This window comes from Artemia sp. Qi Xiang Cuo, chromosome 8, assembly GCF_049724085.1.
Source record: "Artemia sp. Qi Xiang Cuo chromosome 8, ASM4972408v1, whole genome shotgun sequence".
Classification (NCBI taxonomy): domain Eukaryota; kingdom Metazoa; phylum Arthropoda; class Branchiopoda; order Anostraca; family Artemiidae; genus Artemia; species Artemia sp. Qi Xiang Cuo.
This window is the reverse complement of record NC_142801.1, coordinates 45,673,616-45,745,704: the sequence shown is the minus strand read 5'-3', so window position 1 is coordinate 45,745,704 and position 72,089 is coordinate 45,673,616. Positions and strand designations below refer to the sequence as shown.

Here is a 72,089-nt window from a genome sequence, read left to right as displayed (position 1 = left end):
CGAAAAATATTATTTCTAAGAGAAATTTTTGTTTGTTCAGTAAAAGTATGTTAGTATTAGGGTAAAATATCATTACTTTGATGAGAAGGATTGTTAGTGTTAAGTAAAACTTGCTACTTCTGACAGAAAAGTTGTTATCACAATAAAAAAATGTTACTTCTACGAACAAATTTGGTATCTTTGGTAGAAAACTTTCTAGTTTAAACAGAAAAAGTGTTATCATTGATGAAAAATATTATTTCTAAGAAAAAACTGTGTTTGTTCATTAAAAGTATGTTGGTTTTAAGGTAAAATGTCGTTACTTTGATAAGAAGGTTTGTTAGTGTTAAGCAAAACTTGCTACTTCTGACAGAAAAGCTGTTATCCAAAATCAAAAAATGTTACTTCTAAGAAAAAATTTGGTTTCTTTGCAAGAAAACTTGCTAGTTCGACCAGAAAAAGTGTTATCACTAATGAAAAATATTATTTCTAATATAAATTTGTGTTTGTTCATTAAAAGTATGTTAGTATTAAGTTTAAATATAATTACTTTGATGAGAATGTTTGTTAGTGTTAAGCAAAACTTGCTACTTCTGACAGAAAAGTCGTTATCACAATCAAAAATGTTACGTCTACGAAAAAATTTGGTATCTTTGGTAGAAAACTTGCTAGTTCGAACAGAAAAAGTGTTATCACTGACGAAAAATATTATTTCTAAGAGAAATTTGTGTGTGTTCAGTAAAAGTATGTTAGTATTAAGGTAAAATATCATTACTTTGATGAGAATGTTTGTTAGTGTTAAGCAAAACTTGCTACTTCTGACAGAAAAGTTGTTATCACAATCAAAAAATTTTACTTCTATGAAAATATTTGGTATCTTTGGTAGAAAACTTGCTAGTTCGAACTGAAAAGTGTTATCAGTGATGAAAAATATTATTTCTATGAGAAATTTTTGTTTGTTCAGTAAAAGTATGTTAGTATTAAGATAAAATATCATTACTTTGACGAGAGTGTTTGTTTGTGTTACGCAAAATTTGCTAATTTTTACAGAAAAGTTGTTATCACAATCAAAAAATTTTATTTCTAAGAAAAAATTTGGTATCTTTGCTAGAAAACTTGGTAGTTCAAACAGAAAGTGGTGTCATTGACGAAAAATATTATTTCTGAGAGAAAGTTATGTTTGTTCAGTAAAAGTATGTTAGTATTAAAGTAAAATATTGTTACTTTGATGAGAATTTTTGTTAGTGTTAAGCAAAACTTGCTAATTCTGACAGAAAAGTTGTTATCACAATCAAAAAATGTTACTTTTATGAAAAAATTTGGTATCTTTGCTAGAAAACTTGCTAGTTCGAACAGAAAAAGTGTTATCATTGATGAAAAATATTATTTCTAAGAGAAATTTTTGTTTGTACAGTAAAAGTATGTTAGTATTAGGGTAAAATGTTGTTACTTTGATGAGAAGGTTTGTTAGTGTTAAGCAAAACATGCTACTTCAGACAGAAAAGTTGTTATCACAATCAAAAAATGTTACTTCTACGATAAAATTTGGTATCTTTGGTAGAAAACTTGCTATTTCGAACAGAAAAAGGGTTATCACTGACAAAAAATATTATTTCTAAGAGAAATTTGTGTGTGTTCAGTAAAAGTATTTTAGTATTAAAGTAAAATATCGTTACTTTGATGAGAATGTTTGTTAGTGTTAAGCAAAACTTGCTACTTCTGACAGAAAAGTTTTTATCACAATCAAAAAATTTTACTTCTATGAAAAAATTTTGTATCTTTGCTAGAAAACTTGCTAGTTCGAACTGAAAAAGTGTTATCACTGACGAAAAATATTATTTCTAAGAGAAATTTGCGTGTGTTCAGTAAAAGTATGTTAGTATTAAGGTTAAATATCATTACTTTGATGAGAATGTTTGTTAGTGTTAAGCAAAACTTGCTACTTCTGACAGAAAAGCTGTTATCACAATCAAAAAATTGTACGTCTACGAAAAAATTTGGTATCTTTGGTAGAAAACTTGCTAGTTCGAACAGAAAAAGTGTTATCACTGACGAAAAATATTATTTCTAAGAGAAATTTCTGTGTGTTCAGTAAAAGTATGTTAGTATTAAGGTAAAATATCATTACTTTGATGAGAATGTTTGTTAGTGTTAATCAAAACTTGCTACTTCTGACAGAAAAGTTGTTATCACAATCAAAAAATTTTACTTTTAATAAAAAATTTGGTATCTTTGGTAGAAAATTTGCTAGTTCGAACAGAAAAGTGTTATCAGTGATGAAAAATATTATTTCTATGAGAAATTTTTGTTTGTTCAGTAAAAGTATGTTAGTATTAAGGTAAAATATCATTACTTGGATGAGAAGGTTTGTTAGTGTTAAGCAAAACTTGCTACTTCTGACAGAAAAGTTGTTATCACAATCAAAAAATGTTACTCCTAAGAAAAAATTTGGTATCTGTGCTAGAAAACTTGCTAGTTCGAACAGAAAAAGTGTTATCATTGACGAAAAATATTATTTCTAAGAAAAATTTGTGTGTGTTCAGTAAAAGTATGTTAGTATTAAAGTAAAATATCGTTACTTTGATGAGAATGTATGTTAGTGTTAAGAAAAACTTGCTAATTCTGACAGAAAAGTTGTTATCACAATCAAAAAATGTTACTTCTATCAAAAAATTTGGTATCTTTGCTAGAAAACTTGCTAGTTCGAACAGAAAAAGTGTTATCATTGATGAAAAATATTATTTCTAAGAGAAATTTTTGTTTGTTCAGTAAAAGTATGTTAGTATTAGGGTAAAATGTTGTTACTTTGATGAGAGGGTTTGTTAGTGTTAAGCAAAACTTGCTACTTCTGACAGAAAAGTTGTTATCACAATAAAAAAATGTTACTTCTAAGAAAAAATTTGGTATCTTTGCTAGAAAACTTGCTAGTTCGAACAGAAAAAGTGGTATCATTGACGAAAAATATTATTTCTGAGAAAAATTTGTGTGTGTTCAGTAAAAGTATGTTAGTATTAAAGTAACATATCGTGACTATTATGAGAATGTTTGTTAGTGTTAAGCAAAACTAGCTACTTTTGACAGAAGAGTTGTTATCACAATCAAAAAATGTTACTTCTAAGGAAAAATTTGGTATCGTTAATAGAAAAATTGCTAGTTCGAACAGAAAAAGTGTTATCATTGACGAAAAATATTAATTCTAAGAGAATTTTTTGTTTGTTCAGTAAAAGTATGTTAGTATTAGGGTAAAATATTGTTACTTTGATGAGAAGGTTTGTTAGTGTTAAGCAAAACTTGCTCCTCTGACAGAAAAGTTGTTATCACAATCAAAAAATGTTACTTCTAAGAAAAAATTTGGTATCTTTGCTAGAAAACTTGCTAGTTCGAACAGAAAAAGTGTTATCACTGACGAAAAATATTTTCTAAGAGAAATTTGTGTGTGTTCAGTAAAAGTATGTTAGTATTAAGGGTAAAATATCATTACTTTGATGAGAAGGTTTGTTAGTGTTAAGCAAAACTTACTACTTCTGACAGAGAAGTTGTTATCACAATAAAAAAATGGTACGTCTACGAAAAAATTTGGTATCTTTGGTAGAAAACTTGCTAGTTCGAACAAAAAAAGTGTTATCACTGACGAAAAATATTATTTCTAAGAGAAATTTCTGTGTGTTCAGTAAAAGTATGTTAGTATTAAGGTAAAATATCATTACTTTGATGAGAATGTTTGTTAGTGTTAAGCAAAACTTGCTACTTCTGACAGAAAAGTTGTTATCACAATCAAAAAATGTTACTTCTATGAAAATATTTCGTATCTTTGGTAGAAAACTTGCTAGTTCGAACAGAAAAGTGTTATCAGTGATGAAAAATATTATTTCTAAGAGAAATGTTTGTTTGTTCAGTAAAAGTATGTTAGTATTAAGGTAAAATATCATTACTTTGATGAGAAGGTTTGTTAGTGTTAAGCGAAACTTGCTACTTCTGACAGAAAAGTTGTTATAACAATCAAAAAAGTTATTTCTAATAAAAAATTTGGTATCTTTGGTAGAAAACTTGCTAGTTCGAACAGAAAAAATGTTATCATTGATGAAAAATATTATTTCTAAGAGAAATTTGCGTGTGTTCAGTAAAAGTATGTTAGTATTAAAGTAAAATATCATTACTTTGATGAGTGGGTTTGATAGTGTTAAACAAAACTTGCTACTTCTGACAGAAAAGTTGTTATCACAATCAAAAAATGTTACTTCTATGAAAATATTTTGTATCTTTGGTAGAAAACTTGCTAGTTCGAACAGAAAAGTGTTATCAGTGATGAAAAATGTTATTTCTAAGAGAAATTTTAGTTTTTTGGTCTTTTGGGTGTGTCGGGGGGCCTTTGGGGATCTTTGGGCTCGGTGCCCTTTGGTGGGCATTATGGTGACCGGGGGGCCTGGGGCCTTTGGGGACCAGGGGGTTCCTTCGGGTTGGGGTATGGTCGTTTGGGTCCTTTGGGGTTGGGCTAGGGGACCTCAAAACATTGTTCAAATGGAACTTGTATATTATAAAGACCATAGAGTTTCACCCAATTGTTCCCTGACATGCTGAATCTGAAAGTGTGATTTCAGTGAAATTCTTTAATCTTTTAGAGTTAACTTATCATTTAGGGTTCTCTAACGTGTTGAACCTGAAAGTATGTTCGCAGAAATGCTGAATCTGAAAGTGTGTTCCCTGACATGATGAATCTGAAAGTGTGAATTCAGAAATTTTTTTTAACCTTTTAGGATTAACTTACCTTTATAGTGGTGAGTATTTAGGGTTGGGTTCCTTCGCGTTGGGGTATGTGCGTCGGGGTCCTTTGGAGTTGGGCTATGGGACCGCAAAACATTGTTCAAATGGAACTTGTATATTATAACGACCATAGAGTTTCACTCAAGTGTTCCCTGACATACCGAATCTGAAAGTGTGATTTCAGAGAAATTCTTTAATCTTTTAGAGTTAACTTATCATTTAGGGTTATCTAACGTGTTGAACCTGAAAGTGTGTTCCCAGACATCCTGAATCTGAAAGTGTGTTCCCTGACATGATGAATCTGAAAGTGTGATTTCAGAAATTTTTTTTTAACCTTTTAGGATTAACTTACCTTTATAGTGGTGAGTATTTAGGGTTCTCCAACATGCTGAACTTGAAAGTGTGCTCCCTGGCATGTTGAACCTGAAAGAATAATTTTCATGGCGATGAAGTATTCTAAAGAATAAAAACGGCTGAGGCTTAAGATATTTATTGCCTAAACATATTTAAAAACATTTGAAAAAATACATAATGACATATTAAAAAAAAAACATAATGACATATTTAAAAAAAAGGGCTTAATCCATTTGATATGAGGAAGAGCAAGTTTAGGTCTTTGGATATCTGATGCATTTTTCCTTGTCAGGCATCTTTTCCGGTATCCATTGAGCGAAATATCTAACTTCATCTTCTGGGTCATGTACTGAATACAGGTATTTTTCACATTTGAAGTCTTCTAAATTGAATAATGCTATGTTTTTATCACATTTTTCTAGTAAGAGCTTATCAGTTGGCACGTTTCCCTTAACATAAACAGCTTGCACACTGAAAAAACTGCATATTTCCTGAATTTCCTCTTGCACATGTTTTATTTCATAGCCATTTTCATTACGTGGTCTTATGGTTTTAACATAAAAGCCGTTTCGATTTATAAAATTTAGTGTTGAACTCCATCTGTTTTTCTCGTACTTATACATATTGTATCTGACGTTCCATTTATATCAATGAATTTCACGTCGTTGATTGTCTAGGAGTAAGAAAGCTGCTTCGAAAATAATGCCAGTTGAGGAATATTTCAGACCAATATATTCTGTGTCAATCACACCAAACTCTAAAACCCCGCTTTACATAGAAGAACAAAATTTGATTTTGTTCAAACAACTCGCTTTCCCAATTTCCACTATTTAATGCTCCCCCCTCTGAGCCGACCCATCGGGCAATCGCAGCGCATCCCACAGCGCTTCCCACGGCGCTTCCCCCGGCACTTCTCGGGTCCACCGGCGCTTCCCGACCGCCATCCCGCAGCGCTTTCCCCAACGCTTCTCGGTCCCACCGGCGCTTCCCGGGAGCCGTGACGGCTCCCAGCCGTTTACATAATGTCCAAAAGTTGAAATAATGTTAGACCATAAGTCGTTTCAAAGATCACGTACAGGTTGTGAACTCATTAGCTTAATTATTGTAAGCCGCGCGTATGTTCCGATTTCTAAGACTGAACTTCAACAGCTAGGAAAATACACAATTAAATGCTGTAAACCGTTAACTCAGACATTGGCAGAATGTTTCCCCTCGCTAAAATCTTGGCGGCAAGTTTTAAGATTTAAAGCTATTTTAAAAATATTCAGTGCAATTTAGAACACCGATATGTGCAGATAGATAAGTGGGAATAATCTCTCAGGTTCTTCTTCTCTTAAAACTATGGAATATTCAATTTTGAATGGAATAGCATTCACAGAGTTTCAAATGGTGAGCATTAGCAATAATTGACTGCACTTTTTAAGTGACCAAAAAGATTTGAGGGCAACTCGGCCCCCTCCCCCGCCCTTTTCCCCAAAATTGTCCGATCAAAAATTTGAGAATGACATTTTGTTCATCATAGATAGAAGGCCCAATAACTATGCTTTTGGATACAACATGCCCCCTCCCCCATGCCCCTTGGGAAAGGTTCTTAAGTTATAAAATTCGTCCGTCGTTTACACATAATATTGGCTATTAGGAAGTATGGATACATTTTTGGGTGAGGGGGGGGGGATTTTATGCAAGTGGAATTTGCACGGGGGAATTTTCCATGGGGTGGGAAGTTTTCAGGGTGTAAATTTTTCAGGGGAAATTTTACAGTGGTGGAATTAGCGATACAGTTTATTGTCTTCGATATGTTTCACTAATGCACTTAAAGCACATTGAAGTCTATTCACGTGTGCTATATCAACTTTTGCAGCGAAACATAATTGATCCTCCATTTTAAATTTGCTCAAGGATATCACATATAGATTTGATTTTGGATGACGATTTTCTCAAATTTATTATTTTTTCAATCCTTTCACTCTGACTGCTGACTCTAGACTGACCCTGATTCGTTAGCCCTAACCAGAAAAGAAAGGGAACATTTGCGATTTCGAAACAATTTTATTGAATTATTACAACAATAATACTATGCATGTACAATTAGCGATACAGTTTATTGTCTTCGATATGTTTCACTAATGCACTTAAAGCACATTGAAGTCTATTCACGTGTGCTACATCAACTTTTGCAGCGAAACATAATTGATCCTTCATTTTAAATTTGCTCAAGGATATCACATATCTTGCATATACTTCATCCCATTCCAGACAAAGCCGTGATCCTCTCGTGATTTCCACCGCAATGTTTTGTGCTCTTGTATTATTACCATCAACTCCACTATCAACTTCTAATAGGGTAAACATTCCACTCATCATCATCAGCACAAATATATATCCAAATGATGAAAGTCAAAACTGTTCTCACTCCTTTGAATTCTATTCACTGACCAATAAAACTATAGCAAAAACTCTTTCCTTATATTCCCTCCACCGCTAATATGTAAGCAAGCCCTCTGATTGGCTGAGAAGGAAACACTTGATCTAACTGTTTCATATTTCTGGAAACTCATAACATTCGCCTCGAGCATGCACATGTCCAAAACAACAACAAATGCTGTTTCCTATTTCTGGACACCTTGACATTCGCTGAGAGCGTGCACTTGCCAAAAACAATAACAACAACAAATCCTGTTTCCTATTTCTGGACACCATGACATTCTCTGAGAGCGTGCACTTGCCCAAAACAATAACAACATCAAATACTGTTTCCTATTTCTGTACACCTTGACATTCGCTGAGAGCGTGCCCAAAACAACAACAACAACAAATACTGTTTCCTATTTCTGGACACCATGACATTCGCTGAGAGCGTGCCCAAAACAATAAATAAATCGACCTTGACATTCGCTGAGAGCGTGCATTTATAACAACAACACCCTCGACCTTGGAAATTTAGGTCATTGACCCCATTAACCACGTGTTCTCCCTAATGACTCTATACCCATATTTGGTGTTAAAAAAAGTTGTAGGTGGCAGCAGGGGTGAATCGTCGGAGTTATAGGGTCCTTTCTACTAAAGTCTAAAAACTACTGCGTCATTGGCGCTTTACTGAAAACCAATTTTATTACAAATTTTTCTTTTGTACTTAAATTTGAAAATAAACATTAAAAATATAGTAAAATCTTTAACTGATGAGTTTTCAGCAACTAATATCATTATACATCAAATATTCAGTTCAATTTATTAGTTCTTTCTAAAGTTGTTTAAGACGAATATAGTTCCACTAAAAACAAGAGTTCGGATAAGGCCCCCTTCCTTAACTGTAAATAAAAACCAAAAGCCTACTGCGTCATTGGCACTTAACTGAAAACGAATTATATTACAAATATTTTTTTTTCCAGTTCTGACAGCAGGTAAAAATAAAAATAAAATTACAATAAAATAAATTCTTGAACTGATGGATACACATATAGTACTACCGAAATATTCCTTATCATTAACAAAATGTTTTCTGGTATTTCCAAAAATTGTCTGATTTCTTCAAAATCTTACAAGATGTTATCAAAATCTTGCCAGCTATTAAAAAAATCTTTTGTGATACTAGCAAAATCCTAGTTGGCAATAACAAAATATTTTCCGATATTATCAGATATTAGTAATTTTTTTTAAGACAACGTAGCAGGTTTTTGTTTTGTAAACGACATTCAAGTAGGTTTTTTTTTTAATGTTTCTTTTATTGCTCATTAGCTTTTAATGGAGATATTTTATTTCTTTAAGCTAAGATTAGCCCTTCATGATTCAAATAAATACACTGAATCAAAGGAAGTTATTTTCTGTGTATTTTTGCATAATTTCTGTAGAAAATACTGTGAAAACTCATAATAAGCTGTATTTTATCAGGTATATATGGAGAAGACAGATTTCTTCAAGCCAAAGAGGCCTGAAGAAATGATTGAAAACTACAAAGTTGTAGCTTTCAATCTACTACACTGATTGAAAGCTACACAGTTGAACCATGAATCGTATTTTCTTCATATATTGTTTAATTTAGCAGACAAGCACAGTGAAAAGTCATACTAAGCAGTATTTTACGAAATAGTCATGAAGAAGACCCATTTTTTAGCCAAGACCAGGTCTTATTGCTTGAAAGGCATACATTTGATAAATTCTTACCTTATGCAAAATATTGCTGCAATGCACAAAATAATTCTAGCACAACAAAAAGCAAAAAATTTAAATACAAAATAGCTCTAAAAAATCTGGTATAATTCTTACAAAATAAAAAAAAGAATTTAAAAAAAAGCAATATACTTCTTAGAAATACAATTTAGTTCTTAAAAATAACAAGTTGTTTCCTGCAAAATATGAAACGCTCTTAAAAAACATAAAAAAGTTCTTAGAAAAAAACAAAATAGTTACGATAAACTACAAAAGATTCTTACAAAATACAAAATGATGCCTACAAGATACAAAATAGTTGTTACAAAAAAAAAATTCTTATAACATCCAAATGGCACCTACAAAATTCAATTTAGTACTTGTAAATACCAAATGATTCTGACAAAATACGAAGATCTAAAAAATCTAAAATTTAAAAATCTAAAAAAATACCAAATATTTTTAATAAGATACAAAATTTTTCACGTAAACATAAAATAGTTCATACAAAATACTACTACTACTACTAACAACTCACCGCAGCACCAAGCCACCTGAAGCCAACAGAGCTACGCACGCTCCTCTTCCATTCCAATCTATTCAAAGCGCCCCTCTGATTAACCGCCAAAATTTGAGCAATTTTGAATTGAGATTTTGCAAGGAAGGAATTCCACGAGAAGTTTCCCCTGAGAAGAAAATTTTGTGGATAAGCTTTTCAGAAAAAATTTTACACCAAGAGGAGGAGATTTCCTGGCATTGTTTAAAAGATGGTAACTAATGAAATAAGAAATTCAATTGGAAGTTAGGAGCCACATTAAAACTTAAAACGAACAGATACCCTTCATGTATGAGCAATCTAATACTCTAATAATCTAACAATCTAACCTAAATAATCTAAACTATGTAAACAATCTAAATTTTGGGCTATTTTTATATGCAGATAATCAGATTTACTACGGAAAAATAACGACTTGACTATATGTCTTAACGCGTTTGATTCCAAGTCCAGATATAACTAGCTCACCGATTCCAATTTTAACAACTCCTTGCTTACATCTCCCAAAGACCATAAATTTCGTCTTCGACAAATTTGGAACTAAACAATTAGGAAAAAATCCCTGGATAACTGAAATGATTTTCATCGTTAAATTTTCAATTAATATAACATTAAAAAAATAGTTTTTTTCAAGAAAAAAATCCAAAATTGTTTAAAAGAAAGTTTATGAACAATATTAAAACCAAAAAAGAGCAAAAGTGAACTCACAGAACAATTCAAGCTCAAAACAAACAAAATTATTATTAATGAATAAACAAAACCCAAAACAAGCAAAAATTTAAATGAACGAAAATTTAAAGTTCAAGTTAACAGAAATCGCTGCTAATTTGAATGGGGTTGCCACCTTCTTAGTCGCCCAGACTCTTTAGCCTAAAAACTAGAGTGACATCTGTACTTTACTGAGTACAATAAGTCTTTTGAAGAATATATTTTCTGTTTGTTGTAACAAAAAACAAAAAAAAATAACAATCGACTTAACAGGAAAGAAATAAATAGTTTATTTAAATAAATGCGTTGGTGTATTTCAATTTGGTTTTATTATTTAAAAAGACACTTTTTTTCACAACTTGTCTTTTGATTCCATTTTGTTCGAGAGCCTAAGATATTGATATCAAAATAAAATTGCTAGTTTATAACTTTTGAAGTGATTCGCTTAGTTTTATGAAGCAATATTTTGAAATAGCGGAAATTTATGCATGAAGGAAACGAAATTAACAGAAAATAACTAAATAGAAAATCAATCTAAACAGCAAGAAATAAAATTACCCCTAAACCAAATTAAAACCTGAGCCAAGTTTTGGTTTATAATTACAATGAATCTGAACTTAGCTGTGTCTTAAGTAAAGCCCTGTTTTTGCTTTTGGCCTGAGTCACTAGAATTTTGTAGCCTAGAGTTACCTCGTTTTGTGCTGGGTCGGCATTTGGCCGGTTTTGCAGTAATTCTGAATTTAGCTTGTTTTTGCACTGATTTATAATGTACCTCGTTTTTGCTCATAATTATGAAGATTCAACACCTTGGCCTTGGCTCATTTCTCCACTTAGTTAGGACTTCCCACAGTTTCACACCGTATATTCGAAATTCCATAGCTTGGACTTGTCTCATTGTTATATCGAATCGATCCACAGCTGGGGCTTAGCTCGATTCAACACCGTGTTAAGACTTAGCGAATTTTGCACCACATCAAGCATCAGCTTGTTTTACAATTATTTAATAAAAAACTTACCGAAAAATAAGTTTTTCAAAGAAAAGTAAAGCCCATTTTAAACTTAAGCTCAGCAGATGCAAATACCTTTTAAAATTCAAACTAAAAACGCCCAGAAATTACTATTAAAGAATAAATGAAACCCAAAACGAACAGAAGTTAAATAAGCAATTATAGCAAAACATACAATAAGTTATAATATAAATGAATAAATAGATCTTAAAACGAGTAATGCTTAGATTGAATATGAAAATCAAGCTTAAGACGAAAAAAAATATTTTCCTATTGAAGTACAAATAAAACTTAAAACGAACAGAAATTAAATAAACAATCAATGCAAACAAACATACAATAGAGATTAATGTAAATTAATAAATAAATCTTAAAACGAGTGAAACTTCAATTGAGAAATTTACCCAACTTTAAAAATTTTGCCGGCTGCAGGCCTTCGTGAGTTCTATGTATTGTGGTTTATTTTTGGACTGCAGTAGGATGTTCAGCCTCGTTATTTTGATGATTTATTGTCCATTAGGTCTACTGTTCATTCTCATGATACAAGGGATAGCGCGGACTTCTGTGTACCTAGAGGTATTTCTTCCCGTTCATGTTTTTCTGTTTTTTATAGAGGTACACGGAAATGGAATAGTTTGAATAGTGATATTAAGACTATTGGTGACCCCAATATTTTTAGAAAAATCATTAAGGAACTGCTTTTTGCTGAATATGAGTTTTGATTGATTGATTGTGGGGGTTTTGTTGATATGATGTTCCCAGAGGAAGTATAATATATGATATTATTTTGTGTTTATTGTTTAGTGTGATGGTATTAGTGGTATCGGTGGACAAGTGTTCATTGTTTTAAGGATCTTGTTTTCTCTACCTCCCCCACGGACAAGCTTTGCTTTTTAGGGGAGGAAATAATAATTTTTGTTGATATGTTTTTTTTAAATAAATCTTTCTTTCTTTCTTTAAATTGAATATGCAAATCAAGCTTAAAACGAAAAAAAAATCGCCACAAACAAGAGTTTGGGTGATTTCTCTGAACTCCTTCCTACATTGTAGAAGTATATAGCTTAACGCGTCATTGGCACTTGGATGAAGACCAACTTCGTGACAAAAGCTTTCTTTTGCGGTTAATGTCGAAATCAAACATTAAAATTATAATAACGTACGGAAACAACGAGCTTTCAGCGACTAATATCATTTTACATCAGATATTCAGTTTCATTTATTAGCTCTTTTTAAAGTTTTTAAAGACGAATATAGTTACACTACAAAGAAGTGTTTGGATACTGCCTACTTTCCTAACTGTAAATAAAAACCAAAAGCCTACTGCATCATTGGCGCTTAACGGATCATTGGCATCATTGGCGAAAACGGATTATATTACAAATATTTTCTTTTCCAGTTCTTACAGCATTGAAAATAAAAATACAATTACAATGAAATAAGTTCTTGAACTGATAGATCTTTCAACAATTAATATCATTATACATCAAATATTTAATTTGATGTTTTTTATACTTTCCAAGACTGTTCAAGACGCATATAGTTTTCAGTAAAGTGCCAATGACGCAGTAGGTTTTAGACTTTTACAGTGAGAGAAGGAGGTCATACCCAAACCCTAGTTTGTGGTGGTTTTTGTTCGTTTCAAGCTTGATTTGCATATTCAATTTAAGTTTCACTCGTTTTAAGATTTATTTATTAATTTACGTTAATATCTATTGTATGTTTATTTGCATTGATTGTTTATTTAATTTCTGTTCGTTTTAAGTTTCGTTTGTACTACAATGGGAAAATATTTTTTTTCGTCTGAAGCTTGATTTTGATATTCAATCGAAGCATTACTTGCTTTAATATCTATTTATTCATTTATATTATTACTTATTGTATATTTTTGCTATAATTGCTTATTTCATTTCTGTTCGTTTTGGGTTTCATTTATTCTTTAATAGTAATTTCTGGTCGTTTTGAGTTTGAATTCTAAAAGGTATTTGCATCTGCTGAGCTTAACTTTAAAATGGGCTTTACTTTTCTTTGGAAAACTTATTTTTCGGAAAGTTTTTTTTAATTAGGTTTTGTTCGTTTTTGATTGCAAAAAACTTCAAGTTTTTAAAAATTCCTAATTTCAAAATCAAACTTCTTAGAAAAAAAAATCAAATATTCATCAAAGAATCAAAACTGGTATCAAAGTAACAATATCAAAGTGAAAAAATGGGTTTGTATCAACCTCGGAGTTTTTATTATCTGATGTTTGAACTATTTTTAACAAAATTGCTATCTCAAAATTTTTATCAGATGGGCTTGGGGAAAAAGGGCGAGGGGGACTATATTAAGCTTCGGTCTCTTTTGACTCTTTAAGAATGAACTAGAACTTTCTATTTTCAATCAAATGAGCCCTCTCTGAAGTTTATACGAGCATCTCTTCTATAAGAGCCATATACATCCCCAGAGTATAACTTACATAAAACGTCTGTCCCTTGGCCCTGGGGAGTTGTGTCGACCCTAAAATTTTAATATCTGATGGTTGAACTATTTTAACAAAATGGTCACCTCAAATTTTTATGGGATGAGTTTATCCATCCGATACATCCAAAAGCATGGAGGGCGGGAGGGGCTAGTTGCTTTCCGATCTTTTTTCACTCTGAGAAAATGTACTACAACTTTTAATTTTCATTCAAATGAACCCTCTCTGAAGTTTATACGAGCATCCCTTTCATAAGAACCCCACACGGTCCCAGGACATAGCTTACAATGCCTGCCCCCGGGCCCTGGGGGGATGTGTTGACACCGGAGTTTTTGTTATCTGACCTTTGAACTATTTTGAAAAAATGGCTCTCTAAAAGTTCTTATTGGATGGGTTTCAGGAAAATAGGGCGTGAAGAGGGGGCCTAGTTGCCCTCCGATCTCTTTTGACTCTTACAAAATGAACGAGAACTTTCAATTTCCAATCATATGAGCCCTCCGAAGTTTATAAAGGCATAACTTCCGTAATAACCATATATGCCCACAGACCAATACTTACAACGCCTTCCCCGGGCCCTGGGGGGTTTGTGTCGAAACGGGAGTTTTTCTTATCTGACCTTTGAACTATTTTTAACGAAATAACCATACGTAAAGAAGTTTTTTTATATGATCTTTGAACTATTTTTAACAAAATGGCTATCTCAAACTTTTTATTATATGTATTTGGGGAGAAAGGGCTTTGGAGGGGGGGGGGTAGTTGTCCTCTGATCACTTTTGACTCTTTAAAAGGGCACCAGAACTCTCGATTTCCAATTGAATGAGCCTCCTTCGAAGTTTATGCGACGACCCCTTCTATATGAAGTGCCTCTGGGAAAAAAATAAATGGAGTGTGGGGGAGACTAGCTGCCCTCCAATCACTTTTGACTCTTAAAAAGTGAATTACAACTTTCAATTTCCAATCAAATGAGCCCTCTAGGAAGTTTATACGAGCATCCCTGCCATAAGAATCATATATGCCCCCAGGGCATCATTTCATTTTTTTATACTCAGTCAGCAACTAACACACTCGAAATTTACCTACTAGCTGAGTCTTTTCTATGCAAAAGGTTTTTTTTTACTCAATAGCTAATTAAAAGACTTGGAATATACCAAGTAGCTGAGTTTGTTGTAGTCAACAGTGCTTTTATTAATTTTTTGGTACTCATCCAACAACTAAAAGATTCAGAATTTATCAACTACCTGAGTTTATTGTAATCAAAAGTGCTTTTATTAATTTGTTGCTACTCTGTCAAAAATTAAAGAACTTGGAATGAACCAAGTAGCTGAATTTGTTGCAGTCCAAAACGTTTTGATATTCATTCAGCAACTGAAACACTCTGAATGTATAAAATACCTGAGTTTATTGTAGTCAAAAGTGCTTCAATTAAATTTTTAATACTCAATCAGCAATTAAAAAACTAGGAATTACCCTACTAGCTGCGCTTGTTCTATACCAAAGTGGTTTTATATAATCTCTTTATACTCAGTCGCCAATTAAAAGACTCAGAATTTATGAAGTAGCTGAGTTTATTGTACCAAAAAGTGCTATTATTAAATCTTTTGATACGCTGTCGTTAACTAAAACAATCGGAATTTATCAACTCACTCAGTTTATTGTAGTCAAAAGTTTTTTTATTAAATTTTTTATGCTGAGTCAGCAATTAAGACACTCTGAATTTACCTAATAACTGAATTTTTTCTATGCAAAAGTTCTTTTTTATTAATTTTCGTATACGCAGTCACCAATTAAAAGACATAGAATTTACCAGGCAGATGAGTTTCTTTTAATCGAAAGTTCTTTTATTAAATTGTTTTGGTACTCCATCAGCAACTAAAACACTCGGAATTTATCAACTACCTGAGTTTATTATAGTCAAAAGTTCTTTTATTAATTTTTTTATGCTCCGTCAGCAACTACGACACTTGGAGACTTACCTACAAGTTGAGTTTGTTGTGTGCAAAAAGTATTTTTTATTAATTTTTTGAAACTCAGTCACTAATTGAAAGACTCTGAATTTACCTAGTAGTTAAGTTTGTTCTAGTCAAAAATGCTTTTATTAATTTTTTGGTACTCAGCCAGCAAGTAAAACACTCGGAATTTCTCAACTACCTGTGTTTATTGTAGTTTAAACTGCTTTTATTGAATTTTTGATGCTTAGTCAGCAGCCGAGACACTCAGAATTTGTCTACTAGCTGAGTTTGTTGCATTCAAAAGTACTTTTTTATTAATTTTTTGATACTCAGTCATCGATTAAAAGACTGGTAAATATTCCTTTTCTTAATATTCCTCCTAAACCCGTTATTTCTAGTTGGAGTACACATCTTTTTTCACTCCCAACATTACATTTCGACTCTATGCATACCCAAACACCAAGCAATACTTTTCAAAAGGCTTTATCGTATCATTTAATTTTTTTGATACTCAGTTTGCAACTAAGACACTCGGTATTTACCTACTAGCTGAGTTTGTTGTATGCAAAAGTGGTTTTTATCAATTTTTTGATACTCAGTCACCAATTGACAGACTCTGAATTTACATTGTAGTTGAGTTTGTTGTAGTCAAAAGTGCTTTTATTAATTTTTTTTGTAATCAGCCAGCAAATAAAACACTCAGATTTTCTCAACTTCCAGAGTTTATTGTAGTCTAAACTGCTTCTATTAAATTTTTGATGCTTAGTATGCTACTGAGACACTCGGAATTGGTCTACTAGCTGAGGCTGCTGTATACAAAATAGCTTTTTTATTAGTATTTTGATACTCAGTCACCGATTAAAAGACTCGAAATTTATCATCAAAAGGCCTTATTGTATCATTTCATAACAAGTTTTTTTTAATATTCCTCCTATACCCGTTATTTATAATTGGAGTACACATCTTTTTTCACTCCTAACATTACATTTTGACTCTATATATACCCCAAAACCAAGCAATATCTTTCAAAAGGCTTTATTGTATCATATCAGAATAAGTTCTTTTCTTAATATTCCTCGTAAACCCATTGTTAGAATGTCATTAAGAAAAATAAACTCTGGTCTATGAAAAATCTCAAAAACTCCTCTGGTCTTGGTTTCACCTCTTAGTTTAAGAAGCGAGGTATTCAACAGTTATTTTAGAATATCATTAAGAAAAATAAAATAAGGCCTATGAAAAATCTCAATAAAAACAATATTCTGGTTTTGGTTTCACCTCTTAGCGTAAACAGCGAGGCAATTAGAGATATTTGCTTCCTCATATACGTAACAACTTCTTTAGTCTTTTTTAGTCTTAATGTCTTTTTTAAAGTCTTTTTTAGTTTTAGCTCAACTCGTTTTTAGTCTTAATGTAGCTCCTCACTTTATAGTTGAATAAATAAAAAAAATTATTGAAGTGTCTCATTGTTGCATCTCTGACCCATGAAAAAAAATATCAAAATTCCTCTGGTCTTGGTTTCAGCTCTTAGCGTATACAGCCAGGCATTCAATAGTCGTTCTTTACCGTCGTATTAGAATGTCATTAAGAAAAATAAACTTGTCTGTTTGCCTGTCTGTGTGGATTTTGGAAAAAAAAAACAGCTCATCTCTCTCAGACCTTGGTAAATACCCTGTTTACCTACCTCAGATTCTAATATACCCCTAAGAGCCCCCTAATAGTACCTATGTCTCTGAAAATTCCTTTTCTTGCATCTCTGACTTTTGAATACACATTCTAAACGTTGGAGTTGCTAGTGTACCCTAAAAAATAATAGAAACATGACAAAGTAATGAAATAATATATTTTCATGGAAATAATAGCATGTAAAATATCATCATAAATAACAAAAATAAATGCTTTGAATCCATTATATGAAATACTTCATTATGTTTTCTCTTGAGATGGCACTTATTCCCTTTTGGGGTAATATATGAATTTTAACATGGTTCCAGCTACAATCGAATCAACAATTTCCTCATTGTTATTATTGGGTTAATTGAGATTATTTCTTTTTAAACTGTCTAAGACCTTCTCCCAGTAATGGGTTATATTGCATGGTTATGCAGAACACCATCGCGGGAGGATCTTCTATAGGATGACAACTGCGGCAGGGTGTAAGATCCAGATCTATGGACAACGGCCTCTTCAAAGGGCTGCCACGATCCTTTTGGGGTACCTGCAAGACTGGGCACCTTGCGGTCAACTCTATTCCCACTTGAGGAGTGGCGCCCATCGAGGAAATCATAGCCTAGTAAACGACATAGCATTCACACGGGAGTCTGATCAATGAACGATTCTTCTGGGCTTGGTACGTTTTGACGGGCATCTTCGGGCTTAAAAACCTCTTCCTAGCTAATTTATCTACTATGGGCTGCCTCCTCGTAGTAGCATAATATTTGAAGGTATGAATATATAATGAGTCGGAGGTAATAGGCTTGAGATTTTCTGTGCAGGATTTTGCCTCTTATTGATAGAAGAGCATCTCCAAGTGCTGAAAACCATTTTGTGACCAAGATGGGCCCAGGATTCCACGAAGCCTCCATTCATGGAGGTCCCAGAGACTTCTTGTTGTCTGGTTCTAGGCCAGCTTAAGCACTTTGGGGTAGAAATGAGATGACGTGTGATCCCCGTCCTTCATTGGGATCATTGCTATTCCTTAGGCTAAAATAATTTTAATGATTTAAAGAACATAAAAAATGCAACTTGGAATGTTACGACGTAAAGAAATGAGCATCATATCTAAATTTTGACTGACGAATTCAGACGATTTGAACCGGAATTACTAGGAGTTTCAGAAACTTATATCCCAGGGGTAAAAAGCATGAAATTAGATGATATAAAATTTGTTTGCTCAGGCAGGAAGGCTGGGGTACGTAGACAGGGAGTAGGGCTTATGATGAATAATGAAGCTGCTAAGTCTTGTTTAAGCTGAAAAGGTTTTAATAATAGAATACTAATTGCTCATTTTATGACTAAAAAGTTCAGGGTATCAGTTATAGTAATATATGCCCCTGTAGAACCGACTGACGGACATACTAGTGACTCAGATAAATTTTACTTACAGTTACAGGAGCAAATAGACAGTGTCCCAGGTAGAAATATGATGTTTTTACTAGGAGATTTTAACTCCCAGATCAGTAGAAATATGGATAGATGGTACCCTAGCCTAGGTAAAATTAGTATAGGAAAAAAAAGGCAGTAATGGATACAGACTTTTGTAATTTTGTAGGTATAATAATCTAGTTATAACCAATACGGTGTTAAGTCATAAAATGGCTCACAAATTAACATGATATTCACGTGATGGTAAGACAGTAAACCCTATTGATTACGTTATGCTAAACCGAAGACTGGCAGGATCAATACAAGATAGATACTAGGATATATAGGAGTGCTGTTGTTGATGTTAAAAGTAAAGATAACCATCTAGTAGTGTCTAGGGTTAATTTAAAGCTAAAATTTCGGAAGGGTAACTACCTCCCAGGAAGTTATGATGTTGGTAGACTCCAGGATGAGAATTTGAGAGAAAATTTCCAGCAACAGTTGAATACTAAAGTTGAGAGTTTAAAATTTGATAATATGGAAGATGGTTGGAATAATTTTAGAAAAATAATTTGTGAAGTTGCTGAAGGTGTCTTAGGGAAGAAAGCTAGGACTGCAGCTAATAATAGTAGTGAAAAGGCTTTATGTTTAATAGAAAGGAGAAAGGACTTGTACAAGAATTATTTGAGTGATAGATCATATGAAAATAAAAGGAATGTAAAGAAAGTGGAGAAATTATTAAAATATGAATTAAACAGGTGTGAAGGGGAGGCCATGGATAATATTACCAAGGATCTGGAAGATGCAGCTAGACGACATAATATTAAAATATTTTACTAGTATGTCAATAACTTGAGAGGGAGTAGTCAATCTTGGCTTGTCCCAGTTAGAGATAGGCGTTAGGCCACAATTAGCGATAAGGAAAGACTTAAAGAGACATGGACAAAACATTTTGAGAATTTGCTAAACCGAGATAGAGTTGCTGGAAAAGATATAGAGGAAAATGAAAAAGTTTATGATACCTTGGAAGAATTAGAAGGAAGGAAGACTTGTTTTGTGAGGAAGAATTAGCGTCAGTACTAAAAGGATAAAAAATAATAAGGCTCCAGGTGATGATAGGGTGGTAGATGAGTTTCTTAAATATGGTGACTCTGAGGTTAGAAATAAGTTACAAAAAACTGTTAATATGATATTTGAAAAAGGGGAAGTACCTAACGATTTTAGGAATACCTTAATTAAGCCACTTTATAAGAAAGGTGATAAAAATGATTGTGGTAATTATCGAGGCATGAGTCTGGTCTCTGTAGGTAGCAAATTACTTAGTTTTATGATACTTTTTAGACTGAGGGATTCAGTAGACAAAGTTTTAAGAGAAGAACAGTACGGTTTTAGAAAAGGTAGAGGATATGTCCACCAAATTCTCACTCTTAGGTTAATAATTGAGAAGTGCCTGAGCTTTCAAACACCTTTGGTCCTCAGTTTTATATTTTATGAGCAAACGTTTGATTCTGTTGATAGAAGAGCTTTGGTAAAGGTTTTATCCTTGTATATCCTTTGTATAAGAAAACTGTTGTATATCCTTGTATAAGTAAACTAGGTAACTAAGGCTAGGAATAAATGAAGATAAAAAGGTGACTTCGGATAATTAAAAGATTGATCAGGTGGGAAGCTTCACTTAATTTGGTAGTAATATTAGTAAGGATGGTGGGAGCAGTGAAGATTTTAAAAGTAGAATAGCCAAGGCTCAGGGTGTATTTACACAGTTAAAAAAAAGTTTGGAAGAATAAAAAGATAAGTCTTCAAGCCAAGATTAGAATATTAGAAGTTACAGTGGTCAAATATGGCGCTGAAGCATGGGCGCTTGGAAAAGTGGATGAAGATTTACTAGATGTTTTCCAGAGAAATTGCTTAAGGATTATTTTGGATACCCGGCTGACTGACCGTTTTTCAAACAATAGGCAGTACGAAAAATGTGGCTCAGTAATACTCTCTAGGGCTATAATGAAAGAAAGGTTGAGGTGGCTAGGGCACGTTGTGCGGATGAAGGATGACAGATTGGCGAAGATTACTCTTTTCGGCCAACTTTCTAAGGCTAAACGGAAAGCAGGTCTTCCTCGCCTGGGACGGGAGGACGTCATAAAGAAACATTTAAAGGAAATGCAAACTTCGTGGAAGGGTGTATTAAAGGGAGGCTTTGAATAGATTAGGATGGAGGAGGAGCGGGCGTAGCTATGTTGGCCTCAGGTGGCTTTGTGCTGTGGTGAGCTGTTAGTAGTAGTAGTATAAGTATGATACTAGTATCGTTTGCAGATGCTATGCATTTCATCAATTCATCTTTACATACCCGTTGTTATATTGTCTGCCAATGTCCTTGTTATTTTACTTGTGATTGCACTGTCTATTACCACATTATTTTTACATATTTTGTAGTTGAGGCACATAGACAAGATATGCATTATGACATTGGTGCAGCATTTGGTCTTTCTTTTGCCCTTTGCTTTTATTTAAATGCTAATACTAGAACAGTGGCGATAGGATCTATCAACAGGCGACGTGTTACCGGAACCATAAGTAAGAAGTTGACCTTCGTCATCAACTAATAGTTTTATTTTTGAATTCTCTTTGAGTAATATTATCTCTGGAAATATAACTCTTGCATATACACCATCAGTAATGATGAGTTTTGTCAGTAGTCCAAAGGAGTCTAATCACTCACCAACAATACAACGTACGCATACATTTCCAATAGCGTTACCACTATTACTTGGTTCATAATTCAAATATTTTTCTTTGTCAGTATTCAACGCTACGATAACTTTATCATGTGCACACACTTTCTTGAAATATTTCGCTTTCACTTTTTAATGTATGATGTAAGAGGTTATCCTTCCAATGTACAAAAAATACTGATTGAAATACTGATACATACAATAAATTAGGTAGTGTCGATGAGCAGCCATAGAGTACCACGGGGACAGCCGCATAAAAAAATCGAAAAACCTATGTTCACCCAAGATTACATGTCATTCTAAGACACGGGAAAAAATCTCCAAGTCCCAAAAATGTATTAGTCCCGAAAAATCATAATTCTTAAAAAAGAATCTCCGTCCCAAAAAATTCTAAGTCCCCAAAAAAATTCAAGTTCCAAAAAGTTTTAAGTCCTAAAAAAAATCTAAGTCCAAAAAAATTTCCAAGTCCAAAAAAGTGGGGTAAAAAGTTGGGGAAGGGGTATTGGCGACCCCTTGGAGGTTGGACATAGATGACCATAAGTTCCCCCTAAGAAAATACCATAGCAATTGATTCATTGGGGAACATAAGTTCGCCCGTTTACTTTATCCAAACCCGTGTTATAAGAAAAAAAGGGGTTGCAGACTTGTCGCTTTTTGGTTCATTAAGATTATGTTCATATGATTAAATGCGTTTAAAATTCCGCTTTATATTCACTCAATTAAGAAGCCTATAGAAAATTAAACCGGTTTCATGCAACCTGAATAAAAAATTTATTCATTGAACTGTCATGGGATTACTGAATATTAAGTAATGTTAATGACCTTTAGGGTATATCCAATGAGGTTTCGGGTATAATCCTTAGAGTATCAGGCTGTATATTCTGGCTCCACAATGTCAACGCTAATGACACTTATCGGTCGTTACTTACACAGTGCTACTACATTTACTTTTGTTTGGATTTTTTTTTATTCTAATTCATAATGAGTAATAACAAAGTTTAGAGCAAAACACAAGAGAGAATTTCTTGCAGTTTTTACACCTTATGGGATCCAAATGGGTTTCCTGAGGTATTTATTTTGACCCACTTTTGCAATTTTGGTACAAACATGACCTCTCTCGCTAAAATCAATAAGTAAAAGAAAAATCCTATTTACATTGTCACTGATCTGGTATTGCTCTTTGCTAACTGTAGTTTTTGAGTGAGTGGCTCAATACTGGAAATAGGATTTCTAGCCGTTAAATTTTTAGTTCTTTTAATTTTTGATTTTATCTGTGTTTTTATTTTTGATGGTTCTTCATTTTGTTTGTTTTCTATATTTTCTTTCCGTTGCGTTTTCTATTGCTTGAAAACATTTGTTTTTTTTTACTTCTTTCTTTTTATTTGTATTACTTAAAAAAGTTTAGTTACAATTTTGGAAGTTAGTTCTTATACTACTATTAGTTGCAACTATATTTCTTGTAGTATGTATTTTTTTTTTTTTTTAGTTACACGATAATGATGTACTTAGGGTGATATATTTATACATTTAAGGGGCCAAATCTATGATCATCCACTTTTTATTCCTCTGATTGTCTATTTATTAGACAAATACATTTTTTTTATATTTATGTAATAACTATGATGTGTAATTAGCATAGAAATTATATGTTTGATGCATAAAAAAGCAATGGAAACTTGGGAATCTCCATTTTTCCTTACGTCATCTTGCCGATGTGGAAATGTTGATTTTCGGTCTAGTTTTATTTTTGTCCTCTAAGATATCCTGATACAGACACTAATAATTAGATTATTCGATCTACCTAATATTCTTGACTTACATCTTTTATAGCTGTTTCATTAAGAAATACCTATGTAGGGGAGTCTTAGGGACCAGGTTCCTAAGACGATAAATAAAAGTTCAAATAGGGATAAAATCCTTTTAATAGAGTGATGATGATAACAGTGATAGAAATTCACAAAAATACCAGATATTTCGGTCACATATACAGTGACTGTCATCAGTAGTAAAACAGTTTTACTACTGATGATGGTCACTGTATATGTTACTGAAATATCTGGTATTGTTTGTGAATTTCTATCACTGTTATCATCATCACTGTCTATTAAAAGGATTTTATCCCTATTTGAACTTTTATTTATCGTCATGGAAAGGCAGTGTGGTCTCCGAAATTATCTAGATTCCTAAGATGTCTCAAAATTTATCAATTTAATAATGTTTACCGTCTTGTATGCTTTAAATGTGCCTCCTTCCCCTTCAAGCAGGTCTTGCATACGAGCTTTGCTGGAGCCTATGCATTCCAAGATTGAAGGGTCTATTAGTAGATTGTGTGTGAATAGACTAATAAATCCTTTTATGATACTGATCCACTAAATAAAGTACTGGATTAAAACACATTTAGTATTCAAACGAGAAAGCCTGAAAGTAGGAAAAATAAATTAACAAAGGGGCCCCTCTTTTTAGCCCTGTGCTTAGACTAGCAAGTCTTATCTTTAAAGCTCCAATTGTGCGAGAAAATCTTTCTGAGACTGACCAGTAAGACATCCAGGAAATTGGCAAAATCTAGTCTTAAAAATGCAACGTGTTTACACCAAGAGAGTAATACCTACCTACCTAATGAAGAGTATTCGTGGATCAGCCGTGACTGATACAGAAGATGTTTCTGAATCTCTTGTTCTATGACTATAAACCATAATTTTCTCAATTGTTCTACAAGTGGCTCCCCCAAACTCTCTAGTAATTTTCAATTCTGAGACCTCGTTCACATTATCTTGGTTATTTTTGCTCACTGTAGAGAAATTGCTCTATAGTGTTCCTGCTTACATCGATTTTAAAGTTATGTCTTCGTGGAAAGACTGCACCACCAGACTCCGGAATTTGGATAAAGGACATTGGAATACAGTGGTATTGAGGCTCGTCTTCTTAACGAAGGCTGTAAAATCAAACCACTTTGCAGCTAAAATTGTAATTGTTGCTAAAATTATGCAATGCAAGTGAAGGCTGCGACCAGTTGATGGCCTGAGGACGAGATTCCTTAACCGGTCTTTACCTGCAAAACAGTAGGTCTTAGACAATTACTGCTATTACGAGGGTTTACAATCAATTTCGTAAGAAATTAGAAACAAGACTAACCTTTGGGAATTTTGCGTTTTAAAAGTGGCTACTTCTAGGGATGTTTCACCAGCCTCTCAGAGATTTAATAGTTATAAAGTTTAGAGGTTCGTTTCTTGGTACAGAACACTTTTGAATGGATAAGAGAGAGGTTATCTTAAATAGTGTTTATTCTATTTTTCTGTTTTTAAGTAACCTTTAGTGTAGACTCTGCTAGAGAAAATAAACCCCAAATATTCCATATAATTTTTTTAAGACGGAAGTTATACCACATTTTCTTAAACGAGTGCTAATTTTTCTAGGTTGTATTTAAAGTTTTCTAAGCAAAGTACAGGTTTTTCAGTCAATATCAAAAGTCATTTATGCAATATCGTTTTTATGGAAAGAATTAAGGTTATTCTTCCGCGTTATATTTTTAAAACACACCTACATTAGTTATTTCTCTGAAACATGATACAGTGTTGTCACTGCAGGTTCTACGACTCTTTGTTTTCGTCGAATAATTAAGATAAACTGATTTTAGAATCTTTTGGAGATCTAAGTTTATTTAACGATTTAAAAAAAGAATCTAAATTACATTTTAATTCACACAGCAATGTTTTGCAAACCTCTCTAATGGTATACTCAGGCGTTCATGGGGGGTTCAGATGATCCCTGGGTAAAATGGGTGTCTAAATGTATAACGCACTACTACAATCGACATGCAATCAATAGGGCTCACTCTATATATTTACAGAAACGAAGGGAAGGGTTAGATCCAGCCATCCCTTGCCCTCTACCTTGTCAGACTATTATAACTTCTCTACTATTGTAAAAAGGATTATAATCAGAACTACCAGAGGTATAATGTTTCTGTACGGATACTGCTTACATTAGGAGGCCTTTCCAACGGAAAAGTGTCAACTGGCGTTGTTGATGGAAGTGTTACCGGCGCGTGCTGGCTAGTCACCATAGCGCCCAGCCGATGACAAATGGTGATAATCTTTCATCACTTGGGAACAGGTGTAAATTGTATTGTACCCTTGTGAAACAATTGATTCTTGAATGATAGTTTTGTGCCTATATTGCACTTACTGGGCACGAGATCAAAGTTTAGTGACCTTACTAATGCTACAACCAAACGACACACAGCTTTGTCTTACAATCAAACGACACAATAAAGGAGAGCAAAATTTTTAGTTTTAAATTTTTATCTTATTACACAAGAATAAACGAGTAAGAGAAATCAAACTTGAATTAACAGATACAGATTGCGGAATCACTAATGTCATTCACCAAGTGTTTGTTATACGTTATACAAAAAAAAACATAGGAGCGAACTTTAAAAAAGAAATATCCCTAAATAATGAGCTAAAATCATATTAATATTTTGGTTTTTATTTCCTGAATTTTTTTTTTGTTTTCCTTTGAGTTCAGATTGTTTTTGTTTTTCGCTTTTTATTACATATGTCTTTATGTCCACTAAAGTCACTTTTAGGCACAAATACAGGTTGTTCCATCTAATGCATGCTAAAAACTGAAGAAAATACACCTCAGACCTATACTTGAAAATCCACCTCACACCTATTTAGAACTGCAGTATATTATCCTTGACTCTATAGGACAATAATCAACTGTTGATTCATAGTTGAAAAAGATATTTTGCTACAGCATGTACGGCATAAAGAGAATATAAAATTAGAATATTAGTTTTTGTCTGTATTATTCTCTACGAGCTGTTTATTTTTTTGCGCTTTTCAATAGCTCTCCAGTAATTATATCCCTCTTTTAAAGTAAAGAAAAAGTTTTATTCACATTGTCATATTATTCCCATTACATAGTATAATAAGTAAATAACAGATCCTCGGAAAACAATTCTTACTGTCAACGTCAGTTTTCAATTACCAAAAACTATTTAACTAGTTCTAGACCTATATGTTACCCATTGGATCATGCCTTTCAGGAATCCCATTCAAAAAAGCAAACACTAAACCTGACTTAGACCCACTCCGAGAATTTTATTTAGGAAATATTATTATCAAGAAACCGTGGTCAGGCAATGTGTCTTTGCCGAGAACCGGGGAGGGGGACCCCCTCCCGAGAAAATACCTCCCCGGAAAATTCCCTCCCGGAAAATAACCCCCACAGAAAAATACCCCACGGAAAATCCCCCACGGAAAATCCCCCTTGGAAAATAGCCCCCCGCAAGATATTCCCTCCCATATTCCCCTTGGATAGTTTCGGATATTCATTAGAAGGGAAATTGAAAGTTTTACTTTAAGTCACAGGCAATGCTATAGCATTGTCCATAGTAAAGAACCATAAGGGTTCAATGTATTATTATTTATTTATTATTTTTTTCCCAGAGGCAGTTGATATGCAAGAGAAGGTTGTATAAATTTTGGAGGGGACTTATTCAATTGCAAATTAAAAGCTCTAGTGCCCTTCGAGTCAAAAGTGATCGGAGCTTGAAGCTGCATGTATTGCCAAGGCCCTTAGATCCTTATTAGTGTTTGGTGGGCATTTGCCGCCTAACGAATGTACAGCCTATACAAAATAAAATTATCCTGTAGAACGTTTATACAGCCACAAACCGTGCCACCTCCCCTCTTGCTTTGTATACAATTGCATTTTTTTTTCTTCAAAAATTTCTACTGCTACAACTACTAGCAGCTCCCTGCAGAACCAAGCGGCCTGAGACCAACACAGCTGCGCAAACTCCTCTCCCATCCCTCGAGGTAGTCTTTAGAATCAAAATATTATGATAAAAGGGATGAAATATTTCCCAAAGACAGGATGAGGTGACGACAGCCCTTCTCAATTTAGGGCGATCCAGCTTTGTTGTATAAACGCGATAGTACAAAATGAGCCCTTTCCACCTCGAAATATTTTCTACAGAGGTTAAACTTCAAGGCAATGAGTAAGGGGCACTGTGGTTCAGTTATACCTCTTGTATGGCAATTCTGAAAACATAGTATAAAAATTAAACATGACCAAAAACTATCCTATAAATAAGTGGATGTTGCCCTCCAAAACCACATCTTTTTCGGTTACAGTTTTACTTTTTATCTCTGTGCTTCTTGAATCAATGCTCTACAATGAGAGCGATTAAGATAAAGAGCCCAACCTTTTATTCCTTACAATTTTGCAGAATGAAAAGACTCATTGAGTTGTGTTTGCATCTGTCCAAAAATGATCGGTTAAAACGTTTTGAAATTACCAACGGACTGGAATTACCCACTGCCTAATTTGCTATACTCCGAAGTTCTTCCAGGAAAGCATTAATGCGATTTTAGTGCAAGGAGCAGAGCCTCAGGGGGGGGGGTGATCCCTTGTAAACATGTCAGTTTTACTTCACATGTTTCTTACTTCTGTTCAGTTTACATGTTTATTGCTTCTGTTCACTTTAAGTTTCCTCGTCATTTTTTACGTTCATTTGGATACTTTTTATTTTATCTACATTTTATAAGCAATAATTTATAAGGAAAGCAAACAATTTTATAAGCAAAGCAAACGATTTTGATTGCTTTTGATAATTGACGATTCAAATAGTTTTACTCTTTCCACAAAGTTTTGTTTTCCAGTAAAGCCGAAATTTATTTACTGATTATTCCATTTTGCAACAATATATAGGGAAAATAGAAAAAAAATCCCAGTATGTAAATACAACATGCGTAAACAATCCGTTAAATTAAGCCAAGGTGCTTTTCAATTTGCTTAATTACAAACTACATGCAAAGAATCTTAATGTAATTACTTCAAAAGCCCAAGATTACATAGGAGCCTTAAATGGGCGGAGCCAAAGGAGTCTTTAACTGAGACTTGAATGAAACGGTATTCAAACTTAGTTCTAAGTTTCGAGTGTTTACTGATTTTCTTTGGCGCCAATACTAATAATGTCTTTTAATCAGTTAGGCTAATCATGTTGAGCTATCGCCGTGCCAGGGTTCAAACTATACTAAAAGGGATCAGTGCCTATAGAACTTATCACTTAGAAGGAAAGAACCACTTGCTATTGCTGAACTTATCAAGGATTATGGAATAGCCATCAACCTGAATTCGGTATGTTTATTATTAGTTTTAGTTGTAACAACATCTTTAATACAAATAAAATTTATTACAATCTGCATGTTCCATAAAAACACAAGAAAAACTTTAGCGTAGGCAAATACAAAGGAAGGAGCCTTTCCCCCCTCCTCTCTGAAAACCCGTAATTTTACGATTGGGAATAATGTTTCCATGAAATTCATCTGTTCTTCAGATTTTAAAATTTACCCCCTCCCTTCACTCTAAAAACCGGCTTTAGTAAAAACGAAGAAGAAAATCTTGAAAACCACACATGGTCTATGGTCAATAGGAAGAAAAAAAGATTAATTATGTGGATATATCGCCTGTATCCAACAAGGTGTATTCTGCGTGGAGAAAGAACGAAAAAATTTAATAATTCAGTTGTTTCTCTGTTATTGTTCAGGGGAGTAGCTTATTCGTTGTACATTCGACTTCCATGGGTTGTGTCATGGAGTAGCAATTATATATATTCAGTTTGACTGTTTTCTTTTTATTCTTCTTTGCTTTTCCTCCTTTCTTTATGTTATTTTCTTAGTTTTTTCTCCTCTATGCTGAGGACGCCTTATTTAATGCAGGCAAAACGTTCGTGTCATTATTTTTCTTCCAGCTGGCAATCGACTCGCTCGTTGCTTTCAAGATTTTGTTCTTTATTTTGTCAGGGGAGTCTAATTTGGCTTTAAGTCTTTTATTCACCTGCTTTAGTTTTCTAGTTTAGTAATTTTCTCAAAAGCAGAGACGTTTACGAGATAATACAATTAGTCAACTTTTTTTAGCGTAGCCATAAAATAGCATGCTAAATTGCAGGTTTAAAAAGTCTCAAAAGTTTAACCTCTCGACGAAAAAACAGGAAGAGGCTATATTCAATGAGTAAAAACCTTTTCGTCTGGAAACTGAATGTGAACTAGATACAGGGGCATCGTTGGGGGGGGGGGGGGCGGGGTGGCAATTTCCTCCCCCTCAATAATACAGAGAAAAATTATTATATATCCCATGCCCCTTGAATATCCCGATATGGACCCCTCTTGCCCCCCCCCCCAATAAAATGCTGGAGACTCTTCCCTGCCTAGAAACCCAAACATTTCTTTCAAAAATGACGCTTTTACTTCAGAGTTCACAAATACAGATTTTTAGTTAATTGTATTTTTCATCAAAAACGCTATTTTAATCCAGCTTGAAGGAAATAACACGAGAGAGATATGACAAAGCCTTTTTCCGGAAGCTGATAGAAAACGTCCTCAATAAGAAATTAAATTTTTTAAATGTTTTGCAAAAGAAAGGTTTTTCAAAGAAAAATAATAATTCGAACTTTGAACGAAAAGAAATTACCAAATGTAAGAGGAATGCTACTACTCCATAAACTCTCCAAAGGCCAGAGGGTTATTTGCGCTTGCGCTTTACGGGTAAAACGATCTGTATTTCGAGAAGTCCGTTTTTATTTGTCATGACATCAACCAGTGGCGGATCCAGGGGGGCGAGGGGGCACGCACCCCCTAGCGTAGTCGAAAATAGCGCAATTTACTTAATTAACTCAAGTTGCGTTAATTAAACTTGCTCCTAACGCAAGTTTATCGGATCAACCTATTTCCCCCCCCCCTAAATTTTTTTTATCGGATCAACCTATTTCCCCCCCCCTAAAAAAAAAGGATGCGCTCAGGGCGCATCCTGGATGCGCCCCTGACATCAACAACTATACAAAAACAAAAGTGTCAAAACGTAAATCAAAGTTTAAAAAAAAGAGGGTTTGCTGCCGCCCTTTCTCTTATTCTCACTAAGCTTTCTTAGGGTCAATTGCGTTCTAATTAAAATGTCATGTATTTTTTACATTGGGCCTATGTTTTTTATTTATCAAGACATTGACAGAAACCATCACCACTATTGGAAAGGATTATTGCCAGTAGACTGATTATTTAATGTATAATGATTAGTTCCTGGGAGTCTAATCGATTCTTGATTTTTTTCTATTCTAATCGTAATAAAAAAAAATTCATAATATATTTTATTTTCGGCGAAGCGCAAATGACGCTCAGGCCTTTAGAACGTTTTGGGGGGGGGCAGTAGCTCGACTATGATTAATGTTCGTTTCAAGTTTGATTTGACTGGTCTTTCTACTTGTCGTTGGTTTCAGGATTAATTATTCAGCTTTAATAGCATTTGTTGGCTTTATGTTGAGTGTGATTATACATTTTAAGTTCTCTTCGTCTTGGATTTAATTTACTCATGAATAGTAATTTCTGCCTGCTTGAAGTCTGAATTATTATATGACTTTATTTTCACTCGTCCTCGGTTTTAAGATGGGTCTTGACTTTTCTTCGAAAATAGCTTCTGGAAAATATTTCTTAAAATCAATCTTAATCCATTTTCTTGGCATTATTATTGGTTAGTGTTAGGAGTATTTATAAAGTTTTTTTCTTTAGTTTTACTGCTAAAGAACTGAAATGCTTGATTTCAATTTAAATTTTTAAGTGGAATTTTAAGTCAAAATTTTCGACCTGCAGTGGTTTTGTACAATCAGTATTTCACGGTAGAATTTTGGGTGGGTGAAAAGGGGTATTATTTTTCGTATAAATTGAAATCTGCGTAAATTTTGGTCCTCTGTACTCCTGTAGTCATACTGACCCCTATCCTGTAAACACCACTGAATACAACCGTACTTTAGACCACCATTGATTATTTTTGTCTTATATTTTTCTTATTATAACTGCTTGTTTGTTAAAATAAATACACTCAAAGTTCATCTAACAAAATGATTTCTGTTTTTTTGTCTCAAGAAAAAGTACGTTACGATCAATAGTATCAGACTTGTTCCTCGATTTTTGCCTTAATTACGGTTAAGCTTGGTCTTAACTTGGCCCCAACATTTTAATTGAGGTGTCCACATGGCCTGAAACTTTAAATTTCTTCAGAACAAAGAAAGACAAAGCTTGTCGGGCAAAGAATTTAAATAATGTCCATATTCTTCCAAAACTTATTGTCAACATTAAGGTTCACTTCGTCCGATGTACTTACTCTGAAAGATTCAAGCCGATCGATGAAAAACAATTTAGGATTTGCTCATTTTAGGATTTCGTGAACCAGCAAAACCTTTAATTTCAACATTTTTTTTTCTGTTAGACTTTTTTGGCCTCGTTTGGCAACATTTTTCTTTTCATTGAGGTCTACCTGACAATACCTAGACTCATTTCTTAAACATTGTATTTAAATGATTCTTTCCCTTCCAAACCTCTCCCTGAAAGTTTCAGTTTTATCCCCTCAGTCGTTCACAAGATTATACAGAAACGCTATTTTGATAGCTTCGGTGGACATACCTTCTTTTGATTTAGTTCACTGCATCACCGTGAATAGACATTTTTTTGCTTTACCGTGAATGGACACTCTATTTTTTAGTAACCCCATCTCCTTCTTCTAAGTATAAAATTTGCAGTCCCCTTGTCTTCTTTTCCTTAGCATTCCGGGTTTCTGCTCGATCCCGCATCAGCTGTTCCCGAGATGTTGCATATATGCCATTTTGATAACCTGCATTCATGGTTCCTTTTGATTTAGCTCTACGCCTCCCCTAAGTTTAAAGTCGAGATTCACTTGAATCCCAGCACCTCTTGAAAGTTTCATCTCGATCCTCTTTGCTGTTCCTGAGATAATGCAGATACGTCATTTTGATAACCTAGGAATGCTACGCATAATTTCTTACGGTCTACATCATTACGTCACTGGGAGAAGAAACTACTCAGATAGGGGCTTATAGTGCTAAAATACTCAATCCGAGTAGAGACCAAACTCTTCATACCCTTCTTCTCTATAGTCTCCTTCCGTGTCAATTTTTGAACTACCGCCCCCCAAGACTCCGTGAAATTTTCAACCTGATTCGCCAAAGTCGTTCACAGGATATTGCAGACACGTCATTTTGATCAACTGGCTGCATATACTGCCTTTTGATTTACCTTGCTATTTTACCAGGAATTAATTATAGGTCCCACAGGGGCTTATAGTGTGAAAAGTTTCTGCGAACCAGAGAAAATATACTTTCATTCCTCCATCCCTATCCTCTTTTACAGTGTGTCTGAGGTATTGGTTATACGTTAATTTGATAACCTCATACCATATAGCATCTTCTGATTTGCATCACTACTTACAGATAAATAGATTCTGACTCTCATAGGGGCTTTTAACACAAAACATCTTGGTGGATATGAGGCATAGCATTCTTAGTCACTCCCCCACCTTCACGAAATTTTGAAGTTCCCTCACCTTCTCCACACTACTTATTAATTTCATTACCTAATCTCATCTCCAAAAGCCGTTCCTGAGATATTATGGGTAGGCTATTTTGATGGAATTGATACGTATGGTGTCCTTAGATTCATCTCCCCCCCCCCTCTCCTAAGTCAAAATTTGATGTTTGATTGGCATACCAGAACCTCTGGTTTCAGCTCAATCTCTCAAGCCGTTTTTGGGATTTTGCAGATGCCCTATTTCGTTAACCTAGGTAAATATAGTGTCCTTCGATTTATATCGCTACATCATCGTGAATTAGATTCCACTCCTACAGGGGTTTAAACTGCCAAAACTTCTAAGTAGATTTGAAACAAAATAAAAATGTTCATCCCTTCTGTCCCCCCCCCCCCCAAAGTCAAAATTTAATTTCGACCTGGTCCTAAGCCCCCTACCCCCAAACAATTCCACAAAATTTCAACTTGATCTCACAAGCCGTTCTCAAGATATTGCAGATGTTTTATTTTGATAACCTAGCAACACATGGATAAAATAAGATAAGATATTTATTTCAGAAAAATTTTCTATCACAAGCCCACAAAGGGCTGAATTCGGACTTCGGAGTTGACAATATTAATGATTGCACTAAAACTGGCAAAAATGCAAAGAACAACAACAGAAAAGAAAAACTACAATGAGCAACCATTTAAAGGTCAATAATTATATTGTAAAAAGCCAATTAAAATGTTAAAAAGATAAAAACTGATCAAACTAAACTTACACAAATACAGATAAAAAAAAGAATTAAATGGGGACATAAACAAAGGGGGGGGGCAAAATAAGCGAATAAATACAAACAAGAACGAGATATAAATACATATAAATTAAAAGGGGCACTAAAAAAGTGTCAATAATTCCACTAAACGAAGTCAATAAAAGAGTTGAAAAGATAAAAACTGCTCAAGAAAGGGGGGAGGGGACAAAAATAAATAAACAAACACAAAAAAGAGAACGAAATATAAAATATATAAGAATTACAGGGGGAACTAAAACAAAAAAATGAGAAGGGACAAGCAAAAGGGTGCAAGAACCTGGGAAGTACCATCAGCTAATAAAAAAAAGAGAGAGAGAAAAAAGAAAAAAGAGAAACTAGTGAGATATTTTATTTATTTTTTCTGTAATGAAGGGGACAAAAGTTCTTTCGTATCTGGAAGTAACGCAGCGAATGGGGGACAAAACAGGGGTGGGCTCAGAAACAGCTCGAGGCGGCCGTAATCTAGATGGGGAGTGACGTTTGGGGAAAATACTTGCCGGCCGAGGGTTTGTTATGGCATTTTTTGCAAAACGGAGGCACAATGAAACCCTCCTACGCTCAAGAGTTTCCAAACTAGCTTTTATTTGGAGCAGAGACTATGGCACCTAGCCTTCTTTGAAAATTATTTGCAAAGCTCTTTTTTGAATTAATTCGATTTTTTCCGATTCTTCGCGAGAGATACCAGGGTGCCAAACTGGACAAGCATATTCTAGATGCGGGCGGACAAAAGACGTGTATTTGGTGTCTTTGAATTTGCCTTGCTAGTTAAACGTAAATAATTTATATGTCTCATAGTGGCACATAGTACAATAGCTCTCTTATCCTTTATAGCCCTTAAAAAGGACAACAAAACTTGTAATTTTCTATCGAGAGATCACCTCCGAAGCTTCTGCGACCACGCCTTCCATGTGAAAGGGCTGGTGAAAGTCCTTTTGCTTTTTTGTGGCCCTGAATCAATAAATTTTATAAATTTTCCTTCGCATTGGGGTTTCCTCAGCCCAAGGACCTCTAGATATAATTTTCAACTGACCAGGGAAAAAGTTTTTTGGTCCTTTTTGGAGCGAATTTCTATTTGAGAAGGGGGGAGGGTGAGCTTTTTTTAAGACCCATTCTAAATCAGGCTCTTCTTGGCCTAAGGACTTGCGAGTGTGTTTCAAGTTTATCTTGGAAAAACGTCTTTGGGCCATTTTTGAGTCATCTATCCCCTTCTTTCCAGAAGCAAAATGTGTCATTCTTTTAACCCAGAAATCGATCCCTGACAGTTTCCATCCACTGGACACCCAAGATCAAACAAGTCCCTTTTCCACCACATAACTTAAATGTAATTACCTTGTAATTGCATATTCGCGTCTCTTATGTCACAGACTCTGACGTTTCTGTCATCCTCAGAAGCATATTTATTGGACCTTTCAATTATTACAGCACTACCTTTGACACAAATCCACTTTTTATTCTGACAGTATATTTTTTTTCTTAGTAATCATTACCTCATTTTTCGGGTATGGTTCTCTCCTCGTTTTCAGGAACACAAAGAAAAGTTAAGTATGAAGGCTTATTGCCCATGACAACTAAATGCAGGCAAATGCTTCCACATTCTCCCCATGTATCCTATTTTCTTATTCAGGATAGGCGTATTCATTAGATACAAATATTTAAACCTAAAAATTCTTCGCTATGCCTTACACTACTCCATTTGACTCAGACGCTATCTTTCTTAATGAAAATTAAATTTAGAAAAATAACTTTTTTCAACTGAAAGTATGGAGCAACATTAAAACTTAAAATGAACAGAAATTATTACGTATATGAGGGGGGTTGCTCCTCCTCTAAACCTCGCTCTTTACGCTAAAGTTTCTTAGCTCTTTTAAACAAGCTTCTTATTATTCTAATTATTTGAACCTTGTGTTTCAAGAGTCGTTGTTAAAGCATTTGGACAAACTTCGAACTTTAGCGTAAAGAGCGAGGTGTTGAGGATGAGCAACCCCCTCCTCCTGTTTGAAGAGCTGTTTAAGACAATACACTGAAAAATATTGAACCAAAATTATTTCAAAGAATCTCAAAACCTATTTTTTTTAAATAATTTTTTCAAGGCAAAGGCAAAGTTCAGTCGACTCTTTGGCCATAAGTTTTCAACCTAAAATCTATGTCATCCAATCATATTGACTCCAGTGGGCTTTTCCAATACGCAAAACTCAAAGTGTTTGAAAAAAAACTCAGTCGCCCGATTGCCTACAAGTCCAGTAAACATTAAGTCAGTTATGAGTCAACGTAAGAATCTTGGCCGCCCCGCTGCGATTCTGCTGGGCTTTGCCAATAGGCAAAACTCAAAGTGTTTGAAAATATCTCAGTCCTCCGTTTTGCATCCAAGTCCAGTTTTGCACCCCCATTGTAATTCCAGTGGGCTTTCCCAGTAGGCAAAATGTACAATATCAGTCACCCACTTGCCTGTAAGTCCTGTGGACATAAATCTTCAAAATAATTTTTAATCTCCGATTGCCTTCAAATGGCTCAGTGAAAGATTTTTGCCTGGACCTACCGAAGACTAAGATTAGCGGCATTTCATCTATTAAATCATGATACTATTCACACCATAAAGCATGCCGTACGGAAATTCTTCTGTAGGGTATTAATTGAAACAAAGAGAAAAAGAGAGCTTACTTGTAAGAAACACAGTGGCTCATACACTTTTAGTTCCTTTTGCTTACTTAAAATTTCACACACAAAAATAATAGTTTTATGTTCTTCTTACTGGCCCAAAATTTGGCATAACAACATGTAATTACAAGAAGGATAAAAAAAATGGGTTTGTCTAGCTTTTCTTTTTAACATATGCTTAAGGAACAACATGATTGGCTCAAAAACAAATGTGACATCACAAAAATAGACCGATGCAATTAAAGCACCCTTTTTGACAAAGAACTATAGTTAACTAATCTATCTTTTTGTCTTTGGCTGAAAATGGTCTATAGTCTAAATTGTTTTTGAAAACCGTCAAAATTCGTCATCTAAAAAATTTTGGATCAAGCCCTCAAAGCCCGTGATTATTTTGATGTAGTGTTCCTTTCACATGCTGGTATAGCAAAAATAGGCTTTGTAATCTGCCAACCTATCCCCCAAAGCACTTTGTAAAACTAAAAATCTCTTACAATTTTTTCCACTGCTATTTCGTTAGAAAATCAGTGAAACCGAAAACTTGATAGTGAATCAAGATTTTTTTTTTTTTTGTTTACCCACCTAGGAAAACGCAAAAACTTCTATTAGGTTTTGATTTAGATAAAGAAACCTATTTCCGGATCCGTACCAATCATTTCTAAGAAAACATTTTCTCCCGGAAGTCTTAGCTGACTATGCAATAAAATCGTTCCTAATTCAATTCACTCTTCATAGAAAATAAACGAAATCACCAGTCCTGAACTATTTGAATTTCATTTTTCTAGGCATGCGTTAGACGTTCAAATCCCTAATATAAATTCCCTTTCCCTATTAGGCAATTATTAGTACTGACCTAGTATCACATCAGCAGTTAAACAAGTTAGGAGTCCCATTCATTATCATTCCAGTCTAAAGGTATTCGTTGATCTTAAACTGGTTTGCAGAATCGCTTATAGTTATTCAGAAACTGCTCTTATTAACACAATACTATAGGTATAAGGCTATATTACGAGGAGGAGACCCCCTCCCTCAATACAAATACTAGACTAATTCTTAACTATGAACTGAGCCACACAGTAAAGCTAAATTGTGTATCTGTCTTGTTTACTTATTTAAACTAAGTTACTAATTTTAGAGAGTTCTAGTAATGACTGTTCGTCTTTCTTATGACCGGGATTAAAAATCCCAGCAATACAAGTTACTGTGAGATAGAAATTTTGTTCTTACTTTCCAGTCTTTCTGTAAAATTAAATAAAGAAACAAGTTTTTCAAACTGAAAGTAAGGAGCGACATTAAAACTTAAAACGAACAGAAATTATTCCGTATATGAAAGGGGCTGTCCCCTCCTCAACGCCTCCCTCTTTACGCTAAAGTTTTTTATTGCTTTAAAAAAAGTTGTGTGACAGAGTCAAACTTTAGCGTAAAGTGCGAGGCGTTGAGGAGGGGACAGCCCCTTTCATATACTGAATAATTTCTGTTCGTTTTAAGTTTTAATGTCGTTTCTTACTTTCAGTTTAAAAAACTTGTTTTTTTTATTTAATTTCTGATCGTTTTTTAGTTAATGCAGCTTTTATTTTGGCTCACCGTCATTGAATAAGTAAACAAAATTTGCATAAAAATTTTACTTTTCTTTTGCTAAATGGATGTCTCTAAATTTGGTTATGACGTAATTTACAAGTTAGCTTACGTAACTAACTTCTATATTCGTATATTTTTCTTCTGGCAAAAAATACAAAGTTGCAGATTTTTGCAGATATGAGCTTGAAACCTATGTAATAGGGTTTTCTGATACGCTGAATCTGAAGGTGTTATTTTCATTAAAATTCTTTCACTTGTAGGGGATATTTCCCCCCTCTTTAAAAATCGGGTAAATTTTCTCAGGCTCGTAGCCTTTGATGAGTAATACTAAACTTAATAAAATTTATATATTTAGAATCAGCATTATAAACACATTCTATTGATACATTTATTGACATCAAAATTCCGTTTTTAAAAGTTTCGATTACTATTGAGCCATATCGCTTGTTTTTTTTATTGTTTTTTTATTATGTATATGTTATTACGTATATTAGGGGGTTCTCCCCTTAGTCAATACCACGCTCTTTAAGTTAAAAGTTAAAAAAAATTTTGATTAACAAACCCCTGAATCACAAAGGCCGTTTAATTAGAATAGATAGATATTTTGAAAGCACTAAAAAAACTGTAGAGTAAAGAGCAAGGTATTGACTTTGGGGAGAACCCCCTCACATACGTTATAATTTCTGTTCGTTTTAAGTTCTAATGTTGCTTCTTACTTTCAGTTGAAAAAACTTGTTTTTTTTATTTATTTTCTGATCGTTTTTTAAATAATGCTTGGATATCCGGCACCCCCTTTATAGAAATGTCCCTTACCCCAGAGAAACATCCTCCACGGAAAGATTCTCTAGAATAACCCCCTCCTCTAGCCCCCCCCCTCCAGAAAAAAATCTTTCCTGAAAATGTCTGTATACTTCCCAATAACCAATAAATAATGCTGGCAAGTCCGGCGCCCCCTTCATGGCAATTTCCCTTCCCCCATGAAAAGTTCCTTCATGGACAGATCCTCGAACATAACCCCCGACCCCGCCCCCCCACGACCCGAAAAAAAACCTCCAGAAAACGTCTGTATACTTCCCAATAACCAAAACTATATGTTAACTTTGGGTAAAGTTGATAACTTTTAGCCCCCCCCCCCTGGGGACTTCGAGGGATTAAGTCATCCTAAAAGACATATTTATCATATTTTTGACCATGCTGAACAAAATGGCTATCTCAAAATTTTGATCGGGTGACCTGGGAAAAAAATAAGCGTGGGAGGGGGGCCTAGTTACCCTCCATCTGTTTTGGTCACTTAAAAAGGGCACTAGAACTTTTAATTTCCGTTCTTATGAGCCCTCCCACGTTACTCGACGACCATTGGGTCGATCCGATCACCCCTGGGAAAAAAAAATAAACACGCATCCGTGATCTTTCTTCTGGCAAAAAATAGAAAATTCCACATTTTTGTAGATAGGAGCTTGAAACCTCTAAAGTAGGGTTCTCTGATACGCTGAATATGATGGCGTGATTGTCATTAAGGTTCTATAACTTTTAGGGGGTCTTTCCCCCTTTTTTGAAAATCAGCCAAATTTTCTCTTTCTAAAAGGAAAACGAAATTCAGGGGTACTTGCATGATAAATATTGAATATTTGGAATCTTTGTGTTGGTTTACGGCAAGGCTTTTATGGGCATTTTTTTTTATTTCTTATTTTTTTTTTTTTTTTTTTTTTACAAGCCGACAGCTCTAACTTGCAATCCTTATGTAATTAGATTCATTAATTTGAGACATATCTATTCCCCGAATCGGAATTATGATGTTCCTTGATGCTCTTTTTTTAGAAAATAATTTAGACTTGCTTAGGAGACTGGAAAATTTTCCTATTTTTACACGTTTCTAACGTATTTTGACTTTCTTTTTAACCAAACATTAAAACTGTATCTCAGGTATTGACTGATAGCAAAATAATGGTCTTAGATTGAAATTAAACTTAAAAAACAGTTTTACCAATTGAAAGTAGGGAGTGACACTCAACTTAAAAATAAACTGAAGTCACTCCGTATATGAGGAGGATTGCCCCTTCCTCAACCCTTGCTGTTTTTTATGCTAAAGTTTGACTTTTTCCCCAATTCTTTAAGAAAAACTACTAAAACACAAGGGCAATTTAATTGGAATAAGAAACATATTTAAATCACAAAATACTTTAGTGTAACAAGCGAGGGTTGAGGAACGGGCAGCCCCTCTCATGTAAAGAACGCTTTTTGTTCCTTTTAGGTTTTAATGTCGCTCCTTACTTTCAGCTGATAAAACTTGTTTTTGTTTAATTTTCTGATCTTTTAATTAGATCATACCGGAAAATCTGTCTCCCCGTCTGTGCGGGGGGGGGGGGGAGAATCAGGGGTGGATCCATAATTTCTTATGGGGGGAGGGGAGCGCAAAATAGGTTGATTCGACAAAAAAATTTTGGGGGGGTGTCGCAAAATAGGTTGATCCGATAAACTTGCGTTAGAAGCAAGTTTAAGTAACGCAAACTTAAGTTAATTAAGTAGATTACACTACTTTAGACTACGCTAGGGGGGCGCGTGCCCCCTTGCCCCCTGGATCCGCCACTGGCATAGCGACTGTTTTTCGTTTTTTAAATTAAGGGATAACAGCGACCTGGGAAACCGAGGGGGGTACAGCAAGAAGAGGAGATGGCTAAAAAACTAATGGGGGAGAATAATCGGGCTGTTTCTGTTTTTTTTGGGGGGGGGGGGAATAAATGTGCCAAAAACATAAATGGGAAAAATGTGGTTTTTAAAATGAAAAATTAAAATATTAAACAAACCCTTTCATGAAATAAGAATAAATGAATCCTCTCATAAATAGATTCTGGAATATAATAATCAAGATTTTTCCAGCGAATGGGATAATTGGTAGCATTTAAGCAGGGTCCAATTGTGAGGTGGGGAAAGGACTCTTCCCCACCTAGATTTTAAAATATTACTTTCTTTATAAGATTTTAATAAAAAAAAATACCTTTTTTAAAGTTCCATTGAAAAAAAACATCGAAAGTCCAATCCCCCTAGATTTTGAAGAAATATATTTTACCCTCAATCCTCTTCTATCTTTTCGTGAATTGGATTTCCTGTAAAATAACATAAACTTGGTGCATTTTATATATCTGGAATCAAAATTACAGTACAGAAACCATCTCTAAAAAAAAGCAATGAAAAATTTAAGAAATGGGGAGGTCAAGAGAATCCAGGTAAAATCCAGCCCCAAAAACTTCCCCAGGACAATTCCCCATTGAAAATTCTCCGTGCTTTCCTTAAAAAAAAATAATTTCTGATCATTTTTCAAATCATGTTAGAAATTCCCCATCTCCCCTCCGTGAGAAATTATCCTCGGAAAATCCCCCTATGGAATGTTTTCCCATGAAAATTTTCCGTATGTTCGCCAATAATTGATACTAAGTCTAAACAATAGGCAAATTGCATAACTTACAGCTATGGCCCCCTCTTTGTAAATTTCCCTTGGAAAATTCTCCTAGAAACTTTTTTCTTCATGGAAAATTCTCTCTTCTGGATATCCCCCCATCCACAGAAAATTTCCCACAGAAAAAATTCAGAATGTTTCCCAATTATAAATACTATACGTAAACAATATAGAAATTAGAGGACTGTAACTTAAAGAACTTCCAGCCCTTTCCCGGGGTTTTGGGAATCATATTATTCCTAGAGGTATAGTTATTGGACCTTTGGACTATGTTGAACCAAATGGACATATGAAAACTTTGATCAGATGTCTTTTGGTGAAAGAAGGTCATAGGAGGGGGGCTAGTCACCCTCCAGTGTTTTCAGCCACTTAAAAAGGACACTAGAACTTTTAATTTCCTTTCGAATGAGCCTTCTTCCGATCTTCTAGGACCATTGGTTCGTAAGATCACCATGGGGAAAATAAACTAAAAACAAACAAATAAACACGCATCCGTGATAATTCTTCTGTCAAAAAATTTAAATTTCCATTTGTAAGAGCTTGAAACCTCAACAGTAGATCTCTCTGATTTATTTAATCTGATAGTGTAATTCTCATTAAGGTCGCTTGATTTTTCGGGGGTTTCCTCCTTTTTCAAAAATTTTGCAATTTTTTTCAGGTTCGTAGCTTTTGGTAAGTAAAATTAAACCCAATAAATTCCTTTTGTTGGTGTTTTCGTTATAACTGGGCCAAGACGCTCCTTGCAGCTCGTTACCACGAACTGTTCAACATCATTACTGAAGGACCGCAGATAAACAACATACGAAAAACACGCACACGCAACCTTAAAGCATAAATGTTAGAAATTTAAAAGCAAACTCTATGGTTATCTACACCTGTTAGAAAAAACAGGCTAAGAAATTATGTAACTTAGACTTACTTTTTTCCTTTATAAACTGTAGGGGTCAAGTTGCGCAGTTAACTCTGTAGCCTACTTTAAATTTTCATAGGGATATGCACTAAAAACAAAGACAATACAAAAAAAAATATAAACCCTATTACCCATCAAAACAAATATTTTTAGACGCCAATTTAACTTACTCTGCACCAAAATTTAATTAGACTCATTAGCTAAAAAGCAATCCTCAAAAAGTTCCTGGACAATATCTAAACTGATGAGCTAAAATCGGAACCCAAATAAGAATATTCTATTTAATTTTCTATTTTTTTTTGTACTATTGACTTAATTTGTTTGCTGAGCAAGTCACATTGTGAAATATCTTGCAAATTTTTTGAAACTCTTTTCGCAGTTATATCGTTTAGTTTTACATTTTCCATCGATTTTACAGCAAACGAATCGCAAAAAACTTCATCTTTCTCAAGTAAATGTTGCCAAATTTGAGGAAATGTAAACATTTAAACTTTGTTTTTTTCGTAAATGAGAAGATATCGTGCGATATTCGCTAGGGTTAATTCAAACTTCACGTGATAAAAGAACAGTTGTGACATGCTTTGCGTTCTTAGAATATGCCAGGCATGCGGATTCAAGCAGGGATAATGGGAACAGCTTTCTAATTGAAGAAGAAGTAACAAATATTTAATATAGCAATGCCCTTTCAAGAAGTTTAGGAGTTTTAAAAAAGAGGCAAAGACCACCTTGAAAATAAATACACGTTCGTGAAGTTTGAACACTTTTGGACTTTAAACTGGGTGAAAAGGTCGCACAGCCGACATTCTATCTCAGGGGGAGTCAAGCTTATTTAGGGTATGTCACAGTGAAATTAGTATTTTTGTAGTTTTTACAAGGGGTGTTAACAAGTTTGGTCACTATAAACAAAAAGTACAAAAATTACACTTGTATAAATTGACATGAAAGAGCCAGGGAAAATAACGTTCCAAAGTTCCTTACCCTCTCTCCCTCTCCCTCTTTCTCCCTCTCTCTCTCTCTCTCTCTCTCTCTCTCTCTCTCGCTCTCTCTCTCTCTTTCTGTCTTATACATCAAAAGCCTTAAAAAACGACTTCAGCTTGCACTATTGCTTTACAGTTCGATATACCTCAAGTTGATGGTGAAGATCGTCATGGTTCAACAACTTATCAACTTCACTCAAACCAGCTTTCCCTGAGTCAATTTAAACTTCTTATTCATTCCGCAGCAATGTTTTATTAGAAAAAAAAAGTCCATCAATGGTTCTCTCTCCCTTTGTAACTAAGCTAAAGCTACAAGTGCTTGTATATGCCACATAAAAAGCATTAGCAAACGACCTTTACTTGCACTATAGTTTTCACAATTTGATCCACACGAGGCTAGGATAAGTATTATAGCAGTAAAGCTCCTACTTAATAATAAAAACAATATAAAATCTTTCACATTAGGTTTATGTTCAAAAGTATATAATTTTATTTTTCTTATGGTAAAGGAAGCCGTTTTAAACTTATTGATGTCAAGTTTAAGCTTGCTAGGTTTTTATAATACATAAGAAAAATGTCCCTTTTTTTGCCATCAGAGGCATGAATTGTCAAGCTTTCATGAGAGAGCTTCAACATAAACTTTGATTTTCAGCCATTTATAACCACTTTTATACAATAGCGTGAGCGCTTACCAATCGCGGAGTAGGGACTAGGGGCGTAAAATACCCGTTTTGGTATTTTCAATAAAAACTACAGGTTTTGTCTTAAAGGGTTTGAAAAATGTCTTTTTTTTCTTCATTAAAAAAAAATTGGAAAAAGTCCTTAGCCAGTCTATATTTTTGTGAATTGGCGCCACTGTTTGAGATGTCTTGCGTAGTTACTGAGCATAACACCAATTTGAATGTTTTTCATTTTCTCCAGTGCTGAACTCTCAACTGGTAGTAAAAATCTCTACCTTAATTTTCCAAATTGAATTTGTGCAACGTTTATAATGAATATTTTTTTAATGTTTGTATTTTTTCTTAATACAAACATATTGATATATTTTTATCATATTTTTCTCGTTAAAATTCAGCTAATTTTGTAGAGTTCTTATGCTTGAACTGTTCATTTTCCTAGTTGTTCATCAAATTTTCTTAGGAGAAAAATTCGTAAAATCTGCTTTTAAGTAAAGTGCTTTTGTGTAATTTGTGAAATATCCTTGGCAGAGACAGGGAGATTACTACTAATAACAGACGCATGAAACTCATACAAAGAAAACTTGAAATGCTAATTCATTTATTTGAAAATAATCCATTTCTATGATTCAACATATCTTTAACATCGAAAATTACATTTTCTACTATTGCTGGCAGAACTAAGGCTGATTCGAAAAAGAAATATCCATTTGAAGAAAAAAAAGGAATCAAATATGCATTAAATAAAAATGTTTAAATCAGACAGTCATATGGAAAAACTTTAAGAATTCAAAGTGTAAAATATTGGACTTTTCAGATGACAAGCTATTTAGGTTTTATAATTTGAGGGGCATTCAGTAGGATTTCCCCTTTTAAGGTTTAAAATCTTATGAAAATATTATGAAAAGGAAAATATTAAGAAAAAGTAAAAAAAAAAAAATATTTTTCCACAGTTTATACTTCCTAAATACGTTCTCCATTTCACCTTTCCTCACCCCTTCTTAAAGAAATATGAGTTGGTCACCTACAATGGTTTGAAGGGCATTAAGCTACAGAGCTATTACGCTGCCTGAGACATAAAAATCTGAAAAAGGACTTTCAGGTTACTCCGCTGTTAATAACCAAGATCTTCTTCTCTAAATATGAGGATCCAAAAACGAATATTTCTGGGAGGTTACAATTGTTGCATCATTATATTTTGAACTGACATAACTTAATGGAGCTCTAGGATCTTTGGAAACCCAGGACCGGAACTGAAGATATGGTTCTGTTCTTTTGGGCCCCGCCAAAATTTTGATGTTACTATAGATGTCTAAAGTCTTGTTCTAGAAGAACAAGACTTGACAAGACGGTAGAAGAATCGAACAATCCTTTCACATATCAAATGGGTCGATACAATCATCCCTTGGAAAAAAAAATAAATAAATAAAAATAAACACGCATCCGTGATCTTTCTTCTGGCAAAAAATACAAAGTTCCGCATTTTTGCAGATAGGAGCTTGAAACCTCTTCAGTAGGGTCCTTTGTTACGCTGAATCTGATGGTGTGATTTTTATTTAGATTCTTTGACTGTTAGGGGTTTTCTCTCCTTTTTTCGAAAATCAGGCAAATTTTCTCCGGCTCGTAGCCTTTGATGGGTAAAATTAAAATTAATGAAATTTATATATTTGAAATCAGCATAACAATTGGATTCTTTTGATGCATCTATGGGTATAAAAGTTCTGTTTTTTTTTATAGTTTCGGTTACTATTACCTGCTCCTTATTTACAGTTCGTTACCGATACACTTACAGTTCGTTACAATTCGTAGTTCGAACTGTTTGATATAAATGGACCAGTGTTCCAATCTATGTGTAAGTGTACCAGTATTCAGTTTCTAATAGAAAAGAGAAATTATATTGATCAATAAAGTCAAACTTAAAACGAATAGCAATCAGGGGCGTCCCAGGGGTGGGGGGTGAGGGGCGCACCACCACCAGCCTGCCCCCAAATTTTTTGTTATTTGGTAAAATTTTCGCCGGATGTGAAAATTTTGGCAGAAATTTTGCAAAATCGGCCGAAATTTCGCAAAATTCTTGACTTCTGCAGAAAATTTGTCATAGATCAGGTAGCAAAGCAGTAAAATTTAAAAAGATCTCCCTCCCCCCCAATCAAATGAGCCTCAGGACACCCCTAATAGTAATTACCTAAAAAAGGAGGAGGAGGAGGAATAACTTCAAAAGAGCCGAGCGTCACTTGCGCTGTGCTGATAACAATTTCTATTTGAGCAGTCTGTTTTTATTTGTCATGACTTCAACAAAAAAAGAAAGAAGATTACCATAATAACCAAGATAACTGAAAAGAACTAAAGAAAGTATATTGACAGATTAATATATAATGAAACTCTTTCTGGAAAGTCTTTGCAATTTTTGATGTACGCATTAACGGAATTAAATAGAAAAGTTTTTTAAAGATGAAAACGAGTTTCTAAATATGGAGGGCAATTACAAATTTTAAAAAACTGGTCTTTATACGCCAATGTTGTGGTTTTTAGGACACTAACAAATGTTTTCAAAATAGAAAGTTGTTTTTGATAAACAAAATGATTCTATTTTTGTCAACTAGAACAAGATGACACAGTAAGAAATTGCAGACAAAGTAAATAAAACACTTCTTCCCGGCGCCTTAGCTTTTAAAGGCTAAAAAATGGACTGCTTTGTGTAAATACGGAAAATTTTGTCGGATTAAATTAATATTCAGTAAACACTTTAAGTGATTTGTCAGCCGGCGCGACGTACTCCATCTCCGGATAAGTTTTCGTCCCACCTTGAATTGAACGCCTTAATTACTTCCATTGTTTGTATTAGAGAAACTGATTCGGCTTTGGCGCCGTTTAGACTATTAATGCAAGTAATTGTTTGATAATTCTATGGACTGCTAATTTGATAAGATTGTATAATTCAAACACACGAGCATGATTTGAAGACAACGGTTGTAAGAAAAGGAAAATTAAAAAGAACACAATTTATGTTGTGCATTTGTATGAGTTTTTTTTTATACAAATTCGGAAAACTAGATTGTTAAAAATTGTCCCTTTTTGCTACTTATTGGCCTTACAACTTCAGTTATTTCTTGACAAATATGAACATTCAACCCAAAAAAAACTCTACTAAGAAGGTTAAACTAATTTTCTTACATCTTTGTTTATTTTGTTTTTCCAATCCCAGTATACCCTAATGAAAAAGATTAAATTTTTTCTTTATTAGATTTTTTATTTACATTGAATTGACAGCATTTTGAAACTATAAAATCTCAGCCCTACCTAGGATTTTCAGCAGATCTGTCAGAGCAAATTTTCTGGAACCCACCAGTCTCCATTATTCCATTTTTGAAATATTACTGAAAAGGCAACGCCTTTAGTTGCTTTTTTTAATCTGTCAAGCTGAAAAATCAATAAAAGCTTTAACTTCAAAGAAATAGACCTTAAACAATTTTTTTAATTATACCAAATTTGAAATAATATTAGGGTATCTGTAGTTTAATAATTTGATTGGTATTTTTCAAAAATTAGCTAATTTTTTTCTCAATAACATTCACTTCAGTGAAATATCCAATACTAATTGGCATATCCAAGTATTTCTTAGCTCAATTTCATAATGATTTTTGCTTTCTTTTCGAAAATGTCAAACGAAGAATCAGTGGAGAGGCCTACTGGCATCTTCCTGTTCGACTTTGACGGAAAATGCCCAGTGCAGCTTGGTCTTAAGACTTTCGAAACACCGTCATCTAATTCTGTCAAAGGTTAAATCAATGTTTAGGTACATGGAAAAACCTTATATTACCAGTTAATGCAAGATATTTGCTTATATCTTATTTCTTAGTTTTGTGGGTATTAAATATGTAACTACTAGTTCGATTCAGGCTAGAACTATAGCTGAAATACCCTTTTTCATGGTTCTTTCCATAGAGCCTAAGATGATTGTACAGGAATATTTCTTTAAAAAATTTAGATTTGATCAAATTTTCTGTTATGAACATCTCTATAATAAAGCATAATTTATTTACAATGGTGAACTCCAATACACACGCCCTATTGAACGTCTAAATAAGTTTTCTGGTATCGTCTGGACCCAATAGCGTCTGAAGATTTAGTCATTTAGCCAATAGCACCAGTTTCTATAACCTAGACAACCTCTACTCACTAAGTAAATGAAAAATGAAGGAATACTCATCAAGTCATCCCATAGAAATCCAAGTCACCCAAGAAATCCAATAGTACCATGATTTTTTCCAAATAAATCTAACCCATAACGGGAGTTAACGAGCCTAATGACCGAGTAGTGACGCTGTTAATGATAAGCGTTAGGTTAGGTTAGATAAAGGTTTATTCCAAAAACAACACAACACAAAAAAAAACAAATGACCTTCCATAAGCTAACGCTTGTTCGGAAGTATTTACCCTCTTAAAATTAACACTATAATAACATACTAGAGAGAAAAAAAAAGAGAAAAAGAAGAAAGAAAGAAAAAGAAAGAAAGAAAAAGAAAGAAAAGAAGAAAAAATGAAAATCCTACACTCACTCGGCTCCTGGTCGCAATAACCAATTATCAATACTTCACATCACATACGCCAAAGTTTCCCGCCGTCATCCCATAAATAATAAATAAACAAAAAAAAAAAATAAAAATATATAGCAAATATATAGGAAAAAACGGGTTAAACTTCTATTTGCTTAGTGCACGCATAAATACGAACTAGAAATTGACGTCGAAGCTGCGATGTTAAGAAGATACGTCTTGACAAGGCGATTGCCTCGTCCAGTCGCCATTTGTCATATTTTAACAACAGGTTAAATTATTTTAACTTGAAAACTTCTTGGGTTTTAGGAGGAAGTTTTCAATCTGCAGGAATTTAAATATTTTTCAGTGAATTGAGGGTTTAAACTCGTCAAAAGAGCACAAACAATTGAATGGTATAACACTGTGGTCGGGAAACTTTTTTAATCATTACCCCAAAACATTTTTATGTAAGTTGATATTACCCCATGGCAAAGAGCCAAAAAAAAACAAACCGCCTCTTTTTAGCATCTTTCATATTATAGCCTCTCATGATAATTTTGAAAAGAAAACAATAAATAAAAATTTAATTTAAACATCAATTATTCAATTTTATCAATGTAATGCCTAGTGGTAGTAACACGTAACGGTAATAATAATAATACAAGTATTATATATATAACAAATCGAAACCTATTGGAGTACAATTGAGGGTTGACATTTTGGGGTACTGTAGCAAATTATAATAATAATAATGGTGGTACAAACAAAAATTAGAATTAAAAAAAAATAGAAAAAAATAATAATTGAAAACATTCTTCATTAACGTTTTGGAGAAATGATGTTGTTTCATGTTCGATACAATTGCTTCAAAATTGGGACTTTTTGATGTAAGAGCGATTCGAATATGTAGTTTTGGGCGTTTAATCGATTTCTGTTCTTCGTTTTTATGTTCATTAGAGTGGAAAAGCCTTGTTTGCACAGATATGTTGTTACAAATGGCAGCAGTTATTTAACCCCCTCTTCATGTGCAATTTTGAAAGCCTTTGCAGCTTTTGACATCCTATTAGACGACATATTTGGTGTACTCTCAGATTAAATACGTGCTTCAGTATTAGATCGAGGTTCAAGAATTGCTTCTGCCATACCTGAAGGTTCTTCTTTTATCATAGCAATTTCACATTTAAAAGGATCTACAATCCAACTGACAGTACGTGTATCAAGATCTGGAAAGTAATCTAAAAACCGCTTTCTGAGTTCGATAAGATGTCTTACAATTGTATCCTTGATGTCAGCAAAAGTAATAATTTTGCAATCTTCCAAAAATAAGGCTGACCTTGAAAAAGATGCTATCTTGTTCTGTTCTACTTTTTGTCTCCAATATTGCAGCTTTAATCCAAACGCTGACAATATTTCTCTTGCTGAAATGATATTAATATTCTTTCATTGCAATTCTTTGTTTAATATATTTATACCCTCAAAAATGGCCGCTAAATATGCGAGATATGCAACCCAGGAAGAGTTTTTAAACTTATCTGCAAGAACACTTTTTGGTCAACCATAAAAATTTCGACATCAGTTTTGAGGGTCCATACTCGATTTAGTACATTTCCGCGAGAGAGCCATCTTACTTCTGTATAATAAAGTAGGTTCGTATATTCAGCTTCACCGTCCTGACATAATTCATGAAATAGCCGCGTGTTTAGTGCATGTCCCATGAAAAAAATTATAGTCTTGATGACATCATGCATGACGGCTTCTAGTGTAGGTTCTAAATATTTGACCATAAGGGCCTTGCGATGGATCATACAGTGAGTAACTTCAGTATTTGGGTTATTTTTTTTTTACAAAAGCTGAAAAACCATCTATATGACACACCATAGCTGGAGCTCCATCCAAAGATATACTTTTCCCATTTTAAGCTTTGCGCATTGAAGTATTCATTTACTTTATTATAAATATCAATTCCACGAGGTCTCAACTCGAGAGGAGAACAAAACAGCATTTCCTCCTCAAATCATCTTCACCTCTGTAGTGAACATATACCACTAGCTGAGAATTGCTGCTAAAATAAGTTGTCTCATCAAGCTGAATAGCGAAATATTTAGTCTGTTTTAATGCGAAAATAACCTGTTCCCTCACATTTTCTGCTAATATAGAAATTCGTTCTTTCGCAATTCTCGCAGACAAGGGCACTGAATTCAGTTCCTTCGGTTATTTTTGACCACACATAATTTTTTATGTGTGGCAGCAGCTGGTTTAACCAAATCTTCACCAATAGTGTATGGTTTCTTATTTGGAGCATTCAAACAGGCTACTTCAAAGCTAGCTCTTGCTGCTGAACGCTGATCAAATGTACCAAACAAGTTGCTATTCAACCTTTGTCTTTTAACAGATATTTCTAAATTTGCAAAGTATTCTAGCGGTTGGGAAGACAGGAGTGAATGCAAATTATCTAAATGTTTTTTCAACTTTTTTTTTTGCAAAATTCTGAAGTCAGTATCTTCATACATACAACCCACTGTTGTTTCATTGTAACATTGTCTTCTATTTGTGTAAAACCGTCATTAAGGAATTCGTCTTGGTATGTTCTTTTTCTATTTGCTGCCCTCTGAAGGGAGACCGAAAATAATAATTAAAATACTTGAATTAAGTTTTCAAATGGCGGCTAACTTTTATCTATATATTGAGGATTAATGATAAAATGGTGGTCTTGTCAGCAACTATCTAGAAAAACTGGCTGGCTAACTCGTCAATGTATTTGTATCTAGACGGCATGGCACTGACTGAGCAGGTAGCCGGGGCTGTGCTTTGCTGCGCAAAGATTTAACTTGAAAACACTCTAGTAGTAGGGAGTGAGATGGCGTGTCCTACATATGTCGCTAAGTTGTTTTAGTTGAAAAAAAAATACTAACAGGTTTATAAAATAGCAAATTAAAAATATATACTTTTTACTCACAAAAGTTTCATTTTTACCGCCAAAAATTTCATTTTTACCAAATTTGGGGTAATTTACCCCGGTTCCCCGACCGCTGATGGGAAAACCTGAAAAAAAATCGGGAAAAGCATAAACCTTTAGAAGGAGTTCTGAGTCTCGGGGTCAAGTTTTCTTTTCTGAGAGAAATTAAACAATAGTATCATTTCACAGGTAAAATAAAATAAAGCATTATTTCGAAGAACAGAGATAAGCTTCTGTCAAAATTCCTATTGTTCCAGATTTAATACAACATTAAAATTGAATTTAAAAATGATAGATTATCTTTTTCCACTTTCTCTATGATCGGTTTCATCACTTTTAAAAGAAAGAAAATCTTTAAACAGCGAAAACTTGAGTAGTTTTTTCAGTTATTTCCACTTTCTTTAGAAGGGTTTTCTGTTTTTGCATTTATTTTTCTTTTCTTGTGGATGGAAAGGCAATATGCTTTTTATTACTATGAACTTTTAGTTTTCTCAGCTAAGACATAAATACTATAATATGCATGTCTGTTCACGAGAGTAATAGGGGATTATTTTCTCCAAAGTTTCGTTAGAAGGAAGTTTCAAGGAAAATTTGAAATATTTTTGTCTATGCACGTGCCTCGTTGGTTTTGTCCCCCCCCCCTATCCTACCGAGACATCTATCCAATTTATTTTCCAATTGAAGGTGATAAAACATCAATTTATTAAAATATGACATTTCATTTTAGTTGACTCGAAGATTTTTGAAGAAGAAACTTGCATCTCATTCTTAGACTTGAGTTCTATTCCGGGTTAGGCTGAAACGGATTGATGTTTATCCTTATCTATTAAAACGATTGACTTTAATTAAAATCCTTTTACGATCCAAACTTCTGCCCTAACATGTTTTTTTTTCTTTTCTTTTTTTCCTGAACCAATGTTCCACATCGAGACAAGGAACGTCATTAAAATGCTGATCTCCAGAAGATAAGTTCCGGCATAAAAGTTTCTCCAAGGTCTTCCTGGTTCCGATTTGGCGCGAATTCTGAACTTTCTTCCGCATAGAACCAGCCTGATTAATTGGCTTTTTGAGGGAACACCTTCAAAACTTTCAGATTTTACGTTTCCAAAAATCGCTAATTAGTAACCAAACTGAAATAAAAACAGTGGCACCAACGAGAGGGAGGTATTGGCCCCCTAAGATTCTCCCTAGATTTTTGGAAAAATACCGCTCTTGGTATTTTCATTGAAAAATGCTTTTTAGCAGTTTCCCTGGAATAATTGGAAAAAAATGGTGTCTCTTCTTGCAGATTTTGGAAAACATATTTTTGTCCCCTCTCCTGATTTCCTTTAGTTGACAGTACTGCATAAGAACCCGTTCAGGTGTCAGATTGATTCAGTCAGTATAGATGATAGGATATTTACGGACCACCAGAGCATATTAATGGACCCAAAGACAAGTTTATCTTTCATGTTGTGATTTTACGTCTAATTTTTTTTTGATTGGATTGTATTTCTTGATAAATTTTTGATGATTTTCTGAGTATTTGCCAAGGTCGGATATACGGTTTAAAGTCCGGTAAATATATTTTCTATGTTTATTGTGATAGTTGACAATAATTTTGCATTGTAGAATATTTTCCCTTAGAAACTGTTTCATTTTGAGGTTTGAAATACATTGTACTTGTTTAATACAGTAGTCTATTTATGTTAGATAAATAACAGGTGATTCTAAATCATTAATTCATATTTTGCTTATAAATGTAATTAAAGTGTGTATAATACTTGCGGTCCCCATTTGAAATAAGGTTCAAAATTTGGCCCTCTGAAGATAAATCCCCAAAATCGAAGAAAATTAAACTGGCAAAAAAACAGCCCTAGAAACGAAAAGTTTCTTTTAGTGTAATTTGACGAGGTCCATACTAAAATATGTTTAAGGGTATTTTCGGAAATTCGAAACATAAATAAATACCTAAATCACTTGGGACGTTTTGCCGTTAAATGATCGGTGTGTTAAAACCAGATTAATATCTTAGTTTATAGTTATTTCCTCTTTGTGTATTTTATTAATTTTTGCTTCTGAACAGCTTATGTTAATTGTATCTGTAAAAATGATAGGTTCTAAATTTATTATATAACACATACTTAATCCTAAACTTCCAAAACACATCTAAATAAGTTTGACGACCTGGAATTACCCTATTAGAGAGTTCAGCTCTCTTATATCGCTCATTTGATCTTCATAGTGAACCACTTCATCTGATTGTAAAAGAATAACAGTGGGACTGGTATACAATTAATATAGATGTCAGCATTTCAAGAAAGAGGTTTACACCTACCACAAATTTCGGAAGTAACACCAGCCAATGTATGTTCTCAAGCTTTGAACAAATACATTTTCGAAACAAATAACTTAATCTTTATAGGGATGAATTTTAGCTGTTGGGTCTCTTCCCTATTTCGCAAATGAAAACATTCTTAGTTAAGTGTTCTGTATTAATCTGGCGACAATTGTGATATAGTAGTTTATTTTTAACCCACTAGTACACTAATGTAAACAGTGGAGTAAAAAATAGAGGAAACGGGAGAGGGAGAAAGGGAGAGAAAAAAGAATTTATAAAATAAAAATCACAGATTCAAGATCTTGATAAGGTGGCAATTGACTTGCGTCTGACAGCCTACTGCTCGCTACAGCAACTTCTCCAAAAGCTAAAGACGGAACAAAAAACTAAAATTTACAAAAACAGAACTGAATGCGATTAGAAGAAAAATATTTCCCTTTGAAAAGTATGCAAAACCTGAAAAGATATAAAACTGAATAATCACAAAAAAAGAAGAGAATATAATTTTCACGGGGTTTTACGTTTATATTTCCCTTTATTACCAACAATGTTTGAGTACCAAACCCTAATCTTTAACATGGAGTCAAAAATTGCCGTAAAGGGAAAGAACGAAAATTAGTAGTAATGTTAGGATGCATAATCTGATTTATCCCATATGAGATGTGTCGGATGGCTTTGTGCTACTTTCTTAAATAAGGGAAAATGAAGAAAGTTTCAAGCATTAACTAAAGCCACTCCACCTGCTACTGGCAGTTCATCCCAACAGCAGCCGCATCCCTGGACCCACCCAATAGAGCTAGCTGACCATCCTCCTTTTACTCCTATTCCCTTCAGTCCTTTGCTCTTAACTTCTTTTTAAGAATTTCTTACTTCCTTGAAATATGTTTAATACCCCCTGTCCCCCCTAATTGAAGGTGATCTGTTTGTTGTTTGGCCCTATCTGGATTTTTAAGCACATGAATCTTGGCACCTAGCGTCTGCAAAACTGGACCTAGCCGTCTTTACCTTTTTTAGTTATATTCATTTAACATAAGATCGAACTACATTTTTCCTACAGCTTGTTTCTGTAGTACTAATAGTAAGGAATACTAATAATACTAGTTTGTTCTTTGTAATAGGATACAGGGAGTCGCTGTTTCAAAAACCTCCCAAATATCTATTTCTCTTTTGAACTGCATTAAACAAAACTGATTTGGGAAGGAAACCCAGATTTTTGCAGTTAAAAATATGAATAAGTGACAGATTTAATGAATATGTGTTTATTAAGTAGAGTTACGTATTTGCACGCTGAATTAGAATTATATCATAAAGTTTTCTTAAAAAGACATTTGGGGTTTAAACTAGCGAGTTGCTTGCTGTGTTTTTTGCAGAATATTACCAGACACGCCTATTATACACTTCGTTACAAGTTGACAGTTTTTCTGAAAATATTTTGGTCTTGGGTGCTTCAATAGTTGTTTTAAGGGGAAAATGGCCTTGCAAAACGTATCCAAAACTCATGTTAAAGATTACATTTTGAGCAAAACATTGCAAGCCCTAGAAAAGGAGATTATCTTGTACTTAACCTGTAGTCAACATTAAAGGAGCGATTTCTAATAAACTTATTGTTAAAACGAGCGTCATGATAAATAATTGCCTATTTTTTGTGCGTTTATATTTTTAAATTTCTGCTCTTCGTACATCCAATGTAAAACTCGTACAATTGGCATACTAACTCAATGTATCTACGATTCAATAAGCCACACGAAGAATTATATGGATTGCCACGAACATTTCTAGAATAAGTATCATTCAAATTTACGGTTAAAATTTTTCTGTCGCAGCAGCGAAGAAATGGGAATTTCACCCCTTTTTTTAAATTGTAGATCAATTTTTTCATATGAAAGTAGTTGATACTTTGCTTCAATGCGTTCCTGTTTTGGACCACTAATGAAATTTTTATTTCCGTTTTAGTAATAGCAAAAGACCGCAAAGATGGGAAATTTATTGCATAAGGGAACCCTTAGCATATGCTTAGATCTCATATTTTATCTATCTTGAATAAGCAATTCGTGTCTCTTTATATAAAAGCATTCCCGCATCGTTTGATTTGGATTTTTTGAAACAGATGAGGCAACAGAGATAATTCTAACTGAACTCTTTCTCTTACAGACTCAACGATAATGCTCTGGCAACCATCCAGTCTGGTTATGACTGTTTTTTGTCTACTAAGTGTCCTCTCTTTTTGCTTGACATCTCCTCGGAGTAGCAACGCTGAAAAGGGAAGACTTGAGGTCGAACCCGCTCAACGTCGAAACGATGACTCCATTGCTGAGCATATTGACACAGACGAGCTTTTGAGAATGGCCCGTACCGAAAGAGATACCAGACTTTTGCTACAACGACAAGATAAAGCTATGGAATATTTCCGAAATGAGGTATATAAACGAAAGCATAAGAAAAGGCAAAAAAATAGAAAAAATCGAAAAAATAAAGGACTACCTTCTTTCATGGAGCCAAAAAGCAATAATTTACTGCCTAAAAATTTGAAGTTCAACGCGACTCACAGCTTAAGCCTAGAAGGGTTAAAGACAGGGTATAACGGAACACGTCTTCTTAAAGGCCCTGACCTTCTGAAATCAAGCAAAGATGCGTTGGTTGTAACAAAAAAGGACTACTTAAAAAGTGACTGGTGTAAAACTCAGCCAGTTGTACAGAGAATTAAGGAAGAACGGTGCCGTTCACAACCGTTTATCAACAATTTCTGCTACGGCCAGTGTAATTCCTTTTACATTCCGAGAAATGTTAGATCTAAAAGTCAAATTGGGGACGATGCTTTCAAATCCTGTGCTTTTTGCAAGCCACGACATGCAGATTGGAAAGTTGTCACCCTCAAATGTCCAGGGATGAATCCACCTTTTCGAAAAAAGAAAGTATTGTATGTCCAGCAGTGTAAGTGTATAACAGAAGTACTGTCATAGAAGTTTGGTGTGATGATTGAACTGAAATAAACTATTTGGAATTTGTGGTATTCCAATTCAAATTTGATGTTAGCCTAGTGAACACACTTTTGTTTTAAAAAATCGTGTAATTTTCTAGTTATGTTTTTATGTTTAAAAATAGTTTATTAACAGTAAGCAAATTGATGAAACAATACACTAACTTTTAGAAAATATTGTGCATTAAGTGAAAAGACTATGGGACTACCTTAGGACCTTTTTTGTAGATATGATGTTACTTTAAATTGTAGTTCAATGAGGTTGTATTTAAAAGTAAAAATACCATATTCTCCACACTGGTTGTAGTTGTTGCTGTATATTGAACCCTATTTTAAATCCGAGGGAATTTTTGCACAAAAGTTGGCCAATAGACCTGCGTTGAAATTGAATTGGAATAGGGCTAATGTACAGCATAAAGTATTTTCTTCCGTGAAGAAAGTCAGCTTTCCTTATTCGCTTTATTTAATGCCCTTGATTATTCAAACTAACAAGATTACTGATTCAATTTTTTTTTTTTGCTATGATTTAACCATGCTATTTTGCGTTAACATTCAATATGGCAAATTAAAGGTTTCACTAGAACATTTAATCATTTTTTAATACATTGGATCAGTAGACTGCAGTATATTCTGTATGACATCGGGATAAACGGAAGTAAGCGGTCTTATTAGTTTGAATTGTCTGTGGTTAATGCTGTATGTATACTTAACATGTACATTAAATAGTAAATTATGTTGAGTTGGTAGAATATTTGATGTGAGTATTCGCATTTTGTGTCTGTTTATGGAGTTACCTAAAGGTTTGTAGAATAGAAGATAGGTCAATTTAAAGATACTATTAGCATCATGATTAAGAAAAATTTAGCCGTCCAAAAGCCAAATTGAACCATTTCGTTTTGCTACTGTATTTGAAATTTAACGATAGAACATTTTGTAAAGACTTGTGAGTTCATAGAGATAACGCAAAATAAAAATTAATGCCAAAAATTGACTAGAAGTATTTTTTATTGTTTAATACAAAATGGGAAGATGACGTTGATGAATCCGTCCTATAATGTACCTGAACATAATCATCCTCTATACCCAAAAACTCAAGGAAACCTCTACGTCTCCTGGAAATTCTTTTCTTGAGGGGAATGATACACTAAAATCTCAACCAGCAATATATGTAATCTGCTATTTATTGTTTTACAAGCTTCTTTAGTCTAGCTTTAAACAACTTATTTTTAATTTACTCGTTTCCGGATCACGTTTGTTATGATATGAAGACTGAAATTTAGGTATCTTACATTGTTTTCTATGAACCTACAAAAAGCCAGAATTAGAGATTATCAAAGTGACAAAGCCAGTTACTCCCCCCTCCCCTTGAATGTTATTTGAAGACTTCCAGAAATTCATGATCAATAAGCTAAGCTACACGTAAAATTTATCAATATAGTATTTCCTATTTAAGTTAAACTACAAATGTAGAATTTCAATCTACATTTTGTATACATTTAATAAGTTAAAAAATTGTTGATTTTGTTCATTTGTTGGATCGAAGCACAATCGCTGGGATACATTTCCAAATCTCTCTCGCTGAAATTGCTGATTCTGAATTTATAGCCATACTTTCATATAATTGTGACAAAAATAATATGAATCCTTTGCTTGAATAAGCTTTCCATAATCTCTCTAAAAGTGTAGAAATCTGCAGACCCCTCAAAATATCTTTCAGCATAAATGTCTGTTGTAACTCCAAACTTTAATTGTAAACTCTCTAGGAGTATTAATTATTCGAATTATTTAGTGTGCATGATGTGTTCATCTTTTTTTTATAAACCATAAGTTACAATTTTTAGATGAAACACATTTTCTGGCCTTTTTTCTACTTGTCATGTTCTAATTTATTTCAAGTTGATTAATCAGTGTATTATTGTTAAAATGCTTTACTTAAATGTTATTGTACAGGTTGTTGAAGCACTGGATGAGATACGGACATAGTCTTAGCAGCTAAGCTAGGAGATAAACGTACCTGGAATTATTCCAAAGTCTGAATTTCGGAAAAGTTTTATTGCACATGTTTACTTTTATAAAAATAAATAACTTAAGTTAAACTATTTTGTTTTAGAAATTATATATGGTAGCTACTTAAATTATGTACCTACTTTAGTAGTAGCAGTGGTGCAATAATTCATTACAAACCAAATTCAAAGAATCAATTAGTAGCATATGAGGTACTTGTTAAATATCCCGATATTGAACAAGAAGTTTGATCTGTGTGATCTGAAGAAAACTGGTTTGTCTTTCGCATTCGGTTATAATTAGCTTAGTCTCAGGGAGAAAAATTACGATTCAGATATATTTTAATTAAAAATTTAATATATAGAGTTGGGTAGGTTAGGTATTTAACATTACGCATTCTGAGCGCCCTGCTTTCCATAATTTTCTTCCGTAGTTTCCGTATTTTGTTAATAAAGTAACGTGTTTTTATCGTATTTTGGTATGTTTTATTAGGATTAACCAAACAAATCGTTAGGATTAACCTAACTTCACTTCTCGAGTGTTTTCGGGATATTTAACAAGTACCGCATACGAAAAGTTAGGTTTGCCGGAATAGGTGATTAAACATGTACAACGAAAAATAGAAGAAGAAAATTCAAAATTTTTCACTGTTTAGTAAAGTTTTAAAATTATCAACCATCCTTCTAAAAAGATAATCGTTGTTCAACGGCATTATTTGATGTTCGTCAAAATTATATTTACATCCAATCCACTTAAACTCTATATCAGTTGAGCACACAAGGGGAGGGAGCACCCTCTGGGCCTGTACTCTCTTCCAAAAATCCCAGATGTTTCCAATTTTTCCAATATTTCTTACATTGTTCGTCTATTTTATACTTTTTTAAAGTCGCCCCCCCCCCAAAAAAAATGCATTTATGCCAGCTCCATTTGCTGCATCAATAGATTCAAGCTCTTTTCTCATGTCTTGTGTTGTTCTCAAGACACTTCAAAGACTCAAGAAAGTCTTTATTTTCTATTCTAACATACATTTTGTTTCTTTTATTGACGTTCAGTAACGTGCTGAAACTGGAGCCAAAGACCAGAGGCGAATCTCTAGAATTTTTATATGGGGGGGGGGGGCAAGTGGGATCCTTATCCGGATATTCAAGGGGCATGGGCTCTATAATATTTTTTTCAAATTATTGGGGGGGGGACTCCCCCCTTGCCTCCCCCAAACAACGCCCCTGCCAAGGACCTCCAAACTGATTTCGAGATATATACCTACATACTTTCCTGGCTTTCCGCTTTTATCCTTCTCCTTCAAATTGACGACACGTAAAATGGTTTTTTTTATTACTGCAGCAGAAGTATTACGATGCGATACAAATTTATTATGTCCAATAACATGAATTAAATGAGACACAAAATTTAAATTTTCACTTTTCCTTGTCACTTACTTATTAAAATGAGACACAAAATATTGTCGATAAGACAATCTGTATCGGCTGGTAACCACTGGCCACAGTTCATATAATTATCCAGTAAGCTTATCGCAGGTCATTTTTGGTCTTCGTTCTCGGTGCGAACAAAAAGCTCCTCCCACTTCTTCGTGCAGTTATTAATAGTGGGTTTCCGCTTGTTTCCGATTGTTTCGCGTCTGAATTATCTACCCATGAAAAGATCTGACGCTGCTTATGTTTCTACGTTCTCTGGAGCACTCGCACCCCAGTCCGGGTTTTTATAATGGGTGAGATAGGGAAGGATCATACTGGATAATTATATGAACTGTGCCACTGGCTTACAAGGTTCCAGTTTGATCTGGTGCCTTGTATTACACCCTGTTCGTGCCAGTTCAGGGAACAAGCCTCGATACCTGCTTGACTCCAAAAGTTTCTGTCCAAAGGCCATTGTGAGCTGGTGTCGCGAGGTATCAAGTCTTTCTAGGCCTAGGATTTTAAGGCTATCATCGTAATTCGTTAATTCCGGACCTAATATCACACGGGTAGCTCGTTTCTGCACATTCTCAAGGTCGTCTCTTTGCTCTTTACTTAGCCCCAGATGCCACACAGGACAAGCATACTCTAAAGTACTCAGAATGTACAGTTTATAAAAATTTAACAGTGAAAAACGACTAAAACCGAATCGCCGAATTGTAACTAGATTACGCAACGATATATTTGCCTCCTTAGTACAATTATTTACATGATCCGTCCATGACATTTTTGAGTAAAAAGTCACACATAAAATTGTCATATTATTTACAGTTGGCACATTTATACATGCGTGTATTTAATCACTTTGACTTAAAGTGATGATTTAATCAGTTTAAGGATTTAATCAATTTAATCATTTATATCACTTTTACTAGGAACTTCTTTTTTTCAAAAACGAGACTCTCATAAGTGCTGACTTTTTCCTATTAATTGAAAGCCGTTTTTTTTGCAATCAGCCTCCGAACGGGGAATTATGTCATCTGTACTAATTGAGTATTAAGTCTTCTATCCAAAACAAAACTTATCATGTACAAAGTCAGGCGAAAAGTTATATAGATAAAATATCAAGTAAAACAGCCTTGAAAAAAGTAAGGAATAATTGAGATTGTCGCATCAAAATTTCGAGAAGGCCATTTTGTTCAAAATAGTTCAAAGGTCCAATAACAATGCTTGTAATAATAATATGGTTCTCCCCGGTCCTCGGGGAAAGGAATATAAGGGGTAGTGGGCGCATGGGTAACGAGCGGTATTGGGCGCGTCGGTATTGGGCGTATCGGTGTTGGGCGTATCGATATTGGATGTATCGGTATCGGGCGTTTTTTAACCATGACCTTCTGTGCCATGACCCTTTAGTCTTCTGCCTTCTATATGATAATGTGAAAATCAAGTGTTTGTTCAGGCTGATTGTGGTAATTTTTAACAAACAAAAAATCGCGAAGAAAGGAAGAAAACGAGGACAATTGACTAAGGACAATTTTCTTCCTTTCTTTGCGATTTTTTGTTTATCATGATTAGCCAGTGTGGTCTCAGAAATTATTTATGTAATTTTTAACCATTTATGTTGTTCCTACTATGCCAAGAAATCAAGATTAACCACAAAAATTTGAGCGATTCTGAGGTAAGATTCTGCAAGGGATGGGATGTTCCAAGGTAAGAGTTTTTCATAAGAAGAAAATTTGGTGGGAGGAACTTTCCACGAGAAATTTTACACTAGAAGGAGGGGAGTTTCTTACATTATTTGAAAAACCGTAACAAATTAAATATAAAAACATTTAACCGGAAGTGAGGAGCAACATTAAACCTTTAAACGAACAGAAATTATACCGAACCTGAGGAGGGGTAGCCCCCCCCCAGAAAAATTAAATGAAAATATCATGGCAGTGTCACTACTATGAGGTATATCATGGATTTCCTGACATTATTTGAAAAACGATTAGAAATTAAATTGAAAAAGTTTTATGAAGTGAAAATAAGGAGCAACATTAAAACTAAAAACGAGTAGATATTATTCCGTTAAATGAAAGGAACTGCCTCCTCCTCAATACTTTGCTCTTTACACTAAATTTTTTTATTACCTTAAAAAGTAGAGTTATGACAAAGAGTCAAACTTTAGCGTAAAGAGTGAGGTATGGAGGAGGGGGCAGCTTTTTTCATGTAATGGGATAATTTCTACTCGTTTTAAGTTTTAATGTTGCTCCTTACTTTCAGTTGAAAATGTTTATTTTCTTATTTAATTATGCACAAGATCAGAGACAAGTTATATTAAAAGTATGAGAATATAGTTTTTGGGCTTTTTCCTTTTTTCCTTTTTTGACGCACGTAAAAATAGGTTTTGAGTCTGGAGTATGAAACTATCTATATCTCTTCTTCTTCATTTTATCTTTCTCTTATTTTTCAAGTTATGCTTATTAAGTCGCATGGATAAACTCTTATTCTAGGGCGGATTTATTTATTGTGTTGGTAAATTTTATAAGAGTTACCAGTAGCTTAGTAAAAAACGGTAAGAGACAAAGTAAAAGAAATTGACTGTTAGAAGTTTAGACCGAGAAATAGAATTTTTGTCTTAACTTTGCGGATCTGACTAGTGAAAACAAAATTATCAGTTTTCAGTATAGTTGACTTAGCAAAGAGCCCTGTCTCCTATGTATTTTTTCCCCTGTCGGTTCTCAAATAGTGGATGGGCTTATAATCTTGGAAATAGGCTCATTCAATAAAAATTGAAAGTTATAGTTCTCTTTCCAAGATTATAAGGTAACCAGAGAGCAGCTAGCTCTAGTCAGCTGGCTATCACAAATTTGTGATAGCTATATTTCTTGAATGTCTAACGTCTTTAAGAAGTCCAAAAGTACCTTTGCAGGGATATAGCCCCTGCAGACCCTTGGGAAGGAGTAGATATCTAGGTTCCATTTTGGGTACTTTACGTTCCTTGGCGTCTTTCCAAGGTACTTTTGAAGGTCGATTAGCTTTATGAAGACCAGGCAGTTTCGAGAAATCTGTGACAGCTATCAAGGCCAGGCGCTCCTGAATGTCACCGTCTAGCCTTGACTAGTACAATGCCTTAGTTGCGCAAACACAATTAATTTCATTGGCCTTTTGCCATTGATAGTAATATGAATAAATTTAATATTTGGGTCGGATGAAATTGATCTACATTTTATAGGGCTCCTACATTAAGTGAATATAAAGTAATAATTTAAATGCATTAGGTTAATATTGAAATCCAGAACAATCCCTAGAAATACAGAACAATCCCAAGAAATCAAGTAGACAGGGGTTAATGGATTTGACGACGCCTATTGGGGGTAGGCTTTACTATTGGGGCTACTACAAATTTTTCTTACAAAATACAAAATACGTTTCATGCTCTTTTTTACACAAAATTTCGATGAAAAGAAATCCAGTAGAGAGAGGGTTATGGATTTGACGACGCCCATAGTGGGTACTCTATTGGAGCTATTACAAAAAGTAATATACGTTTTAGGCACTGATGCGATATCCCTTAGCAATCAATGACCCGGCCTCCAAAGGCCCAAATGCCTCTCACCCCACCCCCATTCCCCCCCTAAATAAAAATACTCCTCCCCGCCTATTTTTATTCTTTTTTTGAAGTTTATTTTTTTAACTATTATTTTCTATTTCTTATAATTTTTTACAAATAAATTTTTTCAACTTTTTTTAAGTCTTAAAATAAATGGAATATACTTAAAACAAAAACAATTGACATTCAATATTTTTTAAATACGAAAATAGAATGATATAGATCTATTAGTCATGATTTTTACTATTAGAAAAAGAATGTTTGTAGTAACACTTTTCTTTTTTTTACTTATAATTTTTTTGGACGGAATTTTGTTTATCTTTTTTATGCAGTTGTATCAATGGTACTCTATTGTTGCTCATAGACACTACACGGCTGTATCAGTGGTACTTTATGGCTGGTTATCGACAATACCTTGTTTATTGTGTGTATTAAATCAGTGATTTTCGTACATTAGAGGGATAAGCACTTGCATCATATTAAAAAAAGTGAAGATCAAATATTCAAAGGAAGTGATTGCACATGATAAAATCATCGTTGTTTTGAATGGTGACAAAGACAAATATTTGAACTGTGAAACAAGTACTAGTGGGGATATCATGGGAAATGTATGAGTGCGTTGTCATAACAGTGAGAAGTTAAATTCCCTTGGACTACCGAAGAATTTCCATCATGCAAATGATGGATATGCGAGAATAAGATATCCAGAGATGATATCACTCAAAGAGAATGCCAACATAAAACTAATATTTGATGGAGGGGCAACTCCTAGCTAATGGTTCCTTTAGCAGGTTACACATTGATAGATCCTATCGTCTTCTTTCCGGTGTTAGTATTCAACTGAAAGCAAAGGGAAAAAGAAGATGGGCGTACTGCTGCACTAATATCATCAACCATATCTTGTCTAGGTGCCAATACTGTTACCTGTGTGAAAACGATGTGATAATAGACAGTGAAACTGGTGGCAAAAAAGCAGCATTGACAGACAATATCACTAATGAATATAAAGATGAATTGATCGAAAATAAAGGGCATGTGAACATTATCACTACCACTGATCACAACCCACAAGTATAGTAAATGAGGCCACTAATACCAAAGACGAAACGCATATTGAACCATTAGGTGACACCACAGCAAAAATGTGAATGACTCAGAATTGATTATTGATTATTCTACTGGTTATGAACTAACAGAAGGGAAAACCTACACTATCAAGAGAGAACATAATGAATTACTTTATGGAATAGATTCAAAATGTCTAAAGTCGTTCAATAATATTAATATTGTATAATAGTGTATTTAAAATATTTTTATGTTAATATTCTACATGTCGTTATTTCTGTAAATGTATTTTATGAATTACTTTGTTGTTTCCATCATTTTTAGAGTACGCTACCAAATCGAACGTTTAGGATGTTTTTTAAAAATTCGGTGTTATCGAAGTTAAAAAAAACGTCACGAAGAAACAAAAACGTATCAAAGTTAAAACAAAAATTTTATGAAGAAAAAACATCTCGAAGAAGAAAACGTCTCGAAGTAAAAAAAAAAACCTCTCAAACTTGAAACAAAAACATCACGAAGAAACAAAAACTTCTCCAAGTTAAAACAAAAACGTCATGAAGAAAAGAAACAAACAGGCATAGAGACCCGTCTCGGTATCCAAAAACGTCTCAAAGTTTAAAAAAAACGTCACGAAGAAACAAAATCGTTTCGAAATAAAAAAACATCTCGAAGAAAAAAACGTCTCGAAGTTAAAACAAAAACATCTTGGAGAAAAAAAAGATTCGAAGTAAAAAAAACGTCACGAAGAAAAAAAACCTCTCGAAGTATAAAAACGTATCAAAATTAAAACAAAAATATCTAGAAGTTACAAAAAAAAATTACGAAGAAAAAAATGTCTCGAAGTTAAAACAAAAACTTCACGAAGAAAATAACGTCCCGGAAAAAAAAACATCACGAAGAAAAAAACATCTCGAAGTAATAAAAAATGTCTCAAAGTTGAAACAAAAACGTGACGAAGAAACAAAAAAGTTTTGAAGTTAAAACAAGAATGTCATAAAGAAACAAAACCTTCTCCAAGTTAAAACAAAATTGTCACAAAGGAATAAAAATGTGTCTAAGAAAAAACGTCTCGAAGTAAAAAACGCCTGAAAGTTAAAACAACGTCTCGAAGTACAAAACACATCTACAATATTAAAACAAAAACATTACGAAGAAAAAAAAACATTTCGAATTTAAAACAAAAACGTCCTGAAGAAAAAAATGTCTCGAAGTTAAAAAACGTCTCGAAGTAAAACGTCTCGAAGTAAATAAAAAAAAATGTCTCAAAATCATGCATAATATTATCAAAATCTTGCTAAATGTTTCCAAATTTTGTGTGAAAATCAAAATCTTGTCTCAAATTTTCAAACACCTTACATTGCAGTATTAATGTCTTACATGATATTACCAAATCTTGCTAGGTATTACAAAATCTTGTATTGCATTATCAAAGTCTTGCAAGACATTATGAGTATCCTCTCAGGGATTACCTAAGTCATGCAAGTTATTAACGAATTCATGCATGGTATTATCAAAATCTTGCCAAGAGTCTCCAAATCTTGTGTGGTATAATTAAATCTTGTGTGATATAATCAAAATCTTGTATCAAATTAAAAAAAATACCTTACATTGCAGTATTACTGTCTTAAATGATATAAGCAAATCATGCTCGGTATTACAAAATCTTGTCTTGCATTATCAAAGTCTTGCAAAATATTATGAGTATCCACTTTGTTATTACCTTAGTCTTGCAATTAATTAACAACATCATGCATGGTATTATGAAAATCTTGCTAAGAGTTTCCAAATCTTATATAGTATAATCAAAATATTTTCTGAAATTATCAAACACCTTACATTGCAGTATTAATTTCTTACATGATATTACCAGATCTTGCTATATATTAGAAAATCTGGTCTTGCATTATCTAAGTCTTGCAAGACATTATGAGTATCTGCTGGTATTACCTCAATAATAATTAAAAAAAACTTTTTCCACAAAATAAGTTTTTCAAAGAAAAGTAAAGAAAAGTTAAACAAAAAATGAGCTAAAATAAAATCAAATAATCTACCAAGCGTGAAACTACCAAAAAACCAGCATCGATAAATAAATGAAGCCCAAAACGAACAGAAATTACAATAAATAACCGAGTCAAACTCAAACCGAGCAGAAATTAACATGAGTAGGGCACAAAAACCCTATGCCGTCCCAAGGCCAGAACAAAATTTTCAATTTACTGAAAAAAAAACAAATGTTTTTACTTTTTTAACTTTAATAAATCATATAATATTTACATTTTGATTACTAAATATCAGTAAATGTATATTAAACTGACAATGCACATTCATTTGTATTTTTGCAGTAAATTGCAAATTTTTTTTCTGGCCTTGGGAAGGCATAGGGGGTTTTGCGTCTAACCTATGTTAATTCTGCTCGTTTTGAGTTTGACTCGGTTATTTATTGTAATTTCTGTTCGTTTTGGCTTTCATTTATTTTCGATGCTGATTTGAGTGGTAGTTTCACGCTTAGTAGATTATTTGATTTTATATTTGCTCATTTTTGTTTAATGGAGTTCTTAACTTTTCTTTGAAGAACTTATTTTGTGAAAAAAGTTTTTTTCTAATTAATTTCTGTTCGTTTTATATTGACATAGTCTATTCAGGGAAAAAGAAAATAATACTTTAAATCTTTTCGTTTTTTAAGACTTTATAATTTGGCCTGCTATTTGTATGCTGGAGAAAATTTTTCAGCAATATTTAACAAAACACACCCTTTTATAAATCTGGACACAAAAACTGCTGTTTAATTTAGTTTCAAACCTCCTCTAGTTGACCTGAAACAGAAAACTTGATACCATTTGAAAAAAATATGTTTACTTTCTTTGATAGCTTGGATACACTTACGCTATTTTGATTTGGTTAAATTTTAAGAGCAGAAGTATCCCCGAAAGTTTGAACATAATACCCTCAGTGGTTCTTGGGATACTGCTGAGGAGCCTTATTCGGAATTAGCATTATCACAGTGCATTTTGATTTAATCTTAAGGCAAAATTTAGTTTTTAAACATAATGGGCAAATGGAAGCTTGGGCGTGGGAGGGTGGACGTGGGAGGGTGGGAGTGGAAGGGGGATTAATTGCTCTTCAACCACTTTTGACTATTAAAAAGGGCATCAGCCCTTTCTATTTTCAATTGAATGAGCCCTTTTCGAAGTTCCTACGAAAACTCCTTCGATAGGAAGTGCCCTGGTCTAAACAACAACGACAACAAAAAATATCACTAATCCTTTCCGACTATTAAAAAAAAAAATTGGGGTACTAACCCTTTGAATTTCAAATCGAATGAGCCCTTTTTCAAGTTTCTACGAAAAATTTTTAAATAAAAACCTTACATGCCTCCAGGGCATAACTTATAACCCTTGCCCTGAGGGTTGTGTGAGTTTCCTCCTAAAAACATATTTTCTATCTGAAAATCAACTACGCTGAAACAAATGGCTATCTCAAATTTTTATTGGATTTTTTGGGGGGAATGATGGGCGTGGGAGTGGGGGGGGCTTTTTGCCCTCCAGTCACTTTCGACTATTATAAAGGGCACTAGTCCTTTGAATATCCAATCGAATGAGCTTTTTTTTAAGTAACTTAAAACCCTTGTATCCTCCTTAAAAACATATTTTCTATCTGCAAATCAACTACGCTGAACAAAATGTCCATCTCAAAATTTTTATTGCATGTGTTTGGGAGAATTAAGGGGGTGCGGGGGACTAGTTGCCCTTCAATCACTTTCGACTATTAAAAAGGGCACTAGCTCTTTGAATTTCATATCGATTGAGCCTTTTTTGATGTTTCTAAGACAAACCTTCTATAAAAACCTTATATGCCCCCAGGGCATAACTTAAAACCCTTGCCCTGAGGGTTTTGGGGGAGTGTCCTCCTCAAAAATATATTTTCTATCAGGTAATCTACTATGCTGAACAAAATGCCCATCTCAAAATTTTAATTGGAAGTATTTGGGGGAATGACGGGCGTAGGGGGGAGCTTGTTGCCCTCAAATCACTTTCAACTATTAAAAAGTCATTAGCCCTTTGAATTTCCAATCAAATGAGCCCCTTTTGAGGTTTCTACGACAACGCCTTCTATAAAAACCTTATATACCCCCATGGCATAACTTATAACCCTTGCCATGAGGGTTGTGGGGGAGTTTCCTCCTCAAAAAAATATTTTTTATCTGGAAATCAACTAAGCTGAACAAAATGACTATCTCAAAATTTTTATTGGATGTGTTTGGGGGAATGATGGGCGTGGGAGGAGGGGGGTTATTTGCCCTTCAATCAGTTTCAACTATTAAAAAGGCACTAGCCCTTTGAATTTCCAATCGAATGAGCTTTTTTTGAAGTTTCTACGACAACGCCTTCTATAAGAACCTTATAATCCCCCAGGGCATAACTTAAAACCCTTGCCCTGAGGGTTGTGGGGGTGTTTCCTCCTCAAAAACATATTTTCTATCTTGAAATCAACTACGATGAACAAAATGGCTATCTAAAAATTTTTATTGTTTGTTTTTGGGGGAATGATGGGCGTGGGAGGAGGGGGCTATTTGCCCTCCAATCACTTTTGACTATTAAAAAGGGCACTAGCCCTTTAAATTTCCAATCGAAGGAGCTTTTTTTGAAGTCTCTACAACAACACCTTCTATAAAAACCTTATATACCCCAAGGGCATAACTCAAAACCCTTGCCCTGAGGGCTCTGGGGGAGTATCCACCTAAAAAAATATTTTCTATCTGGAAATCAATTACGCTGAACAAAATTGCTATCTCAAAATTTTGATTGGATGTGTTTGGGAGAATGCTGGCCGACGACGGGGGGGGGGCTAGCAGCCCTCCAATTACTTTCGACTATTAAAAAGGGCACTAGCCCTTTGAATTTCCAATCGAATGAGCATTTTTTGAAGTTTCTACGACAACACCTTCTAAAAAAAACCTTATATGGCCCCCAGGCACAACTTAAAACCCTTGTCCTGAGGGTTGTGGGGGAGTGTCCTCCTCAAAAATATATTTTCTATTTGGAAATCTGCTACGCTGAACAAAATAGCTATCTCAAAATTTTGATTATATATGTTTGGGGGAATGATGGGCATGTGGGGGGGGCTAGTTGCCCTCCAATCACTTTCGACCATTGAAAAGGGCACTAGCCCTTTGAATTTCCAATCGAATGAGCTTTTTTCGAAGTTTCTACGACAACGCCTTCTATAAAAACCTTACATGCCCCCAGGGAATAGCTTAAAACCCTTGCCCTGAGTGTTGTGCGGGAGTTTCCTCCTCAAAACATATTTTCTATCTGGAAATCAACTACACTGGACAAAATGGCTATCTCAAAATTTTTATTAGATGTGTTGGGGGGAATGATGGGCGTGGGAGGAGGGGGCTATTTGCCCTCCAATCACTTTCAAATATTAAAAAGGGAACTAGGCCTTTGAATTTACAATCGAATGAGCTTTTTTTGAAGTTTCTACGACAACGCCTTCTATAAAAACCTTATATGCCCCCAGGGCATAACTTACAACCCTTGTTCTGAAGGCTGTGGGGAAGTGTCCTCCTAAAAAATATTTTCTATCTGGAAATCAATTACGCTGAACAAAATGGCTATCCCAAAATTTCGATTGGGTGTGTTTGGGGGAATAATGGGCGTTGACGGGGGGAGGGGCTAGCTGCCCTCCAATCACTTTCGACTAATAAAAAGGGCACTAGCCCTTTGAATTTCCAATCGAATGAGCCTTTTTTGAAGTTTCTACGACAACGCCTTCTATAAAAACCTTATATGCCCCCAAGGGATAAATTAAAACCCTTGTCCTGAGGGACAAGGAGTCCCTTGTGTCTTGTGGAGGAGTGTCCTCCACAAAAATATATTTTCTCTCTGGAAATCTACTACGCTGAACAAAATGGCTATCTCAAAATCTTGATTAGATGTGTTTGGGGGACTGATGGGCGTGGGAGGGGGATAGTTGCCCTCCAATCACTTTTGACTATTAAAAAGGGCACGAGCCCTTTGAATTTCCAATTGAATGAGCCCCTTTTGAAGTTTCTACGACAACGCCTTCTATAAAAACCTTATTTGCCCCCAGGGCATAACTTAAAACCCTTGCCCTGAGGGTTTTGGGGGAGTGTCCTCCTCAAAAATATATTTTCTATCTGGAAATCAACTACGCTAAACAAATAGGTTATCTCAAAATTTTTATCGGATGTGTTTGGGGGAATGATGGGCCTGGGGGGGGGGTTAGTTGCCATCCAATCACTTTCGACTATTAGAAAGGGCACTAGCCCTTTGAGTTTCCAATTGAATGAGTCTGTTTTGAAGTTTCTGCGACAACGCCTTCAATAAACACCTTATATGCCCCCAGGTCATAACTTAAAACCCCTGCCCTGAGGGTTTTGGGGGAGTGTCCTCCTCAAAAATATATTTTCTATCTGGAAATCAACTACGTTGAACAAAATGGTTGTCTCAAAATTTGTATTGGATGTGGTTGGGGGTTATGATGGGCGTGGGGGGATTTTTGCTATCCAATCACTTTCGACTATTAAAAAAGGCACTAGCCCTTTGAATTTCCAATCGAATGAACCTTTTTTGAAGTTTCTACGACAACGCCTTCTATTAAAACCTTATATGCCCCCAGGGCATAACTTAAAACCCTTGCCCTGAGGGTTTTGGGGGAGTGTCCTCCTCAAAAACATATTTTCTATCTGGAGATCAACTACGATGAACAAAATGGCTATCTCAAAATTTTGATTGGATTTGTTTGGGGGAATGATGGGCTTGGGGGGTGCTAGTTGCCCTCCAATCACTTTCGACTATTAAAAACGGTCCTAGCCCTTCGAATTTCCAATCGAATGAGACTGTTTTGAAGTTTCTACGACAACGCCTTCTATAAAAAAAACTTATTTGCCCCCAGGGCATAACTTAAAACCCTTGCCCTGAGGGTTGTGGGGGAGTATCCCCTTCAAAAATATATTTTCTATCTGGAAATCAACTACGCTGAACAAAATTGCTATCTAAAAATTTTGATTGGATGTGTTTGGGGGAATGATGGGCGTGGGGG

General features: G+C 34.2%; 1 protein-coding gene across 4 annotated transcripts; it reads left to right on the top strand.

The window, feature by feature from the left end:
• The first annotated feature begins 28,695 nt into the window (after positions 1 to 28,695).
• Positions 28,696 to 59,409, top strand: LOC148949462 (uncharacterized). Of its 4 annotated transcripts, none has more exons than XM_089092984.1 (2): positions 28,696 to 28,877; positions 56,117 to 59,409. In XM_089092984.1, the coding sequence occupies exon 2, from the start codon at positions 56,128 to 56,130 to the stop codon at positions 56,923 to 56,925; it is 798 nt and encodes a 265-aa protein (XP_088949110.1). In that variant the 5' UTR covers positions 28,696 to 28,877; positions 56,117 to 56,127; the 3' UTR covers positions 56,926 to 59,409. The 4 variants fall into 4 exon arrangements, with proteins under 4 accessions (XP_088949110.1, XP_088949112.1, XP_088949113.1 ...); XM_089092986.1 differs by lacking the exon at positions 28,696 to 28,877 and adding an exon at positions 29,294 to 29,356; XM_089092987.1 differs by lacking the exon at positions 28,696 to 28,877 and adding an exon at positions 29,317 to 29,336.
• Positions 59,410 to 72,089: the final 12,680 nt, after the last annotated feature.

Coding starts and splice junctions, on each gene's coding strand:
- LOC148949462 (XM_089092984.1), top strand. CDS start 56,128: ATGCTCTGGCAACCATCCAGTCTGGTTATGACTGTTTTTTGTCTACTA.